Source organism: Pseudophryne corroboree, chromosome 2, assembly GCF_028390025.1.
Source record: "Pseudophryne corroboree isolate aPseCor3 chromosome 2, aPseCor3.hap2, whole genome shotgun sequence".
Lineage (NCBI taxonomy): Eukaryota > Metazoa > Chordata > Amphibia > Anura > Myobatrachidae > Pseudophryne > Pseudophryne corroboree.
In genome coordinates, this window is record NC_086445.1 from 755,327,747 (window position 1) to 755,399,835 (window position 72,089).

General features: G+C 43.4%; 1 protein-coding gene across 1 annotated transcript; it reads left to right on the forward strand.

The window, feature by feature from the left end:
- Nucleotides 1-23,483: 23,483 nt before the first annotated feature.
- Nucleotides 23,484-57,614, forward strand: LOC135051181 (prostatic spermine-binding protein-like). Its single transcript, XM_063957301.1, has 4 exons — nt 23,484-23,579; nt 31,727-31,817; nt 45,262-45,436; nt 57,438-57,614. The coding sequence occupies exons 2-4, from the start codon at nt 31,744-31,746 to the stop codon at nt 57,444-57,446; spliced, it is 258 nt and encodes an 85-aa protein (XP_063813371.1). The 5' UTR covers nt 23,484-23,579; nt 31,727-31,743; the 3' UTR covers nt 57,447-57,614.
- Nucleotides 57,615-72,089: the final 14,475 nt, after the last annotated feature.

Sequence of the window (72,089 nt, forward strand, 5' to 3'; positions counted from 1 at the left end):
CTAATATAGAAATATGATTGGCTGCCTAAATATAAAAGGGAGGAATTGGGGAGGATTTAGGAAGATGATACATCAGTCCAAGAGTGTACATGCTAAAATGTCCCTTGAAATGTACAGTAACATGGTTAGCATCTATCAAAGTGAGAAACACGGGGTCATTCTTGTCTATTTAGGCATGGCATTAAGTAACATTGCCCATCAAATAAAGGCCCAAATCAGTAGATTTCAGTAAATTTGAAGGCCCTCATAAAGATAAGTGCTTTCCTGTCACGCTCAGCGGAGTTTTAGGTTCCGACAACCGAGCTTGGGCTGGGAGGACAGCTGACTGTGTAGGAAGTAGACGAGGTAGTTGAATGTAATTCTTCCTCATGAGGTGGAGGCCTAGTAGGTGTTAGATTTGGATGGAGAGCATAAGAAAGAGTGAGGACTCCGTAGGAGGATGACTGTATCTTTAATGAAGAAATAATTGTACACTGATACTTGAGGAATTGAAAGACTCGGGAAAAAGAACTGGAGTCTATGATTAAACGACTTGAGGAATGGAGCTGAAGATCACCGGTATTTCAGGAACTGAAAGACTGTGGCTTGTGGTGGGTAGATAAGGCTGAAGGAGTCAGATTCGGAAGAAACGAAGACTGTGGCTTGGGCTTGCGAGATGCCCGCAGGAACCAGCGTTTAGCACCCAAAGCCCCTTAACGACCGGGAGCCCTGTGAGCGCCTCCACAAGTGGCAATGGGTTAAGCGACAGGACTACAGCAGCAATAGGTCACGGACTGAAGATAGCAACTGGAGCCGGGGAACCAGGAGCAGCCTGGCAGCACAGAGCTGGAGCACCTTTCACAGGAAAGTAACTTGAAGCACTGGCACTCTCTCCCTGAGCCAACCCCCTTTTATAAGAGAAGAATGCACTGGATTGGATGGAAGCAGAGTGTTTATTCAGTTGGCAGATCACAGGTCTCCAACATGGCCACCCAGCACTGGGGACATTCTCAGCTGCAGCACTTTAGCCCAGCTCCGGCCCCGACTTCCTTAAACAGAATCACCACCAGAGGGCTCTGCTGCAGTGACTACCCGCCGCAGCGCCCAGCTCGCCAGACCCTGGCCCCGACCTCCGGAAGCCGCACATGCACCCAAGGACCCGCTGCAGGCAGCACCCTGCCACTGCAACCGCACTAACCACCTGGATGGCAACCCCCGGGAGACTGCGGCGGAGGTAAGGCTCCGGACACTGACATTTCCATTGTGCCAAAATATCATGGCTTGATCATAGTCCATGGAGTAAATATGTTCTTAAATAAGGTACTTTTTAAACATTCACTTCAATGAATTAACTGAAAAACATATTATTTGGAAAAAACAGAAATGCACAATTAATGAAACAATACAGAAAAAATTGATTCAACTTTAACAGGCCACCGTTTTGATAATGATTAACAACAATTTATTGCTTAATCCAGAGGTTCTCAAACGCGGTCCTCCAGGCACACAAAAGGTCCAGGTTTTAGGTATATCGATAGCTCCGCACAGATGGTTAAATCAAATTGACTGTTGTGCTAATTAAGTCACATGTAGCCAAGCATGGATAATCGTAAAACCATTAGGGTGCCTTTAGGACCGTGTTTGAGAACCTCTGGCTTAATTAAATGTTTATAAAATTGGGTTAAGCCCCCTTACTGTAAAATAAGAGTGTAGAATCTGGAAATTAGTATTACAAATACAGTACCTACTGTAAATGCGTTCTGTGAGCATTGGACAATTGGTGATGGTGTGGAGTGCACCACTCCCTTCCACAGAGGTGAAAAGAGATATGTGCATCATGATCTAATCCTCTGGATCTGCTCACCACATTCATTTGGCATCCTGACATGTCCTGTGCTACTCTGTGCATGCCATGTCTCTTGTATCACCTTGTGCATACTATTCCCTGTATCATACTTGCCTACCTGACCCTCTCCATGAGGGAGAAAATGCTCTGTTCCTGGACTTTCCTGGTAATGTATGATTGCCATCACCTGTGGTAAAACACCTTTCTTATCAATTAACTAGCTCACCACAGGTGATGGCAATCATACATTACCAGGAAAGTCCAGGAACATAGCATTTTCTCCCTCATGGAGAGGGTCAGGTAGGCAAGTATGCCCTGTATTGCCTCTACTTTCAGTTTGACAGTATTCTTTGGCACAGAACAGCAGGGGTGCAGCCATCTTTATTCTCATCATGTGATCACCCCTGCACCTATCCAGTGCCTGTATTATTCCACATGATCACTGTAGCTTATCAGCTCCCAGGTCAGGCTATGTAAATTCTTTCAGTTTACTTATGCATTGCCAGAGCATCATGTCACATTGCTGGCACCTGTTTAGAAGTAAGACTGTGCCTCATTACTGTTGGGATCCCTTTCTGTAAGCATCAGTGCAGTTAAAGCCTTCCAAGTATTTGTTTTCTTTAGTGCTCCCAGTGCATCTGTTCAGATAAGCCTCTGTAATCCAAGTTACTGATATTACTTGTCACATTTGTCTCTCAAGCCAGTAAAACATCCAGCTACACTGCAGTAATTACAAGCTTCTACACTGTTTTCCAGTGTTCTCTAGTGCTCTTGAATAACAGCTCTGCAGGAAACAGCTCCAGGATTCAGCAGCCTTGTTCATATGCCTGCATCATCCGTTTTGCTGTAACTCTCTCTCCAGATTGTGCTTCCACCTGAGAGCTTCATCGAACCAACTACAGTGTATCTTCCCTGCAGATTTCAAGTACTTCAGAGTTCATCCATTTCTGTTAAATAGCAGCTGCATTATGCATTTGGAATGGTGCACCCTTCACTTTCTGTAGATCTCCTGTGTGCAGCAATCTCTCATAGGGGGTCATTCCGAGTTGTTCGCTCGTTGCCGATTTTCGCATTGGAGCGATTAAGGCGAAAATACGCATGCGCATGGTACGCAGTACGCATGCGCTAAGTATTTTAGCTCAAAACTTAGTAGATTTACTCACGTCCGAACGAAGAATTTCCATCGTTGAAGTGATCGGAGTGTGGTTGACAGGAAGTGGGTGTTTCTGGGCGGAAACTGTCTGTTTTCTGGGAGTGTGCGGAAAAACGTAGGTGTGCCAGGATAAAACGCGGGAGTGTCTGGAGAAACGGGGGAGTGGCTGGCCGAACGCAGGGCGTGTTTGTGACGTCAAACCAGGAATGAAACGGGCTGAGCTGATTGCTGATTGCAATAGAAAATTCTTAGCAGTTTCTGAGTAGCTCAAGACTTACTCCTGTAAGTCTTGAGCTACTCAGAAACTGCTAAGAATTTTCTATTCGCAATTCTGCTAATCTTTCGTAAGATACACTCCCAGAGGGCGGCGGCCTAGCGTGTACAATGCTGCTAAAATCTGCTAGCGAACGAACAACTCGGAATGACCCCCATAATCCTGCAAGCAAGTCTTCTATCTGCTTTGTGTGCAAATTCCAGTCCTTAGAGTGGGGATGCAAGCATTGTTAGCAGAGTGGGGGTGCTGGTGGTGTCCTCTGTGTGGGGGTGCTGGCATTTTCCTCAATGTGTGGGAGCCAACAGTGTTGACAGTGCAGTGGTGCCAGTGGTGACCTTAGGGCAAGAGTGCCAGCAGTGTCATCAGTGCATGGGTGCAGGCAGTCTCCATAGTGTGGGAGTGTCAGTGCGAGAGTGCCAACAGGGCTGGCAGTGTGGGGGTGCTGGCAGTGTCCACACTGCATGTGTGACCGCGGTTTCAGCAGTGCAGGGGTGCCGCACTGTCCTCAGTGTGAGGATGTCTGTATTGTCCTCAGTGTGGGGGTGCCGATGGTGTAGGCAGTGCAGAGGTGCCAGCGGTTTCGGCAGTGTGGGGGTGCCAGCGGTATCATCAGTGCTGTAGTGTCAGCAGTGTCAGCAGTGTGGTTGTGACAGTGGTGTCATTTGTGCTGTAGTGCTAGCAGTGAAAGCAGTGTGTGGGTGCCAACGGTGTCCTCTGTTCAGGGGTGCCGTCATTGTCTTCAGTGCGAGGATGCCAACATTGTCCTAGGTGTGGGGATGCCAATGGTGTCGGCAGTGTGAGGGTGCCAGCAGTGTAAACATTACGGGGTGGCAGTGGTGTCCTCAGTGCATGAGTGCCAATGGTGTTGACAGTGCATGGGTGCTGATGGTGTCCTGAGTGCAGAAGTGACTGGCAGTATTCACATTGCGTGGGTGCCAGTAGTGTTGGCAGTGTTTGGGTGCCAGCTGTATCGTCAGTGTCAGAGTGCTGGCAGTGTTGGCAGTGTGGGGTTGCCATCTGTGTCCTCAGTGTAGGAGCACTGGTGGTGTTGGCAGTACAAGAGTGATGGCAGTATTCTCAGTGTGGGGGTGCTAGACATGTCAGCAGTGTCAGAAGTGCAGGGGTGCCAGCAGTGTCGGCAATGTGGGGGTGCCAGCTGTTTCCTCAGTGTGGGAGTGCTGGCAGTTTTGGCAATGCGGGGTGGCAGGCAGTGTTGGCAGTGCAGGGTGTCAATCCCCAGTGTAGGAGCGCTTGTGGTGTTGGCAGTACAGGTGCCAGCTGTGTCAGCAGTGTAATGGTGCCAGCGGTGTCATCTGTGCAGTAATGGCAGCAGTGACGGCAGTGTTGGGGTGCCGGCCAGGGCCGGTGCTAGGGTGTTCGGCACCCCTCTGCAAGCTACAAATTTGCACCCTCCCATACTTTATAAAGGGACAGCCCACATAATGCCCCCTGTAACAGTAATGCTTATACACATAACGCTCGCTGTAGTAGTGCTGCTTACACACAATGAACCCTGTGGCAGTGCCACTTGTACACAAAATTAACCCTGTAGTAGTGCAGCTTATACATAACACCCCCTGTAGTAGTCACAATGTCCCCTGTAGTAGTGACGCTTACTTATGTAATGCCCCCGGTACCAGTTGTAACCCACTGGTTAATTAATAATAAAATATGTATAAAAATTGTAATAAATAGATGTATATATGATATATATAAGATTAATATGTACATGTAGCTTGAACTGGTGGAAATGGACGTGTATATAATATAAATATATAGGAGTACTATTAAATTGTAGCAAGGACTGAGAAAATGTTTTTAAGATGAGACTTGTGGGGAGAGAACATGCTAGAAACCCCTCGTGTATAAGAGGGAGATACCGCGAGCACAAAGCAGGGAGGAGGCCGATAGCCGTTGGAAGGGTCAGGAGACCAACCGTCTTCAATTTGCGGAGGAGAGACGAGACTGAGCGGTAGCACCGGAGGAGACCGGGACACGCAGGGACCCTAGCCGCGACTACGATAAGGAGCAGACCGGAGAGTATAGAGACTGTGAAAGGCACCAGATTGCAGAGACAGCCACATATGCCGGAGAGTAAGTACTCACCCCTGATTGCCCGGCCATCAGTGCGGAGCCCTGTATGACCGCTGATATTAGTAAAGTGCGTCAGGTGAGAGGGGCCGACGGCAGAGAGGGATAGAGCTCCGAGATAGCGGCCGAAGGAAGGACCCGGAGAGACAGCATAACACAAGAGGAGGAGTCGGGGGAGTGACTACGCATCAGATGAGGTGGGATAGCAGCATACACCTATCACTCACACCTCACTCCAATAGCATTTCCTCCCATTGAATTATACAAACTAAAAGTATATGAATGGATCACAGGCTCCCTCTAGTGGGAACTCTGTATAAGATACAAATTTAAATACAGAAGAAGCTATAAGAAGAATATAGACTATAACACATTCTCTATGGTCAAAACATAAGAGAAACATAGTGCAGTGTTGAGTCAGGACTGATCCATATACTCATGGGCTAATTAACCCTATGGAACAAGCATCATATCAGTAGTTCAGAAATAATTAAAACCAACAAAGAGAGGGGACTGCTTTGAAATTCTGAGTTATTACTAACAAGAATAACGACAGGCTATTCTACTACTAAATTGAGACGCACTATAACCCGGGAGTATTACTAGAGTATGCACAGTTTAACATTTCTCTTAAGCTAAACCGGATTGGGGAAAATAGCTGAATATTGAGACTTTAATATTCATCGCAGCTATCTTAAACCCATATATGGATTATAAATATAGTGGAATTGAGGGACTGCATTAATACTGATTGAGAAATATCCACAGAGGATTGGAACATAAGAAAGAACAGTGGAATATAAGAATATTACAAAGATTTGAGGGAAGGTATGTGATACCAATCCAGTTCTTCACGATAGCTATACTCATTAACTTTAAGGGCCCCAACGAGCTCATCATTGACTTCAGAGTACCCGGGTCATTCTTAGGTTTATATGTATACAATTTTAGATGTAATAAATACATTATTTAGGTGATTAATTGTAAATCTAGTCTTATTATAGATAATACTCTATGTCCTTGTGAAAGTATAATACGATGTTGATTAAAATTAAACTATAAATTTTATCTACTTACCATTCATCCGGTTCCTGGTAGCAAGTTGAAAGGAGACGTGGATACTATAATAGAAAACAGGTAAATGAATGTAAATTATATATAATTAAATCCATATTTCATATAGGTATTCATTAGGCTTACCCAAGCAAGCCTATATACATTGATATAAAGCTTGAGTGGAGGCACTACTATTGTAATCCAATTATAATAATATTCCAAAGTAGGGTTACACAGTGATGCTTACATGTAACGCCCCCTGTACCAGTGACTTTTACACACGTAACGCCCCCTGTACCAGTGATGCTTACACACATAACACCCCCTGTATCAGTGACACTTACATGCGTAATGCGCCCTGTAGCAGTGATGCTTACACGCATAACGCCCCCTGTTGCAGTGGCATTTAGATGCGTAACGTCCCCCGTACCAGTGATGCTTACACGTGTAATGCCCCCTGTACCAGTGATGCTTACACATGTAATGCGCCCTGTACCAGTGACTTACACACGTACCGCCCCCTGTACCAGTGACACTTACACACGTACCGCCACCCTGTAGCAGTGATGCTTACACACATAACGCCCCCTGCACCATTGACGCTTACCTGAGTAACGCCCCCTGTAGTAGGACACTTACACGCGTAATGGTCACTGTAGCAGGGGTGATTGCACACGTAACGCCCCCATAGCAGTGACGCTTACACACAAAATGCCCCCATAGCAGTGACGCTTACACACATTATGCCGCAGTCATAGATACACACACAGACAAATACACACACCACATACACATACACACACACACACACACACACACACACACACACATACTGTACATACATTACACACATTCACAGTCACACATAAATATACAGTACACAGATACTGTATACACACACTTACTTTCACTCACTCTCCTTCCATCCACTTACCTATAGAAGGCTGGTCGAAGCTGTAGCATGTTATCCTCCTGTATTGCAGGCTGCAGCCTTGTCCCATGTAGCTCCGCCCCTTTTCTAAGTGTCGCTCCACCCCATATAGGTCCGCACAATACCTGTCACACGGGAGTGGGACAGGAGGCTTCATGATGCCGGCGCTGCTGTCTGTCATAGAGTGTGACAGGTGTAGCAGCAGCCGGCAGGAGCAGGGACGGCAGATCAGCACAGAGATACAGAGCAGGGAGAGCGCCTCTCCAGCCTGATGCCTCCCTGCTTTGCATCTCTTTGCTGAGTTGCCAGCGGTGTCCTCAGTGCGGAAGTGACATTGATGTGGGAACTGCAGGGGTGTCTGCAGTGCCGGGCGTTCCGGGAGCGTAGATGGTGGCTGCCTTTCTGAGTGGGCTCTGCCCTGCTCGCTGTACCCATTGAAATTAAAGGGGAAGTGCTGATAGGCTGAGAGCCATGAGAGACAGTGCTGTTAGCCAATCAGCGGTCAGCCTGTTAATTGCAATGGGACTTTGAAATTGGCGCCAAATACAAAACCTGTGAGATCCAACAGCGGGAGGATGGTGGTTTTGCCTCATTTTGAAATCCAAGGCAGCCATTCAGATCCGAACACTGGCTCAGAATACTTTAGGTCCCGGAAGTTCGGAGCGGTTTAGATTTCCTGAAATATGAACCGCTCATCACTAGTTATTACATATTGAAGTTATATGAAGCATTGTAATGCCACTTGAGTCAAAGGGCATTTCAGTGAAGTATATTATATACATTTATTCCATTTTAACTACTTCAATCACCACTGCCCTAAACAGTATACATTTTTGATTGTAGCAGAATAGTGCTGCAATCAAGTGGTATATCCTCCCACTTATACTTATGTAACCAATTTATTAATCAGTTCTTTGTTGTTATTGTGAAGGAGTAAACAAGATCAACCCGCCATTGTTACCAATTGCAGGAATGAGATTTACCCTTGAGTGGAAAACAAATATTCTGTTCTGATATTGTCATGCAGAGCGAACAGTAACCTTAGCTGATAATTGTGCACTGACCCCGTGTTCTGGTTTTGGTTTTGGATATGAGAGGGTAATTCAGACCTGATTGCTGCTGTGCGTTTTCACACAGCAGGCGATCCGGTCAAACTGTGCATGAGTATGCACCGCAATGCGCAGGTGTGTCGCACGGATACAAAGCGGATCGCTGCTCAGCAATGGGTTTGTGCGACGAGTCCGTTTGCACGGGCGATGGCAAGATGATTGACAGGAAGAAGGCGTACCTTATCGTTTTCAGGGAGTATCTGGAAAAACGCAGGTGTATACATGCGTTTGCAGGGAGGGTTCCTGACGTCAATTCCGGTCCGGGACAGACTGATGTGATCACAGCGGCTGAGTAAGTCCTGGGCTGTGTAGAGACTGCACAAAATCTGATTGTACAGCTTTGCTACACATATGTTCACCCTCTCCCCCTGTAGGCGTTGACTATCTGATTGCAGCAGTGCAAACATCGCTTGATAGCAATCAGGTCTGACTTTGTCCCTGTATCTCCTTCATGTTTTGGATTTGTATTTGGTTTTGCCAAAACTGCCCTTGCGTGTTTTGGATCTGTATTATTATTATTTTTTATCATAAAAACAGCTAAAATCCCATAACTTGGACCTGTTTTTGTTCCTTCAGTATTATTAACCTCAATAACATTAATTTCCAGTCAATTTTGACCATCTCACAGCTCACAATATTGTTCACCAACATACTGTAGGCCAAAGCCTGGCTGGCTAAACTAAGTAGCAGAGCAGCAGCACAAACACACGGCAGATATTTCTGTTTAAAAATGTTTTCCAATTAGTAATGTATTAGCAATGACCTATCAAACCAACCAACACAGAAATTTACTAAGAATCTATTGTGGAATATCATTTTTTCAAAGTAGTAGTAGTTAACAAACAGCAAATAAAAAACCCTAAACCATGTGTAAAATAGCAACAGCAGACATGGATGTTCCATGCACAAGTTCACATGCCCCCATCAAATACCTAACTGTCCCGATTCCAGCGGGAGAGTCCCGCTAGTCGGACACTGCCCACCAGTTCAGGAAGCACTGGGCTTGTCCCCAAAATGATGAAAATGGGGGTTGTGCGGTGAGGTCCTGCCCCTTTTTACTGAGGACATGCCCCTTATTCTGAGGCACCACCCCTTCTCGGACATGGCTGCGCCAATGGAGCGACAGGTTGCCATTCTTAAACTACACAAGTTGGGAGGTATGCTATTTTCAATGCCCAATCTGGACCTGACTCCTGAGGTCCCTGGGCCACTGATGAATGGCACTCTGTGGGGTCGGATACATTGCAGGTTACTGTGTAGGTCATCTACATTGCGGGATAGATACAGTGAAGGTTACAGTGTGGGTCAGATACAATGTGGGTTTGAAACAGTGTGGGCTTGATAAGTGCAGCAAGTGGTCCTAGAGAGGGGGGTGGAACTCCCCCCCCATGGGTTCCACATCCATAGTCCCTCACACCTGGCAGATGTTCATGCTTTGTGAATTTGCTGTTGGACTTGAAAGTATAACCATACAGTGTGCGGGATGTACTAAGCATTGGAGGTACATCCCACCACACATTGCACTGATACTAATCACATATGTACTAACCCACCACTGGGTCAGGAATAGGTTGAGAAAGTGTAAGTAGCGATAGTGTGCAGCAACAGCTAGGACTCAGGGTTATGCCGTAGCAGACAGTCCGTACCAGCCGGTGGTCGCAGCATTATGTTTCACTTTATTTCTCTGGGGTGTATTATTATTATTATTATTATTATTATTATCCTTTATTTATATGGCACCACAAGGGTTCCGCAGCGCCCAATTACAGAGTACATAAACAAATAATCAAACAGGAAAACAGCAACTTACAGTAGGACAAGTACAGGGTAAATAAACATAGTTACATCAGCAGATGACACTGGAATAAGTATCAGGTGGCAGAAGACTGATGGATTTGGTGCAGTTGAAGATTATTAATGTAAGAAAGCATAAGCACATGAGGGAAGAGGGCCCTGCTCGTGAGAGCTTACATTCTAAAGGGGAGTGGTAGACAGACAGGGGTGACACAGATGTGGTACATAGAGAGCGTAGAACAGAGGGTTAGGATGAGATTTGGTTGGGTTTGGTGAAGAACTGGGTCTTGAGAGCCCGTTTGAAGTTTTGTAGAGAGGTGGAGAGTCTGAGGGGGAGAGGTAGGGAATTCCAAAGAAGTGGTGCAGCAAGTGAAAAATCTTGGAGGTAGGAGTGGGAGGAAGTAATCCTTAGGCAGGAGAGTCGGCGTGCATTAGCAGAGCGAAGAGGACGGGTGGGAGTGTAAAGGGAGATAAGGTCAGAGATGTAGATGGGAGAGGAGTGAGTGAGGGCTTTGTAAGCGAGTGTGAGAAGCTTGAAATGGATTCTGAAAGGGAAGGGGAGCCAGTGAAGGTCTAGTAAGAGAGGAAAGGTGGACGTAGTGCGTTTGGTGAGGAAGATGAGCCGGGCAGCAGCATTGAGGATAGATTGGAGTGGAGAGAGGTATTTGTCAGGAATGCCAGTCAGGAGCAGATTACAGTAGTCCAGTCTGGAGATGACCAGTGAGTGGATAAGAGTCTTAGTAGCATCCTGGGTCAGAAAGGGTATGATCCTGGAAATATTTTTTAGATGAAAATGGCAGGTTTGTGAGAGGTGCTGAATGTGTGGTTTACAGGAGAGGGAGGAGTCAAGGATTACTCCAAGACAGCACACTTGGAGGCTAGAGGAGATAGTAGTGCCATCAATAGATAATGAGATTGTAGGAGGTGAGCTTATGCCGGAGGGAGGGAAGATGATCAGCTCAGTCTTAGACATGTTAAGTTTAAGAAAGCGCTGGGACATCCAGGAAGAGGTAGCAGAGAGACAGTTGGAGATACGAGTGAGGAGAGCAGGGGAGAGGTCTGGAGAGGAAAGATAGATTTGGGTGTCATCAGCATAGACATGATATTGGAAACCAAAAGTACTAATGAGCTTACCTAGTGAGGACGTATAGAAAGAGAAGAGGACCAAGCACAGAACCTTGGGATACCCCTACAGTTAGTGGAAGTGAGGGGGAGGTGGAGTCATGAGAGGAGACAGAGAAAGAATGGTCAGAAAGGTAGGAGGACAGCCAAGAGAGGGCAGTGTCACGCAGACCAATGGAGTGAAGAATTTGCAGTAGGAGAAGATGGTCCACAGTGTCAAAAGCAGCAGAGAGATCAAGTAGAATAAGTATAGAGTAGTGTCCCTTAGATTTAGCAGCATGGAGGTCATTGCATACTTTTGTAAGGGCAGTTTCAGTGGAGTGGAGAGGACGGAATCCAAACTGGAATGGGTCAAGCAGTGAGTGTGAGGAAAGAAAGGAAGTAAGGCGATTGTAGACAATACGCTCAAGGAGTTTGGAGGCAAAAGGGAGGAGAGAGATGGGTCGGTAGTTGGAGAGAGTGTTTGGATCAAGTGTTGGTTTTTAAGAATAGGAGAGATGAGTGCATGCTTGAAGGCAGATGAGACAGTGCCTGATGAGAGGGATAGATTGAGAAGGTGGGAAAGATGGGAACAAGCAGAAGGAGAGAGGTAGCGGAGGAGGCGGGAGGGGATAGGGTCAAGTGGGGAGGTGGTGAGGGGACAGGAACGAATTAGGGCCATGACTTCCTCTCCAGATGCATGGGAGAAAGATGTCAGAGTAGGTGCGAGGGATGGGGAGGGTTGGTAAGGGATGGGAGAAAGCTGGTTACTGATGGTCTGGTGTGGTGTGATGTCCTGACTTATTGAGTCAATTTTGGATGTGAAGTAAGTGGCAAAGTCAAGAGCAGAGAGTGAGGAAGGGAGACGAGGTGGAGGTGGGCAGAGGAGTGAGTTGAGAGTGGCAAAGAGGCACCGGGGGTTGGAAGACTGGGAGGAGATGAGGTTCTTGAAGTATGACTGTTTAGCAAGAAAAAGGGCAGCACTGAAGGATGAAAGCATAAGTTTGAAATGGAGGAAGTCTGCCTTAGAGTGTGATTTCCTCCAGTGTCGCTCAGCAGTACGTGAGCATTTTTGCAGATATCTGGTGCATTTGGTGTCCCAGGGTTGAGGTGTTAATTTGTGAGGGTGAATGGTGGTTGGTGGAGCAACAGAGTCAAGAGCAGAAGTAAGGGATGCATTGTATGTGGAAGTGGCTTGTTCAGGGCATGAGAGAGAGACAATAGGAGAGAGAAGTGAATCAAACAGGGAGGAAATGAATGTGGTGTCAATAGCTTCAATGTTACGCTTAGTGATGGTAGCCTTAGGAGGTAGAGATGGGGAAGTCGAGAGAGATAGGTTAAAGGAGAGCAGGTGGTGGTCAGAGAGGGGAAATGGGGAGTTGGAAAAATCAGAAATATCACAGCGGTGAGTGAAGACCAGATACAGATAGCTCCCATTAACATGGGAGGGTGAGGAGGTCCACTGGGAGAGACCAAGTGAAGAGGTGAGGTTAAGGAGTTTAGAGGCAGGGGATTGTGTGGGGATGTCAATAGGGATTTTGAAATCGCCTAGGATAATGGAGGGAATGTCAGAAGAGAGGAAGTGAGGAAGCCAGGAAGCAAAGTTGTCGATGAATTTGGAAGCAGTGCCAGGGGGGCGGTAAATGACAGCTACTTTAAGATGGACAGGTTGGAAGAGGCGTATGGCATGGACCTCAAATGTAGAGAATGTAAGGGATGGTTCTGGTGGTATGAGTTGGTAGGAGTAACTAGAAGGTAAAAGGACCCCAACACCACCCCCATGGCGACCCCCAGGTCGGGTTGTGTGTGTGTGAATGTGAGGCCCCCAGCAGAGAGAGCAGCAGGAGAAGTAGTGTCAGAGGGCGTAATCCAAGTTTCAGTAATGGCTAGTAGGTGTAGGGAGTTGGAAATGAAAAGGTCATGAGTGGGGACCAGTTTGTTACAAACAGATCTGGCATTCCAGAGAGCACAGGATAGGGGGTATGAGTTTGTGGGAGAGATGTGAATGAGATTTGCAGGGTTGCTGTAGCGATGAGGGGAGATTAACTTTGAGGGCAGGGATGATGAGAGAGTAGTGATGGTACGGGTGCCTGAGCTAGGAGGGGAAACTGCAGGAGGTGGGCAGGGAGGGAGGTCAGTGTGATGTGGATGGGGGTATGGGGAGGTGACAGGGAAGGGAGAGAGGGAGCAGGGCTGAGTTGTGGGGTAGCAGGACCATGGGGCAGAGGTAAATGAAAGTGGGGTAACAGGAAAGGAGGGGGAAGGAAACAGAGGGATGGAGGGGAGACAGTGGAGGAGGTGTAGGAGACTAGGGTGGAAGGATAAAGATACATTATTAGGTAGACACTGAGTGATGTGGGGAATATAAGAAAGCCTTGACATAGTGTTAAGTAGGTAAATAGGTTGAGGGAAAGTGGAAGTAGGAGAGGAGACTGCAAGGGAATCAGAGCAGAAGAATTGCAGAAATGCAGGTGAGAAAAGCAGTGTAGGCTCAATGGGTGTAGATTTAGTATGAAATGAGTCAAAAGTGTAGATAAAGTTGGTGCAGAAATGTATTTGGGCTGTAAGAAATGAAAGGATTGTGAGAGGGTTAAGAAGCAATGGTAATTCTGTTCGATTTTTTTAAGTGTTTGTAGATGAGAAGATGAACTCACAATTGTCTCAAAGAAGATCTTTGTGATCCTGATTATGGATGGAAACCAGATCTTACATATGTTCTTTTCAGCAAATGGGTTGCATAGTGTTCACAGAATGAAAGTTGGAGGGTGATAAAACTTGTAATATTAGGAACTAGGGGGAAATTAGATTATACCATGTGATTTTACTGAGAGAATGTAGAACAGTGCTAGACAAGTCCCTGGGCAGTGCTAGACATGCACAAAAGACTGTGCTACACACGCCTCTCCGGTGGTGCTCCCCCTAATAAAATTACCTTTGCACACCTATGAGTGCAGGGGTGCTGTCCTTTGTGCAGGGATGCTGGCGGGGTCCTTTTTGCGGAGTTGCCTGTGGTGTCGGCAATGCGGAGGTGCCGGCAGGAACCTTCGTGCAGGGGTGCCAGTGGAGTCATCTGTGAGTGGGTGCTGGCTGTGTCGGCAGTGCGGGGGTATTGATGATGATCGCAGTGTGGGAGGTGGCAACACTGGTATCTTTAATGCTGTGCCCACTGAAATCTATGGGTAAGCGCTAATTGGCTGAGTGCTATGACAGATTACTCTCTCAGCCAATCAGTGGTCAGCCGAATGAATTCAATTAGATTGGTCAGCCCAATGAATTCAATGGGATTGGCACCTGAGTTAAAACTCCAAGTTCCGACATTAGCGTTATATCTACATAGAGGGAGGCTGAATACACCTTTATCTGGGGCTGTGAGGCTAAATTGATTACAATACAGAAACCCATACATGATAGAAGTTTTATTGAGGATTTGAGATCAAGGGAATATTTTATCAGTTTAATAAAGAAGTATATCCATTATCCACAAATTCTGTAGGTTTCTACAACTGATTTTGGAATATAAGCATACATAATTGGTTAAGGAACTGATTTCAAATGGGGAATCTTCACTATCATTATGTTCAATTAATACAGTCAACACCAATATACTGTACTTGCTCCCTTTTGAAATTAATACGGCTAGTTGATTATCCAATATACTCACAACCACATAATTATTGTGGGCAACACGTACAGATAGTTCTGTATTATTAGAACTGATAGTGGAATGTGCTACTGTATATGACATTATTGAAATGTATAAAGACAGAAAACTGGCAGTGGATGCAGTGTTTTAATTAGAGATGAGTGGGTTCGGTTCCCTGAGAACTGAACCCCCCCCCCCCTGAACTTCATGCTCCAAGCCGGCATCCGAGCCCGGCCTGGGACTACCTCCAGACTCAGAAACCAGAACAAGGCAAAACATCATCATCCCACTGTCGGATTCTCGTGGGTTTTGGATTCCATTTACCACTCTAGACTTGTAGAGTGAGGGAGACAGAATACTGTCTCTCTCTGTGGGTGTTGGAGTCGGATCTGGTTAGTGTGTGCTCTATACGGTTGCTGCTGCAGTCACTGTGGTGTACCTGTGCTGTGCTTGGGGTGCTGTCTTGGCTCTCCTGGCTGTCACTGGTGTTTCATGTGCTGCAGCTGTACATGGGTGTTGCTGTCACTGTGCTGTACAGGGTGCAGGGGCACTGTCCTCCTCCTGGTGGCTGTAAAATATAGGGGTGCTGCTGGCCCTGTATGTTGTAAAAATTCTGGGGTGCAGTTGTTAAAAATTAAAAGCACACTGCTCTAATATGCTGTATAGGGGTGCTGCTGTTAAAATAACATTACACTGGCCCTGTATGTTTTAAAAATGACTGGGGTGCAGTTGTTAAAAATTGAAAGCACAATGTTCCTGTATGCTGAAAAATATAGGGGTGCTGCTAATAAGATAACATTACACTGGCCCTGTATGCTGTAAAAATTCAGGGGTGCAGTAAAATCAATATACACTGGCCCTGTCTTGTATACTGTAAAAATTTAGGGGTGCAGTGAAAATAAATGTACACTGGCCCTGTCCAGTACATTAGCCCTGTCTTGTATGATGTAATAATTCTAGGATGCAGTGAAAACCAATGTACACTGGCCCTGTCTTGTATGTTGTAAAAATTCAAGGGTGCAAGTGAAAATCAATGTACGCTGGCCCTATCTTGTATGCTGTAAAAATTCAGGAGTGCAGTGAAAATAAATGTACACTGGCCCTGTATGCTGTACAAAATTCAAGAGTGCAGTGAAAATAAATGTACACTGGCCTTGTCTTGTATGCTGTAAAATTACAGGGGTGTTGTGTAAATACAGGGGTACTGGCACTGTGTGCATTTGCGATGTCTAGGCCTGACCTTCACAACACTGTATGGGAAGAGGAGGCTCCTACCACCATTTGCACACCCTTTGCAAGTGCTGGGAGGAGCACCACCAGTCCATTTGCTGATATTGAGATTGAGGATGTCACTGTAGAAATACACCAGGATGAGGAGGATATGGAAGTAGCTATTGCTGCAGAGGATGTTGACGATGAGGATTCTGATGGTGATGTGGTTTGTTTGAATAAGACACCAGTGGAGATAGTTGTTGGCCATGGGATGAAAAAGAACATTGTAATGCCTGGGCAAAATACCAAAAAAGCAACCTCTTCGGTGTGGAATTATTTCTCCATAAATCCAGACAACAGGTGTCAAGCCAGCTGTTGCCTTTGTCAATCCATAATAAATAGGGGTAAGGATGTTAACCACCTAGGAACATCCTTCCTTATATGTCACTTGCAGCGCACTCATCATAAGTCTTTGTCAAGTACAGAAACTTTGGATAATAGCAAAGGCAGTCCACTGGCACCTAAATAATGTGGTTTTGTTTGAATATTATTTCTCTGTGAGTATGAGGATGTACAAACTGAAGAGGGGTATTCTGAGGATGAGGACGACATTTTGCCACTGTAGAACCAGTTTTTGCAAAGAGAGATTAATTGCTTTTTTTTTGGTGGGGGCCCAAACAAACCAATCATTTCATCCACAGTCATGTGGCAGACCCTGTCGCTGAAATGATTTGTTTGTTAACGTGTGCATGTCCTGCTGTCAAAATAAGGGTGGGTGGGTGGGAGGGCCCAAGGACCATTCCATCTTGCACGTCTTTTCTTTGCCACATCATTCCAGGAGTGCTGCCCTATATGTGGTGCTGCTCCTCTGCCCTGTTAGTCTAGGGGTGCTGCCCCACTGCCTTTTAAGTCCAGGGGTCTGCTGTGCTGTGTAATTCTACAGGGGTGCTGTATATGCTCTATAAGTCCAGGGGTGCTGCTGTACTTGATATTAGGTTTAAATTAAAGCCTAGAGCAGATATGAAACAAGCTTCAACATCACAAACAGATTTGTGAAACTAACCGCAAAGGTGGAAATGGACATTTCCGAAGTGTTTTTAAATAAAGTGGGTAAAGACCACATTTGATGCCAAAGTCAGTGTGACTCAGAAGAGACTGAATCATAATCCAGCGCAACTACTGGAGAGGTAAAAGCGTCTCCAATTAGTCAACCTTAATTTTGATTTATTATTGAAGTTCCACATTTTGGGATTAATTATTTAGAAGATGGGCATTTGTTGTACAGGGATCTTCTTTTCCTAAGGGCTGCATAGGGTTATCGCAAGACCTTGCAGTGTTAGAAGAACAGAGTTTCAGTGATCTTGCATTGCATTGCATCAGGTTTCCATTGCACTGCAGCAATAGATGGCCCAGGAGCTCCTGTGAGGCACAAACAGTTACTGAATAAAGCCCAGTATGGAGTCTCATGGTGGCTTACAGCCAGGGAGATGTCTGGCTTGCCAGGCTGAGGCATGCTGTGGTCACAGAGGTTAGCATTGTTTTCTCCCACAGTCCTACTTCTAGTATGAAATGAGTTTTGACTGTAGAGTGGTAAGCTCCACTAGGGCAGGGGCTCAAGAACAAAAAAAAATACTGAACAGTCATGCTTAGTACTTTACCGAAACCACCCAAACTCAACTTGCCCCATCCAGGGCTGCTGTGGCGTCTCAGGAGGGGCTGCTTTATTTAAAAATAAATTAGGAATAACATAAACAAGACACACAGGTATGCTCACATGCGTGTAACTGGGACGCACAGGTATGCTCACATGCGTGTAACTGGGAGCTGTGAAAAACAAATAAGGTATCTGACACAAAATATGTAAATAAAAATGCAAAAATCCAGGTCCAAAACACGAGCGGGGATCCAGATCCAAAACCAAAACACAAAACCCGAAAAGTGTCCGCCGCACATCTCTAATTTTAATTCACTTATACGTGTTTTACTTTCACATTTTTGTATCATTATATGTCTCTGGACTATTTTAAGGAATTTAGTAAATGTTATGTTTTCATCGTATGCATTGGTCACTGATATATCAGAGCTGTTTAATCCAATTATGATTTAATTGTAATCAGTCTGAGTGCCCCTTATAGGAACACTTCTTCTCTTTCTTTTGATATTGACATCTCAGTTCTTCTAAAATGCTGCACAATGTAGATTCATTTTATTGCACTGGTTAAGATGTACATTTGTTTATCACCAAGTAATGCACTTTTTTTGCAAAGTGTAACTTCAAAGTACTAAATGCATCATATAAAATGTGTAAAATGATGTAACTACTAAAACCTTGAGGTGATTGAAAAATAAAGTTATTTTGCTAGTAAATAACTGCTGGGTGTGTAAGCCATTCCTCCCAAGTGTCTACATTTTCACGGGACAGTCCCGCTGTCCCACCCACGGGCCACAGTAGCCTGCAGTGGGGAAGGGGGGGGGGGGGAGGCTCCTGTCATTCCTGTGCCAGCATCTATTCAATGAAGATAGAGGGACTGGAGGCATGACAGCAGCTCACAGAGAGCTGGGCACGCCCGCTCAGTGGCACTGCCATGAAGTCACGCCCTCTTTCACATAGGTTAAACCCCCTTTTCGGTCGCCTCAGGTAAACTCTTCAGGTGGAAATCCTATTTGATTCTTTTTTAAACCATTAGGTCAATATCAGGAGTAGCTTCTGCCCCAGGACTGCAGCTCAAATCACACATAGCATGTGGGGTGGATGTGGTTAAAACATGTAAACAACCTTTAATGTTACATGTAATATGTATTTCGGCTGTCTGACCCCTTAGATCGGCAGTGCTGTGCGTCTCACAGCGGCGGCAGCACTCGGGATGGAGCACTCAGCTTCAGTTGTCCTTCTGCTACCAGACTCCTATTGGCTAGTTATTAGGGGTGTGCGCCATGCCATTTTTGGGGTTTTGCATTTTGGTTTTAGATCTGTATCTCCTTCGTGTTTTGGATCTGGATTGGTTTTGTCAAAACCACCCTGCAGGTTTTGGTTTTGGATTTTTTTGGAAAAAACATAAAAACAGTTAAAATAACCGAATTTGGGGGTGTTTTTATTCCTACAGTATTATTACCATAAATAACATTCATTTCCACTCATTTCTGTTCAGTGGTGCAAGTATGCGGGTATGCTCGGGTATGGAGTACCGTTAAGAATTTGGCAGCGGGTACACAGTACCACCTGCCACACACTTTGCCATAACCACAATTATAATGTGCCACAAACCAACAAGACCATGGTGCTTGGCAGCATGACAGCTTCTCCCACTTTGTCAGGGTTACTGGGAGTGCAACAGTGGCTTTATTTTCCTGTTATAATGGAGGCATTACTATATATCGTTATTAAATTGGGGGCAATACTATATATTTCTATTATACTGGAGGTATTACTATATATTTATATTACAGAGGAGCCATTACTATATATTTTTAGCCTTGCCTCCAGATTCCTCCCAAAAAAGGGGCTGTCGTGTGGCCATGCCGCTAGTGTCAGGTAGCCACTCCCACTAGCTGCATGTGACCACATGCCCTCACAACACATGACCACGCCTAGTTTCGGCACTCAGTACCACTAAGAAAATATTTCTACTTGCACCACTGTTTCTAATATATTCTGTACACCTCACAGCTCACAATATTGTTTTTATCCAGTTTATGCCAAAAGGTTGCACGGAGGTAGCTGGATGACTAATCTAAGTCACAATAGTGGGCATCAAACACATGGCAGTTTACAATATATTTTTAAATGCTGTAATCATGTTAAAATTATTTTAGAATTAAGATTAAGTTCTTCTGTTCCTCAAAGATATCTTTGACATGCAGAAGATTAGTTATATTAATTTAATTTCAATTTAGTTAATTTATATTTATTATTAATAATATTAATTTGAATGAATCACAATGCAGTGATAAGAAGAATTCTTAAAATAGAACAATAAGTTATAACATAAGAATATGAGCTATGGACACAGCACCCTAAAATGGACAGAACATGCATGGATGTATACTGGGAGGATACAGCACAAAATATAAAAAACATCTTTTATTTTGGGTGGACTGACAGAACACGCCTAGATGGACGGAGCAGTTGCAGTCCTTGGATGCATACTGGGATGACACAGCACAAAATATTAATTTAAATCAAAATATTTATATATTATTTTTTATATCACACATTGCGGTTACAGTGTCCCACAAATGAGTCAGAAATATGTAGTACTTTTTATATCCCACATTGGCGTTTACAGTGTTGCACAAATAAGGCAGAAATATATATTATTATACATTGCAGTTTAGCTTTACCAACAGCGTTGCACAATACATGTATGAGTAGGAACTAATATACTGCGGTCTGACCGGCAGTGTCACAGTACTTATGAAATAAAAATAAAAATTGTATGGAATACTGGGGTACAGCACAAAATACATATATTTTTATAATTATAATTTTAGGCTTTTAGTTTTAGCTTTTATTCCTTAATTGTACACTGGTGTGGAGCCCCTGGATGGATGGACAGATCGCCCCTTTCAGATACAGCAGACAAAGCAACCCTTTTTCAGATACTGTACAGCAGGCAGAGAGAGGACCCATTTTTCAGATACAGCAGACAGAGCACCCTTTCAGATACAGTAGAAAGAGAGAGCACCTCTTCCAGATACAGCAGTCAGAGAGAGCTCACCCGCCCGATGCCAGACAACACAGTACTGAGATGGACACATCCATCCAGGACCCTCTCCACAGCCAGAGTGAAGATGGCACAGATCACCAGGGACTTATAAAGAATCCAAAACCTGAGAGAATCCGATTGCTGGAAGATGACATTCGGCCTCGCTTTGGGATCCGAGAAAAGCGGGAAGTCTTGAGCTTGATTTGGAATTTGTAAGCAAGTCAACATCTCATGTCAACAAAATTGTGACAACAAAAACAAACACAATGCCCTTGCCTGCACATGGCGCCCCATTAGAAGTATGCTACCGCTGTGGTGTAGATACACATTCATCCAGGGACTGTAGGTTCAAACATGAACTGTGTCGCAAATGCAATAAAAAGGGGCATATTAAACAGGTTTGCCAGTCACAGGCATATCACTCTGGGGCCACTGGTGGGAGATAGATTCAAAGTAGATTAAGGAATATATTTGCTTTGAAAGACCACATGGTGTACTCAGGCAGTGGGAATGACCTGGGCAGTTTGGTAGTGTTTGCAGTAAAAGGTAGTGACAAGCAAGCAATATGAGTCAATCCACACATCAATGACCCTCCTATTATAATGTAACTGGACACAGGATCAGCAGTCTCTGTAATGTCACAGCAAGAGTACAAACACCATTTTAAAAATGTTAAATTAATATTAAACAAAACTCAATGCTGCTTAAAACATATACTGGGAAGACAGTTATTTTATGCGGGGTGTTGCCCGTACTTGTGTAGTATATTGGCCAGCATGAGACTCTGGACTTATACATTGTTCAATAAGGCAGCCCAGCATTGTGGGGTCGAGAACAGCTGTGAAAAATTCAATGGTCGGTCATCAAAAGCCTAAATGTCACACACACCCTGCCCTTGCCCCTTAACACAGTCCTTAACCAAGCTACTGCTGTTTTTCAACCAAACATTGCGACTTTGCAGCCTATCAAAGGGAAGAAAGTGCTCAAAGATGGAGCTGTTCCCAGGTCCCATAAAGTTAGAGTTAGACCAGCTGGAATGTGAGAAAATCATATGCAATGTAGCATGGAGCTCTTGGGCAACTCAATTTGTTCCAATTGTAAAAAAAAAAATGACAAGGTATGGCTTTGCAGGGTCTTCAAGGTCACCATAAATACAGTATTGCAAACAGATCACTACTCACCATTAACACACACAAAGGACTTTACAAGTACAATCGGTTGGTGTTTGGCATCCCGTCTGACCCTGCCCTTTGACAACGAGCCATGGACCAAGTGCTCCAAGGGGTTTCTGGTACCCAGTGCTATCTGGATGACATTATTATGACAGATTTGTCTGATGCAGAACACCTCCAAATCTTTAAGCTGGCGTTGCAGCAGCTTGAATAGTATAGGCTCAGAGTCAAAAGAGACAAGTGTGAGTTCTGTATGGCCTCTGCCACATACTGTGGGAACACTATTGATGCAAGTGGGCTGACCAAATGTCGAGAAAAAATGGAAGCTGTGTTAATGGCTCCCCCTGCCAAAAGACGTGTCCCAGCTTCGCTCCTTTTTGGGGTTCATTAACTATTACCACAAATGCTTGCCTAACTTAGCATCCTTTACATTAGTTGCTCCAGAAGGGTCAGAAATGGCTTTGGTCCACAGCTTTTACAAAGGTAAAGTACTTGATTACATCATACTAAGTGTTAACCCACTATGACTCCTCATTTCCTGTTAGAGTAGCCTGTGATGCCTCATCTTATGGCATTGGAGCTGTCATGCCACATACTATGCCAGATGGACAGGAGTGTCCAATAGCTTTTGCATCTTGGGCATTATCCAAGGCTGGATGTAACTATCACAGACTGACAGAGAAGCCTTAAGCCTAGTTTGGGACATAGAATGGTTCAATCATAACTGACCACCAACTACTTTTGTCCATCTTTAAACCTCAGAAAGTTATTCCTGTGACGGCGCCTGCAAGGCGCCATCACAGGAAGTATTTTATTACCCAACACTTTGTAATAAAACCCCTAGACTGATAGGAGAAGAAATTATTGCACCACAACCTTTTTCACATTTGCTATGCAAGAAGTGGGGGGATAGACAGCATCAAAAAGATGTGGGGGCACATGAATAGATGGAAATGCCTAGAGCACCCACAGACAATCTGACACAGCAACGCATGGAACATTTGTGTTGATGTCCTCTACAAAGCAGATATGTAATTGTCAAATTAAATCTAAATTAATATCAAGTTGCACTTATGATGAAAAAACATTTTCTAGACAAACTTCAACTGGTGTTAAAATAAGCTAAACTAAACTGAGCTTTTTCAGAAGAAAAACTGAAAAAAGTTTGAAAGAATAGACTGCAGGTTGGACTTTGAAGAGTTTTTTTTACACTTAAAGAAACCTTCACTACATATGTTACATCTGTTCAGTAGCAGGAGAACTGAGGCTTTAAATATAGGATTTTCTGTAACAGGATGTAGGTCCTGTTCTCTCTGCACCATGGTTAATCACATGTTTATGTCTTATTGTGCATGTCATGCCAGCTGCTTGTGACTTACATGTCATGTATTTGTCAAACAGCCAAAGGCTGATATACTCTTACCTCTACAATATATAAAGCCAAAATAATACACATACAGCACTACTGAAGAAAGATACTTGAGCTAAAGCCAACAAAGACAAAGTGAACTTGTAAGTATGTTCTTGCTACTCTTTGTTAGTATCTTATGTACTGGAAGCTTTCACTTTACGCACTGTTAACTTTTATATATATATGAAAAAAATGAAGTAAAACAAGCGCCTAATAGTGTCGGTGAAATAAAATCTGTGTAGTCAGGTGCAGTTATTAAAATAAATAACAACTTAACTTCAAATACTTTCAGGCAGATGACATTTGGAATCCGAACATGTAAAGAGAAAATGAAAGCAACATAGTGTGTACTGTTTTAAGGCACAATATTTTGCAGTGATATCAAGAATTAGGAATGTGGCTCATTCCAATTATTAAAGTAAGCAGAACTGATAATGGAAACTAGAATATATAAAAGACAAAGATTTCACAACAGCTTAGAAACTAGGAATGTGGCTCATTCCAATCACTGTTAAGCAAACATGGTAAAAAAATATAATAATTTAATAGACACAATCCTGCCAAGCTTAAAAGTAGCAAACATACAGGACAATTAAAATAAATAGGCAGTTCATCTGTCCATAAATGCAGGTAGCACACGTACAGGATTGAAAAAATAAAACAGCTAATCTGTCCGCATGTAGGGAGTCCAAGGGATAAGTAGCAGGTTCCTGTCCCAACGCGTTTCGTCCTATTAGGTGGACTTCATCAAGGGGATAGTCATTATGGGCACAAACAGGATATTTACAGTGCTAGTGAGAGGTCACATGTTGAACATGTGGTGTGACATCACTTCCTATGTATAAAAATCAAAACCAATATTTAAAACAGTGGGTAATTGAGGTGAATGCAGAGGTGTTGTATTATAAAAGCAGATTTTAATGGACAATAAAAAAAGTGGAGGTTAAAGAGAGCAAAATGGTGAAAAACGAGAGGTGGAACGCAAAAATGCGTCATTTCCGCCCGCAATTGCTTTGAGACGCAAATTGCGTCACTTCCGCCGATACTATAAAAATGATGAACCTAATGGTTATAAGTTTTATGCTGTCTGTGCTTGTATATACAGACATCCACAGGCAGCAATGATAAAAAGGTCGTGTATAGTGCAGAGATAAGGGAATAATAAGTAATGTGCTTGATGTATATTACGACGGTGGACCGCAAGTGTCACTTCCGCCTAAGGATTGAGACACAACCGCGTCATTTCCGCCGGGGGGTGAGAGAACAAAAAAGGGACATCTGAAAAACGATAAACTGCTGCTAACAGCAGGAAAATCAATCTAATTGATAAAAGGTGAAAGACAATCTGAATTGAAATTAGCGTAGTGCGGCGGTGGAACGCACACGTCTTCTTCCGCCTGGGGTTTGAGACGCATCTGCGTCACTTCCGCCGGAGACTATAACTAGTGACGATTGTGAATAAAGTGGTTTTGTATAACAAAACATATTAGTTTAACATAAGACAAAAATTATTGATCCTAGTAAATTAGTCCATAAGAGCTTATGGTGAAAGGTATAATGAATATGAGTTCAAACTATAATAGTTCATTGGTAATGACGTCATGTCCGGATGTCTGTAGCCGCAGATGGACCGCATATTGAGGTGCATAGTCACTTCCGTATTTCTTTTCAGAAATAATTTGAAATCCATGGATCAGTCATTCCTGGTAGTTATAATATCCAATCATCTTAATTCAGTCCCAAAATTTCATAAATGATGGATAGCAGAATCCTGCAATGTACAGCTATGAAAATATGATAATATATTGAAAAAAATTTTTTTTGAATAAAATATGTGTACAATAAATATATGTGTACTGTGAAGACATGATATTGAATAGGGTATTAGATTTTGGACATGCAGAGTGGTGATCATGCATGGTGAAGGACGACACTATATAGATAAAAGTATGGTGGTTTAAAGTAAAAGTGACATTAAAGGAAGGGTGCAATTTCAAATCCTTCATTAAATCCTAGAGGGGCCATAGTTCTTAATTCAAAAATCCAGAACATTTCTCGCTTTGAAAGTTTATTCAGGATGTCTCCACCACGTTCTCCAAGGCTAACAACTTCTATGCCTTTGAAAGTGAGGTCGTCGGGGTTGGAATTGTGTTTTTCCTGAAAATGTCTGTATATTGCATGTGTCTGGATTTTATTTTTAATATTTCTTACATGCTCTTGAATACGCAGTTTTAGGCATCTCTTTGTTTTCCCAACGTATTTACGACCGCAAGTGCACTCTAAAAGGTATACAACCATGGTTGAGTTGCAGTTGATAAATTGCTTGATGGTATATTCACGTGAGTTGTCATTATTGAAAAATGTCTTCCGGTTCCTATGGACAAGTTTGCAGCAATTGCAGTTCCCACATTTGTAACTTCCCTGGCATTTTTTTGTTGGTGAGGTAGATGATTCAGACTTATATAGGCTTGGTGCTAGGATGTCCTTAAGATTGCTGGTCTTTCTGAAAACAATCTGCGGTTTTGGGGGTAAAATATCCTTAAGGATGGGGTCCATCAAAAGTATGTTCCAGTGCTTATTTAAGGATTTTCTGATGTTGGCTTCATGGCAACTGTATGTTGTAATGAAGAGAGTGGTGTAGCGTGATTGACCCTGGTCCAAGATTCCTTGATCATTTTGTAGAGGATTCTTGTTGATTTTGTTGAGTGCTTTTGAGATAACGTCTTTCGGATATTCCCTTTCTTTGAATCTTTCTGCATACATTTGAAGTTGATGGTCTTGGTCTTCCTTTTGACTCCAGTTTCTTTGTACACGATGAAATTGGGAATACGGGATGTTGGTCTTCCAGTTTTTTTGATGGCAACTCCTATAATGCAGGTAGCTGTTTGTGTCGACCTTCTTGACAAAGTTGCATGTAGTGATCTTGGATTCTTTAGATGAAAGTATGAGGTCCAGGAACTCGACCTTATCTTTGTCATGCCTCTCAGCATTTCAAATTAAACTGGTTTAAGGAAATACTCTGGAAGAAGTTGAGAAATGATGATTCCGTTCCATCCCAAATGATCACTTATTATTCCCTTATCTCTGCACTATACACGACCTTTTTATCATTGCTGCCTGTGGATGTCTGTATATACCAGCACAGACAGCATAAAACTTATGACCATTAGGATCATCATTTTTATAGTATCGGCGGAAGTGACGCAAATTGCGTCTCAAAGCAATTGCGGGTGGAAATGACGCATTTTTGCGTTCCACCTGTCGTTTTTCACCATTTTGCTCTCTTTAACCTCCACTTTTTTTATTGTCCATTAAAATCTGCTTTTATAATACAACACCTCTGCATTCACCTCAATTACCCACTGTTTTAAATATTGGTTTCGATTTTTATATATAGGAAGTGATGTCACACCACATGTTCAACATGTGACCTCTCACTAGCACTATAAATATCCTGTTTGTGCCCATAATGACTATCCCCTTGATGAAGTCAACCTAATAGGACGAAACGCATTGGGACAGGAACCTGCTACTTACCCCTTAGACTCCCTACATGCGGACAGATAATCTGTTTTATTTTTTCAATCCTGTACGTGTGCTACTTGCATTTATGGACAGATGAACTGCCTATTTGTTTTAATTGTCCTGTACGTTTGCTACTTTTAAGCTTGGCAGGATTGTGTCTATTAAATTATTATATTTTTTTTACCATGTTTGCTTAACATTGATTGGAATGAGCCACATTCCTAGTTTCTAAGCTAAAAAGAATAGTTTTAAACAAAAGCTCTGTGCGCACTGTACTGCTGCCGGCTCTCAAAGACTCACACGAGGTCCCTTCACCCCTCACCAACGTGATACAATACAAAGAATAAAATTGGAGAAAATGACTTAGCCGGCGCTGTCAGATTGTTGTTCTCATCGTATTATGCCGTCAAACTCCCACTTGCACGGTATTAAGTTTCACTGTAGTTCTGTCATTATCACATCTGTAGCAAAAGTTCTCGAACTCGGTCCCTGGAATTACAAACAGTTCATGTTTTCTGAGGCCTAGTTTCTAAGCTGTTGTGAAATCTTTGTCTTTTATATATTCTAGTTTCCATTATCAGTTCTGCTTACTTTAATAATTGGAATGAGCCACATTCCTAATTCTTGATATCACTGCAAAATATTGTGCCTTAAAACAGTACACACTATGTTGCTTTCATTTTCTCTTTACATGTTCGGATTCCAAATGTCATCTGCCTGAAAGTATTTGAAGTTAAGTTGTTATTTATTTTAATAACTGCACCTGACTACACAGATTTTATTTCACCGACACTATTAGGCGCTTGTTTTACTTCATTTTTTTCATAATTTATTCACATACTGTATAAAAGCTGCCACTCATTTATAGATGAGGCGTGTTGTGTAAAAAAGAAAAAATTCTTTCCTTTACCTTGGTCTCTATTAGATATACCCAGGCGCTGTTCTCCACTGCTCTCATATATATATATATATATATATATATATATATAAAAGGCAAAAGTGGAAACATGCAGCGGCACTCAGAGACTGATCCCAGTAGTTAAAGTGCAAAAATAGATTTTTTTATTCCATGAAAAGCAGCAACACAAAATAAGGTGACCAACGTTTCGGGGCGCTAACGCCCCTTTGTCAAGGTATCACCTTGACAAAGGGGCGTTAGCGCCCCGAAACGTTGGTCACCTTATTTTGTGTTGCTGCTTTTCATGGAATAAAAAAATCTATTTTTGCACTTTAACTACTGGGATCAGTCTCTGAGTGCCGCTGCATGTTTCCACTTTTGCCTTATACTTACCATTCCAGAAGGCACCGGAGCTACATATTTGGGGTGAGTGCCAGCTCTTTTTGAGTCATATATATATATATATATATATATATATATATATATATATATACGTATAGCCAGCACTCTCTCTCCCAATGGTAAATTCTGGCCGCGGTGCACTCTGTACAATTCTGCATACCCTCCAATATGAGGCACTCAAACGGACTTCTCAGTAATAAATTCCAGGACACAAGCAAGTGTGCAACGTTTCGGCTTTATTAGCCGTTCTCAAGCAGTGTGATCACACTGCTTGATAACAGCTAATAAAGCCGAAACGTTGCACACTTGCTTGTGTCCTGGAATTTATTACTAAGAAGTCCGTTTGAGTGCCTCATATCGGAGTGTATATATATATATATATATATATATATATATATTATTGAATAGAATGATCTACTTGTATTGTTGAAGATGCTATTTATTTGAGTAAACTCAATCACATTTAATATTGAAAATTTTTTAGATTCTAAAATACATACAAATGTTAGGGTTGGTTAAAGTTTCAATATAATATACTAAACCCGAAGACTGGAATAGAGAAAAGAAAGAGCAGAAAGATAAATAAAGGCAATGAATGGTGAATACTACAGGGCTAGCCATGGAAGTAGTCTGGACAAGCCAGTCATGCATAATACAAAGCTAAACATTAATCTGACACAATAATCAGTTCTGTAATAGAGAATATACCTGGAACAATTAGTGATTTAGAAATTAGCACAGCATTGTTACAGAATATCTGCAGGCAATGTGCAGTTAGTCACCCACTGAAGAAGACATGATTACTGTATGAGTTATGATGGGTGAACCAGGGCCGGATTAAGGCTTCAGGGGGCCTGGGGTACTTTACACAAGGGGGGCCCCAGAGGACTAAATATAGTGTATATAGGAAGGGGATGTACCTTACATGTGTGTGCGCGTATATATATATATATATATATATATATATATATATAGGATAGATAAAAATATAAGAAGACAGCTGTTAGAGGCAGTAACAACATATAGCACATATTATTCAACAGAAAATGAGCGTATGTATACACTGTAAAAACAATATGATATCACACTGTAGTGCTCAGCTAGACTCAGAGGATTGGACGTTGTGGCTAGTCTGCGAGGCACAGGGTCACCGCAAACCTGTCACACAGTAGGTGGTGATAGTATTATGTGGAGGCATGATCTGCTTGCGTCTAGGGATAGGCAAGCTGATCGATACAACAGTGCAGGATTGTATAATCTGCCTGTCACAAAATGAAGTATATCAACTAATCCTAAACCCTATAGTACTACAAGAAGAAAACTGTTAACATACACACACAGTATACCTACATCCACACAGCATACATCCACACAAAACATCCACACACATACAGTACATACATACACACGACACACACACACACACACACACACACACACACACACACACACACACACACACACACACACCATACCTACATAAACTCACATAGGATGCATACAGTACATACACACACTACACACCTACCTACAAACACACACACACACACACACACACACACACACACACACACACCATACCTACATAAACACACATAGGATGCATACAGTACATACACACACACCTACCTACAAACACACACACACACATCATACCTACATAAACACACATAGGATGCATACAGTACACACACACACACACACACACACACACACACACACACACACACACACACACTCACACACACATCAGCATGCATACACACCTACAACACACACACACACACACACACACACACACACACACACACACACACACACACACCATACCTACATAAACACACATAGCATGCATACAGTACACACACACACACACACACACACACACACACACAATCGCATACACACCTACAAACACACACACACCATGCATACACACACACACACACACACACACACACACACACACACACACACACACACACACACACACTACATACCTACAAATAAACAGCATATCTACAGAAACACACACACAGCACTAACCAATTTAAGAGAAGGAGATTCATTTCTGACTGAGTTAGTTTACGCACAGGAGCTGCTGCTGCTGCTGCTGCTGCTGCTGCACATGCTCAGCAGCTCCTTCCACTGTGACTCATGTGTCCAGTACAGAGAGCTCTGCTGATCAGAGCTCTCTGTGAGGAGAGTTCTCGGCAGCTCGTTAGTGGCTGTGGGTGGTCCCGCCGGGTGCAGAGACGGAGATAAGGCTTTCTCCGTCTCTGAAACAGTTTGCTGAACTTAATAAAAAAAAAAAACATGCAAAACTGCCAGTGCTTCACGGCAGGCACGGGGGGCCCTTAAATTTGGGGGGCCCAGGGTAATGTGTCCCCTGGGCTCCCCCCTTAATCCGGCTCTGGGGTGAACTGAATCTTTACAAATTTACTTACAGAATTGAATCATTGGTTTAAAGAGTCTGCAGATAAGAGACAGACTCCAAAATAAATGTACTTCCCCAATTGCAATAACTTTTATTCCACAGTTTAGATTACTGTACTGTATGTGCAAGATCCAACAAGATACAGTACCTATCAGTATGGTCTTTCAGGATAGTAGGTTTCCACTCACAGACCCAGAGGACTGGCTCCTATCTATTGAAAGATGAAATCAGTGAGATAGCTGTCATCTATGTTATCACATCATTGTGCAGAAGTACAATAGTACACACTTCAGCTTTCCTTTACTGTAGAGATGAGTGGGTTCGGGGTTTACTCGGTTTTACTCGGATTTACTCGGTTCTCAAAACGGCATCTTATTGGCTATCCAAACAAGAGACATCCATGAGCCAATAAGATGCCGTTTTGAGAACTGAGTAAATCCGAGTAAAACCAAATAAAACCGAACCCTCTCATCTCTACTTTACCGTGACCTAACCTCTCATTCTCTACTAGTGGACACCGGTATTCATGGGGCTCACCTCTGTGAAATACTGTAGGAAGTAGAAGTAAACTGTGAGCTCTAAATAGTTTCATGGTATCTGTGCAACTTTAGCAAAACTGACTATATTTGGAGACTTATTTATTTTGAATAGAAATAACTTAAATAGATTTAAAGAAAATGACTGTACCTACAGTATATGTAATGCCTATGCTAAATTTACTCTCTGGCAGAATGTACTTAACTTCCCTGCAGTAAATGAATAGCTTGAATCCTATCAAACCACTGACATTCACCAGATAAACTGTATATTGAAAATCTGCTGAAAGAGGTACATGTTAGACAGTAATTAGTAGACAGTGTACTGTATATAAGAGTTCTTACCTCAAAGTAAAAAGTCCACAATGGTAGATTTTTGGAAGGACAGGATTATATAATTTCTAATTACTATCCTTATGTACAAACTGATTTAAACGTGTTATTAAATAGTTTTTCAGAGTCCCAAGATGAATCCAAAAGTGGTAATACTGGTGACAGCGATGGCCCTTCTCTGCCTTGCACCACTTGGGAAAGCAGATGAGTAAGTTGACTTCAGTTACAGTAAATTCAGTTATCATATTCTACTAATTTCCTCACTCTACACAGTCCACACATAACTTTACATATTCTCCCTTTCTAAATCACACAACCCTCTGACCCTAGGCCAACATTCCTGTGTGACTGGATCATACAGCCCAAGAACCTTTGCAATCTGTCTGGACTAATATGCAATGTGTAGCACTTGTGTTTGAAATGTCTGTTTCCCTCTGCATTGTAAGTTTGTGAACAGAGATCTCTTACCACTTTGTTTGTCTGTTATCACCCGTTCTTGTTTAATTACTATTCTGCTAATGGTTTGTTCCCATTTGAAAAGCACAACAGAATATGCTGGCAATGTATATGTAGATGGTAATAATAATAATGCAGCTGTGATCATGATAAAGATAGCTTACGACAATTCTCAGGCACAGGACCTGTGCATGGTGTCTCATCACCCTACCTCTAAAACTTTAACCTACCTCCCCTCCTCCCTCATATACCCACTTGGCAGATTCTCACATATGTGACTTTGGTCATATAAAAATTATTATTTTTACCTGATGCAGCCTGTCGAGACTGTAATCCAGAAACATGCATATCTCCTACACACCACTGTACAGACTCCAGTGCTGCTGCAAGATTCCTAGACGGGATGGAGGGGGAGACTAAATGTAAGGAAAAAGGTGATTATTTATCAAAGTTTTGAGAGAGATAGAATGGAGAATCATGGAATAGTGCCCAACAATAACTACCACACTCTGGGCCTGATACAGATTTGGTTGGATGTGCACCTCATGCCGCAAAGTACTGATTACACAGGGCTGCAAAATTGGGGTCATTAAAAATTGTCTGCAATTTGATGATTGATTCTTATGGTTTTTGGCATGCTGATTTCAAATATGACCACAAAAGTTCTTTATCACACTTTTTTTTTTTGCGCAAAGTGAATGCGACAATATGAGGTAATAGCTTAATAATACGTATTTAGCTTTAAACATAGATTTTTTTTAAATATTAAAAATAGTTTTCTGCCCGATTATAAGTCCTTATCACCTTTTCCTTTTCCCCTCAAAGATCCTTTTGGTACCTTTTTTCTTGTAGACAGCTTGTGGCTCTTCTCTGTGCAGCATCCAATCATGTATATGTTGCACTTACCATGGTATCTGTGTTCCATCTCCTTGATATCTTATTGAGATCTTTCCCCTGCTCTTCACTTACAGTACCAAGATTTTCAGGGAAATAGTCTAAATGAGACTTCAGGAAATGCACCTTTAAACTCATTAAGCTACTCAAGTGTCTGTATTTCATCGGGTATGGGTCATTGGGTTGACCTACCTTTGGTCAACAGTCATTAGGTCGACCACTATTTGTCGACAATGACTAGGTCAACACCTGAAATAGGTCAACATAGTCATAAGGACATGGAAAAAGGTCGACAAGAGTTTAACTTGTTTTGGTGTAATTTTCTTCGTAAAGTGACGGGGGAACCCCAATTAGTGCACCGTGTCCCCTCGGATGGCTCGCTTTGCTCGCCATGCTTCGGGAAAGGTGCCTCGCTCCGCTACCGCTGCGATTGGCACAGGTTACTATTCCCAATCATAGTCCACGTGGATCGTAAAGTATGAAAATGTTCAAAAAATGGAAAAAAAAGTGAAAAGTGCATGTCAACATTTTTCATGTTGACCTAGTACATGTCGACCCAGTGACCATGTTGACCTAATGCATGTTGACCAATAGTGGTCGACCTAATTACTGTCGACCTAAGTGTGGTCTACCTAATGACCGTATCCCATTTCATCAGCTTATCTTCCATGATACAATGAAATGCTCTTCTTTAAAACTTCTTCAAATAATAGTATAACATTTTTTTCTTAAACTACTATAATTAGATAAAAGATGTGCGGCGGGCATTTTTCGTGTTTTGTGTTTTGGTTTTGGTTCTGGTTCCATGCTCATATTTTGGATCTGGATTGGTGTTGCCAAAACCATCCTTTCATGTTTGGTTTTGGTTTTGGATCTGGATGATTTAAAAACAAACAAACATAAAAACAGCTAAAATCACGTAATTTGGGGGTAATTTTGATCCTACGGTATTATTAACCTAATAACATTCATTTCCACTCATTTCCAGTCTATTATGAACACCTCACACCTCACAATATTGTTTTTAGGCAAAAAGATTGCACGGAAGTCGCTGGATGACTAAGATAAGGGACACAAGTGTGCGGCACAAACACCTGGCCCATCTAGGAGTGGCACTGCAGTGGCAGATAGGATGGCAGATTTAAAAAATAGGCCCCAAACAGCACATGATGCAAAGAAGAAAAAAAGGTGCAATTAGGTAGCTGGATGGCTAAGCTAAACCCCACACACGATAAAGCCTGTAAAATTAATTTGGATAATATTAACCCTTTTATTTGGAGCTATTATAATAATATTCAGCACAGGCGAGCGTACCCCTACACCACACAGGGCAAACCCTGTAAAAATTATTTGGATAATAATATAAGTAATGTATATAACCTTTTTATTTGGAGTAAATAATATCCAGCACAGAACACCACCACTGGACTGATGCAGCAAAAGACAGCACCACTAAACTGGACTTTTACGGCTGCAACCCTGGACTTATACGGCAGTACACCTAAACTTGTACGGCAGTGTCAGACAGGATGGCACTTTTAAAAAACTGGTCCCCAAACAGAACATGATGCAAAGAAGAAAAAGAGGTGCAAGATGGAAATGTCCTTGGGCTCTCCCACCCTCTCTTATGTTGTACAAACAGGACATGCACACTTTAACAAACCAATAATTTCAGCAACAAGGTCTGCCACATGACTGTGGATGAAATGACTGGTTTGTTTGGGCCCCCACCAAGAAAGATGCAATCAATCTCTCCTTGCATAAACTGGCTCTACAGAGACAAGATGTCGATCTCATCCTCCGATTCCTCAATCCTTTTAGTGTATACATCCTCCTCCTCTTCACAGAGTATTAATTTGTCCCCACTGGAATCCACCATCACAGATCCCTGTGTACAATTTTCTCACCAGCAGGTCTTTGAACCTCTGAAGACTTGTGTCTGCCAGAAACAGAGATACAACATAGGCTTTAAACCTAGGATCGAGCATGGTGGTCAAAATGTAGTGCTCTGATTTCAACAGATTGACCACCCTTGAATCCTGGCAAAGCGAATAAAGAGCTCCATCCACAAGTCCCACATACTTAGCGGAATCGCTCGGTCTTAGCTCCTCCTTCAATTACTCCAGCTGCTTCTGATGAGGGGAATGACCTGACTCAAGCGGGCAGTGTCTGAACTGACTTCATGTATGGCAAGTTCGAAGGGTTGAAGAACCTTGCACAAGACTGAAATAATTTTCCACTGCACTTGAATCAGGTACATTCCCCCTCCTTTGCCTATATTGTAGGTGGATGTATAGGCTTGAATGGACTTTTGCTCCTCCTCCATCCTCTGAAGCATATAGAGTGTAAAATTCCACCTCGCTACCACCTCTTGCTTCAGGTGATGGCAGGGCAGGTTCAGGAGTGTTTACTGGTGCTCCAGTCTTCGGCACGTAGTGGCTGAATGTCGAAAGTGATCCACAATTTGTCGGGCCACTTCCTGCATGCCTCTGTAATTAAAAAAAAAATTCTGCACCACCAAATTAATTGTATGTGCAGAACATGGGACATGCTGGAATTTGCCCAGAGGTAATGCACGCACAATATTGGTGGCATTGTTCAATATCACAAATCCCCAGGAGAGTCTAATTGGGGTAAGCCATTGTGCGATGATGTTCCTCAGTTTCCGTAAGAGGTTGTCAGCGGTGTGCCTCTTACATAAAGCAGTAATACATAGCGTAGGCTGCCTAGGAACAAGTTGGCGTTTGCGAGATGCTGCTACTGGTGCCGCTGCTGTTGTTGCTGCGGGAGGCAATACATCTACCCAGTGGGCTGTCACAGTCATATAGTCCTTAGTCTGCCCTGTTCCACTTCTCCACATGTCCGTGGTTAAGTGGACATTGGGTACAACTGCATTTTTTAGGACACTGAGGATACTTTATTTGACGTCTCTGTACATTCTTGGTATCTCCTGCCTAGTGAAGTGGAATCTAGATGGGATTTGGTACCAGGTACACACTACCTCCATCAATTTTCTAAGTCCCACTGAACTAATGGCGGATACCGGATGCACGTCTAACACCAACATAGCTGTCAAGGCCTCAGTTATCCACTTTGCAACAGGATGACTGCTGTCATAATTAATCTTCCTCACAAAGGACTGTTGGACAGTCAATTGCTTAGTTGAAGTGGTACAAGTGGTCTTCCGACTTCCCCTCTGGGTTGACAATTGACTCCCAGCAGCAACAGCAGCAGCGACAGCAACAATAGCAGCAGGGATACCACTCAAGGATCCTCCGGAGGAATCCCGGTTAGGAGAAGACTCTTCAGTCTTGCCAGTGACATGGCCTGCAGGACTACTGTCGTTCCTGACTGAGGAGAAAGTTGTCGTTGAGGGAGTTGGTGGTGTGGCTTGCAGGAGCTTTGGTACAAGAGGATGAAGGGATTTAGGTGTCAGTAGACTGCTTACACTCTTACCCAAAGTTTCACAACTTGACACTGACTTCTGATGAATGCACTGCAGGTAATGTATAAGGGAGGATGTTCCTAAGTGGTTAACGTCCTCACCCCTACTTATTACAGATTGACAGAGGCAACACGCGGCTTGACACCTGTTGTCCGGATTTGTGGAGAAATAATTCCACACCAAAGAGGTGGCTTTTTTGGTATTTTGCCCAGGCATCATAATGGGCTTATTCATCCCATGGACAAAAGGTGTCTCCCCCGGTGCCCAATTTAAACAAACCACATCACCATCAGAATCCTCATCATCAACTTCCTCCTCTGCACCAGCAACAACCATATCCTCATCCTGGTGTACTTCAACAGTGACATCTTCAATTTGAATATCATAATCTGGACTGTGGGTGCTATTTCCAGCACTTGCAGAGGGTATGCAAATGGTGGAAGGAGCCACCTCTTCCCAGCCAGTGTTGGGAAGGTCAGGCATCACAACCGCCGACACACTTGGACTCTCCTTGGGGTTTTGTGATACCATCTTAGAACGTCCAGATCTTTGCTGTGCTTTTTCCAGCTTAACTCTTATCACTTTTCTAGTAAGAGGATGAGGGCTTCCATCATCATGTGAAGCTGAACCACTAGTCATGAACATAGGCCAGGGCCTTAGCCGTTCCTTGACACTCCGTGTTGTAAATGGCATATTGGCAAGTTTACATTTCTCCTCAGACCATTTAAATTTATTTTTTTGGAGTCTTTTTACTGAACTTTGGCTTCTGGGATTTTACATGCCTTCTACTATCGTATTGGGCATCAGCCTTGGCAGACGACTTTGATGGCATTTCATCATCTATGTCATGCTAGTGGCAACAGTTTCAGCACTAGGAGGATGTGATTCTTGATCTTTCCCTATTTTATCCTCCAAATTTTTGTTCTCAATTATTTTTCTGGAGTTATATAACAATATGCCATATAGGAGAGCATACCTCTAAACCACACATACCTCTAAAACCCTGTGAAAATTATTTGGATTAAATATTAATAACCCCTTTATTTGGAGTAAATAATATACAGCACAGGACAGCACCACTGAACTTATATGGCAGCACCACTGGACTGGACTTATACAGCAGTACCACTGGAGTTATACGGCGGTATCACTGGACTTATACGGCAGTACCACTGGACTGGATTTATTCGGCAGTATCACTGGACTTATACGGCAGTATCACTGGAATTATACGGCAGTACCACTGGAATTATATGGCAGTACCACTGGACTGGATTTATGTGTCAGTATCACTGGACTTATACACCAATACCACTGGAATTATACAGCAATATCACTGGAATTATATGGCAGTATCACTGGAATTATATGGCAGTACTACTGGACTGGATTTATATGTCAGTATAACTGGATTTATACGCCAGTACCATTGGAATTATACGGCAGTATCACTGGAATTATACAGCAGTATCAGTGGAATTATATGACAGTAGCACTGGAATTATATGGCAGTATCACTGGAATTATATGGTAGTATCACTGGATTTATACGCCAGTACCACTGGACATATATGGCAGTATCACTGGAATTATATGGCAGTACCACTGGACATATACGGCAGTATCACTGGATTTATACAGCAGTACCGCTGGACATATACGGCAGTACCACTGGACATATACGGCAGTATCACTGGACATATACGGCAGTACCACAGGACAAATACAGCAGCACAGGGACACCCCCACTGGACTGATGCAGGACAACACAGCACCACTGCAATGGACTGGACTTATACAACAGCAATGGACATATGGCAGCAGAGAACACCACCACTGTGACTGGACTGATGCAGCACAAGACACTACCACTGTACTGATGCAGGACAACACAACACCACTGCAATGGACTGGACTTATACAGCAGCACTGGACATATGGCAGCAGAGGACACCACCACTGCAACTGGACTGATGCAGCACAATACACCACCCCTGAACTGATGCAGGGCACTGAGGATGGAGACACGTCCTCTCACTACACTCTCCAATGCTGGAGTGAAAATGGCGATGACGCGCGGCTCCTTATATGTAATCCAAACCCCATGAGAATCCAACAGCGGGATGATGACATTTTGCCTTGTTCTGGTTTCCGAGTCAGGCAGGAAAACCCGAGCCTGACTCGGATCCGGGCTCGGGTAGTGAAATTCGGGGTGGGGGGTTCGGTTCTCAGGGAACCGAACCCGCTCTTCTCTAAATTACATATTTGTTTTCAAGCTTAACACAGTACTTTTGAAATACTGTACAGATAAAAAAAATGTGAGTCTACAGAAAAATGGTACATGATGGGAATTTTTTAGATATTTTCTGAAAATAGCGCCCACAAAACCATAAAATTAGCAATTTTTTTCAGTCAATTTTTCCATTGCACTCCAGTACTTTATTACGAGCCCAGAATCTATGTTGAAAGATGAAGATTTCCTGGACCTATTGTTCTATCTGCGTTGTTCAGCTTGCACATCCCTATGGATGATGAGGCGAGCCGATGGTGCAGCAGAAGATGCAAACCTGTGTCCTAGGATGCAGACATTTATAATGGTAGATGCTCAATTAGCTTAGTGATATCATTCAGGTGCTCGAAAGGGAGGGGTATTTCTGAGCAAGAAAAAAAAGACATTTGGTTTCCCCCAGCACCCTGAATGATAACAGTAACCAGATATAAATCCCACATAATAATAGAATTCAGAGATCTTCGTTACACATATTTGCGCAAATGTGTGGTTAATCCCCAAAGCCGCATCAAGGCGTCTCTGTATATTTGGGGTCCCTAGCGCTATATCTAGGTGCAGGGTGTGGCACCCCAAAACCCCAGCATAAGCCAGAAATCCCAGCGTAGCATACCAGTGAAAAAACTATAGTGTTAATAAATTAGTATTTAGGAAGCCGAAGCTATACAGACGGTGATACAAACATGATATGTAATTAAAATAGAGAAATAGTGTTAGAAAATTAGTAAGTGACAAGTGTTAATAGAATGTAAAGGTATGCCACACTAAAGCCATCCAGCTCAGCCAGTCCAGAGGCACCACACCTCACACCTAGCCGATCCGAAAAGGGTGTGTGGCCTCGACCGTGATGGGCGTGGCCTCATCCGAGTGGGAGTGGCCTCACCAAACGGGGCATTTTCCTGCCTTTTGGGGGAGTGCCCAGCGCTCCCTGAGCAGCTGGGCAGCCCCCGCTCCCCTCCTAGCACTGAATGCATGCCGTGCTCGTGCGCACAGCATGTTTTCAGTGATCACCGGCTGCTCTGCAGAGCAGAGGGTGATCAAAGGCTCTCCCAACTGCCCCCCCCCCCCCCCCCCCCCCGCCCGCGGGACACTGCTACCTGAGGGTGGGACAGCGGGACAGGGTCCGAATAGCGGGACTGTCCCGCTGAAAGCGGGACAGTTGGGAGGTATGCAACAGATATTAATAAGATTGTAGGATGGCTATAAACACAAAAGCTAGTCCCTTCAGGGACTTACTGTATCTTTGGATCTTTTATGAATAAAGAGTTCAGCAGCTATGTTTCAGGAATACCACGCTCCTTTATCAAGTTATGTCATTCTTTATATTAATATAAAATATCTATTTTTTATATAATTATATCTTCCTACATGTTTTGTGTTTATCTTTGTGGTTACTTGGTGGTGTTACTTGGTGGTGTGCACATGTTGGAGGGTATACTATCAGAGCATAAGTGGGATTTTGCACATTTGTTTTTGATACTCATTAATTTTAGGGGCATGTTTTGGATGTAAAACAAATACTGGCACTTGATGTGCTCTTACTTGACAAACTAGTGGGGTATCTCTGAATATTCAGTACAGTATTCTGAATATATTAATACATCTTCTTTATCAGCTCCCACAAGACACTTAAAACAGTACACCATTCCAAAATTACTTTAATATTCTCCTTTAGAACATTAGTCCAACAATATTTGACCTTTATTTTATTGTATATTTTATTAAGAAGAATTGCTAAACCTCTCTTTTACTACTAAAAATATAATCATTCAATTAAAATGCAATAACAGTAAGGTAATAGAAATGTGTTATGTACTCTAATATCCTGAAAAAATGCAATTGTATTAAAAGAGAAATATCTGATCTCACCAACTCCTATAACAATCTGTAGTGTTCTATGTGGGTCATTCTGACCCGTTCGCACGCAGTGGTTCTTCGCTGCGGTGCGAACGGGTCTGGAATGCGCATGTGCGGCATGTGCATTGTGCACGCACGTCATTGCCCAGCGACAGGGGTCCCCGGGCAACAACGCTGGTTACGAAGAAAGCGGTCGCAGCGGCGACTGCAAGAAGATCGACAGAGGGAAGGCGTTCTGGGGTGTCACCTGTCCGTTGGCGGCCGTTTTCGGGGAGTGGTAAGGAAAACGCAGGCGTGTCCAGACAAATAGAGGGTGGATGTCTGACATCAAAGCCGGGAGGAACATTGCTGGATCCATCGCACAGGGTAAGTAGATCCAGCCTTACTCCTAGGTTGCTGGAAACTTTTTTTTAGCTTAGCAGGGCTGCACAAGCGATCGCAGCCCTGCTAAGCTAAAATACACTCCCCCATAGGCGTGGATTAGTTGATCGCACCAGCAGCAAAAAGTTGCTGGCTGCGATCAACTCGGAATGACCCCCTATACTCCAGCTATCTAGTGTATGAAACTCGATGCAACAAACCTCGAGGTCTATTAATTAGCAAATGACAATTAATGTTTACCAAACATCTGTTTACTTTCATTGAACTTCACCTCCTCTCTTTCATCAAATTAGACTTTATTCAACTGTAATATATTAATTTACTTTTCATTTATTAAATTTAGTTGTATTTCTTTCATCAATTTAAATACAAGTGATGTTTGATATTTTGATTTGCTAATAGTGTATATACAGTGAATAAATATTTTGATTTGCTAATAATATACATGCAGTCTGGGCCGGTGCTAGGGTGTTCGGCGATCCCCTGCAAACTATAAATTTGCGCCCTCCCATATTTTACAAAGGGACAGTGGGGGTAATTCCAAGTTTATCGCAGCAGGAAATTTTTTAGCAGTTGGGCAAAACCATGTGAACTGCAGGGGAGGCAGATATAACATGTGCAGAAAGAGTTAGATTTGGGTGGGCTATTTTATTTCTGTGCAGGGTAAACACTGGCTGCTTTATTTTTACACTGCAAATTAGATTGCAGATTGAACACACCACACCCAAATCTAACTCTCTCTGCACATGTTAAATCTGCCCCTCCTGCAGTACACATGGGCCCTCATTCCGAGTTGATCGGTCGCAAGGCGATTTTAGCAGAGTTGCTCACGCTAAGCCGCCGCCTACTGGGAGTGTATCTTAGCATCTTAAAATTGCGAACGATGTATTCGCAATATTGCGATTACAAACTACTTAGCAGTTTCAGAGTAGCTCCACACTTACTCGGCATCTGCGATCAGTTCAGTGCTTGTCGTTCCTGGTTGACGTCACAAACACACCCAGCGTTCGCCCAGACACTCCTCCGTTTCCCCGGCCACTCCTGCGTTTTTTCCGGAAACGGTAGCGTTTTTTCCCGCACGCCCATAAAACGGCCTGTTTCCGCCCAGTAACACCCATTTCCTGTCAATCACAATACGATCGCCGGAGCGATGAAAAAGCAGTGAGTAAAAATACTATCTCCATTGTAAAATTACTTGGCGCAGTCGCAGTGCGAATATTGCGCATGCGTACTAAGCGGAATTTCACTGCGATGCGATGAAAAATACCGAGCGAACGACTCGGAATGAGGGCCATGGTTTTGCCCAACTGCTAACAAAGTTGCTGCTGCGATCAACTCAGAATTAGGCCCTGTGTGCGGCAAAAAGGGATGTGGTTTCACAAGAAAGGAGCATAGCCACACAATAGTACCCCCATTTCAAATTACACCACATAGAAGCACAATCTTATTCACATTACTCCGGGCATAGTAGTGCTGTTTATACACATAATGGCCCTCATTCCGAGTTGATCGCATGAACCTGCTTTTTGCAGCCCGTACGATCAACTATACTTCGCCTATTGGGGGGGTGGGGTTTCCCATAGCAAGGCTGCGTTCGCTTGTGCGGCCCTGCTATGGGGAATAAATTTGTACAGTTTGTAAGTAAGGCTAGACTTACTTACCAGTTGCGACGTTTTCAGCCTGTTCGGTCCTGGCTCTGACGTCAAACACCCGCCCTGGACACGCCTGCGTTTCTTCAAACAGGCCTGCGATTTTCTTACCACTCCCTGAAAATGGCTTCGGACGCTGTGTTGCCGACCAGGAACGCCCACCGCCAGTCAATCTTCAAGCGATCGCCGCTTCGATCACTTTCTTCTTTCCCTTCGTCGTTACCTGGCGACGGACAACAACGCACGTGCGCATTACGGTTCCCGTGTGTGCGCAGTAGTGACCCGGCCACAGCTGTGCGAATGAAAGCACGCTGCGATCGAGTCAGAATGACCCCCAATGTCCGCAGTAGTGGCGCCGGTTATATACATAATAGCCCCTGTAGTAGCACTGCTTATATTATTATTATTATTACCAATTATTTATACAGCGCACACATATTCCGCTGCGCTTTACAGAGAATATTTGCTCATTCACATCAGTCCCTGCCCCAGTGGAGCTTACAATCTATATTCCCTACCACATGTACACACACATTCACGCTAGGGCTAATTTGAAGGAAGCCAATTAACCTACCAGTATATTTTTGGATTGTGGGAGGAAACCGGAGCACCCGGAGGAAACACACGCAAGTACGGGGAGAATATACAAACTCCACACAGTTAGGGCCATGGTGGGAATCGAACCCATGGCCTCAGTGCTGTGAGACAGTAATGCTAATCATTATACCATCCGTACTGTATACACATAATAGCCCCTGTAGCTGTACTGCTTAGACACATAATAGCCCCTGTAGTAGCGCTGGTTATATACATAATAGCCCCTGTAGTAGCACCGGTTACATATAATGCCCCAGTGGTCGAAGTGGAAATTTTTAAGTGGGAGTATGAAAAAATGAAGGTTGCAATTCTGCGCGCTCCGGAAAAGGGGGCATCGTCACTCAAAAGGGGTTGTGTCCATAAGTGTAATGTACCACTCCATATACCCCTTATACACATTATGTACCACAATAGTTGGACCCCTTATACTATCTAGTACTCGTGCCCCTTTCACATTATAGCACACAGAATGAGCCGAAAATCACATTATAGCACACAGAATGAGCCAAAATTCACATTACAGCACACTGAATGAGCCGAAGCTCACATTATACCACACTGTATGAGTCGAAATTCACATTATAGCACCCAGAATGAGCCAAAATTCACATTATAGAACACATTATAGCACACAGAATGAGCTGAAATTCACATTATAGCACACAGAATGAGCCGAAATTCACATTATAGCACATGGTATGAGCCGAAATTCACATTATAGCACACGGTATAGGTATAGCATTATAGCACAGGATGGGAGCAGTAGTTCGGGGCAGTATGGGAGCAGTGGTGCAGAGCAGGGGGGGCAGTATGGGAGCAGTGGTGCGGAACAGGGGGGGCAGTATGGGAACAGTGGTGCGGAGTAGGGGGGCAGCATGGGAGCAGTGCTGCAGAGCAAGGGGGGCAGTATGGGAGCAGTGGTGCGGAGCAGGGGGGCAGTATGGGAGCAGTGGTGCGGAGCAGGGGAGGCCGTATGGGAGCAGTGGTGCAGAGCAAGAGGGCAGTATGGGAGCAGTGGTGCGGAGCAGGCCGGGGGCAGTATGGCAGCAGTGGTGCGGAGCAGGGGGGGGCAGTATGGGAGCAGTGGTGCGGAGCAGGGGGGGCAGTATGGTAGCAGTGGTGCGGAGCAGGGGGGGAACAGTATGGCAGCAGTGGTGCTGAGCAGGGGGGGCAGTATGGTAGTGAAAGGTGCTCGCTAAGTTAAACAAGAATGTCACCTGCTCCCCGTAGATCCTGGGTCCCGGCAGCCATCATTCCCTCCGTGGTCACTGCTCTCCATAGTTCCCATCCGCCGTCGCTCCCTCCGTGGATGGTGGCAGCAGCCTCACACAGGAGCCGCGGCACCGTGTCCCGCTCCTCCATCTCCACACTGCACGGCACACGAACGAGACCTGACCTGGCGCCTCAGGGGGGGGGGGGGGGGCACATTAATCGGCAGCAGGGGGGGGACATTAATCGGTGGCAAGCGTGTGAGTGAGGGGTGCACACACCTATGGTCTGCACTGCATACTGCTATTAGTAATAAAAAAAAAAACCTTCCGGGTCAGTGGCGAAGTGCCGGTATGCCATACCGTTGCATACTGGCGCAGGCCCACTTCAACCACTGTAATGCCCTCAGAAGTGCCATTTATATAAATTATGCCCCCCACCCACACACACATAGACAGATACACACACATACATACATACATACATACATACATACAGACACACACACACAAACACTTTCCCTCCACCACATACCATCTGGCTGGCCACAGTTTCTGTCCTCCTCAGGCTCTGCAGCCTGGTCCCATGTAGCTCCGCCCCTCAGCGCCATGTAGCCCCACCCCCTTTTCGGCCAGGATATGGAGGACAGTGGACACTGCAGGAAGGTAAGGGGAGGCTTCAAGCTGCCGGCGCCGCTGCCTGTCAAATGGTGTGACAGGCACAGCAGCCAGCAGTAGCAGCAGGGGGCCCAGGCGCTGCACAGGGATGCAGTGCAGGGACAGCGCCTCTCCCAGCCTGGTGCCTACCTGCACTGCATCCCTTTGCTGAGCGGGTAGCGCCGGCCCTGCATGCAGTGAATAAATTATGTTTCTTGCAGGGATAAAGATGATAAAAAATCTGATAAAGAGAAAGAGGAAAAGGATTCAGAGGAAGGTTCAGAGGAAGGTTCAGATGAAGATTCAGATGAAAATTCAGATGAAGATTCAGATGAAGATTCAGATAAAGATGCTGGTGATAAGAAGGAGGGCAATGACAGAGCTGATGAAAACGAGGTGGCTCCTTTTAAATATATTAGTTTATTAAAATTAAAAAAAAAATTCTGAAAGCTGATGATGACATATTGGCCCTCATTCCGAGTTGTTCGCTCGCAAGCTGCTTTTAGCAGCTTTGCACACGCTAAGCCACCGCCTACTGGGAGTGAATCTTAGCTTATCAAAATTGCGAACGAAAGATTTGCAATATTGCGAAAAGACTTCTCTGTGCAGTTTCTGAGTAGCTCGAGACTTACTCTTCCAGTGCGATCAGTTCGGTGCTTGTCGTTCCTGGTTTGACATCACAAACACACCCAGCGTTCGCCCAGACACTCCTCCATTTCTCCAGCCACTCCTGCGTTTTTCCCAGAAACGGTAGCGTTTTTTCACACACTCCCATAAAACGGCCTGTTTCCGCCCAGAAACACCCACTTCCTGTCAATCACATTACGATCACCAGAACGAAGAAAAAACCTTGTAATGCCGTGAGTAAAATTCCTAACTGCAATGCAAATTTACTTGGTGCAGTCGCAGTGCGAACATTGCGCATGCGCAATTAGCGGAAAATCGCTACGATGCGAAGAAAATTACAGAGCGAACAACTCGGAATGATCACCATTGTACATGTATACAGTATACACATGTTTTTATTTAATGGTAAATGTATCCAGAAAGAAAGGTGATCATTACTAAAATGCTGTAACGTGTTATATAGTTATATGATTATAATTAACCACGTATGCAGTTCTTCAATTTGTCAGTTACCTCTATTACTAAAATATACTTTATTAACTGGTAATGGAGAGGGTGGGAATTTTATTTAGTATGGATGTATTCTTTATTTGTATACAAAACATGCACAGATTGTAGTCAGCTTCAGTGAGGCCAGGCCGCAGGAAGATTCTGTTCCTGCAGCATGGATGAGCAATCCTGTCAGGATTTGGTCATGATCGCTGAACACTGTGGCCAGAGGAGAGTGTGATGCCCTGAGCTCTGTGTCCTCAGACTGCCAAAGATGATGACCACTGTGTTGTTTGAGAGGAGAAGACTGGAGGATTTCCAGAGCAGCAAGGGGTTTCTGAAGGCATGTGAGCCTGGCAGCTGCTGGACAATTTACTTTCATCAGATGCCAATGGGAATTTTTGGGAAAAACTAGACTTATTATTATTTATTTATCAGCAGTTTCTTGTATAACGCAGCATATTCCTTTGCGCTTTACAATTAGAACAACAGTTATAGAACAAAACCGGGCAAAGACAGACAGACATAGAGGTGGGAAGGCCCTATTCACAAGCTTACAATCTATAGGGAAATAGGCATTGATACACAAGGATAGATGCTACCTATTGCATAATGGTCCACCAGATTGCTAGGTTCTTAATGGTTTGTATGATATGATCACCCAGCAATGTTGGAAGACAAAATATGTGAGGTTATGTGAACTGTACAGAGAGGATGTCATTGGATAGGGAAGCATTGAAGGTTATGTGGATGGGTCTGGAATTTGGTAGGCTTTTCTGAAGAGATGAGTTTTCAGGGAACGTTTGAAGATTTGGAGACTAGAGGATGGGAAGGCATTACACAAAGTGGGTGAAGCCCGGATAAAGTCCTGTAATTTTGAGTGGGAACAAGTAATACATGTGGTTGAGAGACACAGCTCTTGTGCAGAGCGGAGAGGTCTGGTAGGGAGATATTTTGAAATTAGTGAGGAGGTGTATGATGGTGCAGTTAATAGCCTTGTATGTAAGTAAAAGTATTTTATATTGAACATGGTAGAATACTGGTAACCAATGGAGGGACTGACAGAGTGGATCAGTAGATGAAGAACATCTAGCGAGGAAGATTAGCCTTGCAGCTGCATTTAAAATGGATTGAAGTGGTGAGATCCTATGTTTGGGAAGACCAGTAAGTAGACTATTAAAATAATCAATGCAGGAGATGATGAGTGCATAGAGTTTTTGGAGTGTTTTGTGTAAGATAAGGGCATATTTTGGATATGTTTTTTTAGGTGCATGTAACATGATTTAGAGACAGATGGAATGTGTGGAACAAAGGACAGTTCAAAGTCAAGGGTGACACCTAGGCAGCGAGCTTGTGGGGTAGGGTGGATAGTCGCATTGTCAACAGTTATGGAGATATCAGGTTGGTAACTACTCTTGGCTGGTGGGAAAATAATTCTGTTTTGGAAATGTTGAGTTTGAGGTGGCGAGATGACATCCAAGATGAAATGGCAGACAGGCATTCAGTGACCCGAGCCAATACAGATGGTGATAAATCTGAGGAGGATAGGGAGATTTGAGTATCATCAGCGTACAAATGATACTGAAATCTGAAGGAGCTGATTAGTTTACCAAAAGATGACGTATAGACTGAGAACAGCAGAGTACCCAAGACTAAGCCTTGCGGTACTCCAACTCATAAAGGTAGAGAGGAAGAGGTAGAATCGGAGAAGTGAACACTGAAAGAGCGATTAGATAGGTAGGATGAGAACCAAGTAAGGGCTATGTCCTGAAGACCTAGGGATTGTAGTGTTTGTATGAGAAGAGAGTGGTTGACAGTGTCAAAAGCACCAGAGAGATCAAGAATAATAAGAAGTGTGTAATGCCTTTTGATCTAGCAGTGACTAGATCATTCAATACTTTGGTCAGTGCCGTCTATGTGGAGTGTTGGGCACAAAAGCCTGACTGAAGTGGGTCCAATAAGTTGTGGGAATTGAGAGAGTGTGTAAGGCGAGTGTAGGCAAGTCTCTCAAATAACTTGGAGGGACATGGTAGCTGAGAAATGGGACGGTAGTTAGAGAGTGTGTTTGGGTCAGAGTTGTGGTTTTTTTTGAATGGGAGTAATCACTGCATGTATAAGCAGAGAAGGAAAGATACCAGTAGAGAGAGAGAGAGAGAAATTACAGATTATAGTTAAGGTTGGGATAAGCACAGGAGACAAAGTTTTATTGATTTGTGAGGGTATAGGATCAAGAGGAGAGGTAGTGGAGTAGGAGGATGAAAAGAGTGTTGATACTTCATCTTCACTTGTGGGGTCAAATGAAGAGAAAGTGCCAGAGTGCCAAAGTGTCATACGTTCCTAATATGTTATCAATGATCAGTAATGGTGGTGCAGTGTTTAATATAACACTATCAAGAAGAAACTAAACATAAATCTGTAACAAAATTCAATAGACCTAGGGTGAGATGCAGCAAGTAGAAAAAATTGTCTAAGCCTCCGAAAATGCCATCTCTAGAGCATGGCCAGTTCTTGGCCTTGTGGCGTCCCGGGCAAAGTATAGGGGCGTGGCTTCAAATGGGGGCATGGCCAGTTACGCCCCCATTTATGCCCCCTGTAGCGACGCTGAAAGAAAAAAGAAAATAAAAAAAAGTATACTTACCATCCCCGTTCCTGATCCAGACCGCTGCAGACCTCCTCCGCCGGCGGCGCCGCTCTTCTCCTCTCCTCTCCTCGATCTATGGGAGAGACGTTATTACGTCTCTCCCATAGAACAGCATAGACACTAGAGATCAATTATGACTAGAGGTCAATTATGACATCATCGCGCACCGCACAGCAAAGGTCCTCTACATGAAGGGAAACTAGACCGTAGCGTCTAGTTTCCCTTCATGGAGAGGACCTTTGCTGTGCGGTGCGCGATGACGTCATCGCGCACCGCACAACTAAGGTCCTCTCAATGAAGGGAAACTAGACGCTATGCGTCTGGTTCCCTTCAAAGCGGGGGGGCACTGCGGGGGGCACAGTGGCGGATCTTGCCCTGGTGCGGCGCCCTCCGGAAGGCGGCGCCCTGGGCAAAAGTACCGCTTGCCCGTGGCAAGATCCGCCACTGCTCTAGAGGTTTGGCTGCTTGTCGTATACACACGAAGCTCCGGAATGTGATAGAATCCAGTGCTTGGATGCGGTGGGCAATGCCATTTTTAGATTGTGTTTTTTAGAGAAGCCTATGGTCTTCTTTCACATTTCCTTGCTGATAGGAATCTAAACGAATCTCTCCGAGCACCCTCCGTGGTGCATACGTCACTAGACGCATACACAGATGGACTCCCAGGTCATAAACCGGGAAGACCACACATCGCAAAGGACAACTCTTACAGCAAGAACTGTACTTTCTTTTCTCTTACGTACTAGAGGATGCTGGGGACTCCGTTAGGACCATGGGGAATAGACGGGCTCCGCAGGAGACATGGGCACTAAAAAGAACTTTAGATGTGAGTGTGCACTGGCTCCTCCCTCTATGCCCCTCCTCCAGACCTCAGTTTGATACTATGCCCAGAGGAGACTGGGTGCACTACATGGAGCTCTCCTGAGTTTCTCTGAAAGAAAGAATTTTGTTAGGTTTTTTATTTTCAGGGAGCCCTGCTGGCAACAGGCTCCCTGCATCGTGGGACTGAGGAGAGAGAAGCAGACCTACTTAAATGCTAGGCTCTGCTTCTTAGGCTACTGGACACCATTAGCTCCAGAGGGAGTCGGAACGCAGGTATCCCCTCGCTGTTCGTCCCTGAGCCGCGCCGTTGTCCTCCTCACAGAGCAGGAAGATAGAAGCCGGGTGAGTATAAGAAGATAGAAGACTTCAGAGGCGGCAGAAGATTGCTCCCACACACAACACATAGTGGCAGGCACTGATGGGTGCAGGGCGCAGGGGGGGGCGCCCTGGGCAGCAATAATAAACCTCTAGGACTGGCCAGTATAGATATATAGGCTCTGTGGACTGTATATTTAAACCCCCACCAGTTTTGAAGAAATCGAGCGGGACCGAAGCCCGCCGCTGAGGGGGCGGAGCTTGATTCCTCAGCACTAACCAGCGCCATTTTCTCCACAGCACACCGCTGGGAAGCTGGCTCCCCGGACTCTCCCCTGCTGAGCACGGTGACAGAGGGTTTTAAAGAAGGGGGGGGCACATAATTTGGTGCAGTGATTATATAAAGAAAAGCACTATATATATCTGGGATTTTTCCAGGGTCATTGGCGCCGGGTGTGTGCTGGCATACTCTCTCTCTGTCTTTCCAAAGGGCCTTGGTTGGGGAACTCTCTCCAGATTACAGATTTCCCTGAGTGTGTGGGGTGTCGGTATGCGTGTGTCAGCATGTCTGAAGCGGAAGGCTCTTCTAAAGAGGAGATGGAGCAAATAAGTGTAGTGTCTCCGTCGGCAACGCCGACACCTGACTGGTTGGATATGTGGAATGTTTTAAATGCAAATGTGAATTTATTACACAAGAGGTTGGACAAAGGCCCTCATTCCGAGTTGTTCGCTCGCAAGCTGCTTTTAGCAGCTTTGCACACGCTAAGCCACCGCCTACTGGGAGTGAATCTTAGCATAGTAAAATTGCGAACGAAAGATTAGCAGAATTGCGAATAGACACTTCTTAGCAGTTTCTGAGTAGCTCCACACTTGCTCGGCAACTGCGATCAGTTCAGTCAGTTTCGTTCCTGGTTTGACGTCACAAACACTCCCAGCGTTCGCCCAGACACTCCCCCGTTTCTTCAGACACTCCCGCGTTTTTCCCAGAAACGGCAGCGTTTTTTCACACACACCCATAAAACGGCCAGTTTCCGCCCAGAAACACCCACTTCCTGTCAATCACATTACGATCACCAGAACGAAGAAAAAACCTCGTAATGCCGTGAGTAAAATTCCTAACTGCATAGCAAATTTACTTGGCGCAGTCGCAGTGCGAACATTGCGCATGGGCAATTAGCGGAAAATCGCTGCGATGCGAAGAAAATTACCGAGCGAACAACTCGGAATGACCACCAAAGTGGAGTCCAGGGAATGTACAGGCAGTCAAGCCCTACCTTTCACTATGACGCAGGGACTTTCTGGGTCTCAGAAGCGCCCACTATCCCAAGTAGTTGACACTGATACCGACACGGATTCTGACTCTAGTGTCGACTATGATGATGCGAAGTTGCAGCCTAGATTGGCTAAAAGTATTCATTATATGATTATTGCAATAAAGGATGTGTTGCATATAACAGATGACCCCTCGGTACCTGACACGTGGGTACACATGTTTAAAGAAAAGAAGCCTGAGGTTCCTTTTCCCCCTTCTCATGAGCTAAATGAGTTGTTTAAAAGGGCTTGGCTAACTCCAGACAAGAAACTGCAGATTCCCAAGAGGATTCTTATGGCGTATCCTTTCCCGACTAAGGACAGGATATGGTGGGAATCCTCCCCAAGGGTGGACAAAGCGTTGACAAGCTTATCCAAAAAGGTAGCGCTGCCATCTCAAGATACCGCAGCCCTCAAAGATCGCAGACAGGAGACTACCTTGAAGTCTATTTACACACATACTGGTACATTACTCAGACCGGCGATAGCGTCGGCTTGGGTTTGTAGCGCGGTAGCAGCGTGGACAGATACCTTATCTGCTGATATTGATACGCTGGATAAGGAAACCATTTTATTGACCTTCGGTCATATTAAGGATGCTGTCCTATATATGAGAGATGCTCAGAGAGATGTTGGCCTACTGGGTTCCAGAGCCAATGCGATGGCGATTTCTGCTAGGCGAGCCCTATGGACCCGACAATCTAGGAGCAGAAGTCCTCCCCGGCTTCTACAAAATCCACCGCATGACGCTGGGGCTCCGCTGAGGGAGTCCGCTCCAGTGGGGGCACGTCTTCGACTTTTCAGCCACGTCTGGGTTCAATCACAGGTGGATCCCTGGGCAATAGACATTGTTTCCCAGGGTTACAAGCTGGAATTCGAAGAGGTGCCTCCTCGCCTGTTTTTCAAATCGGCCCTTCCAGCTTCTTCCCCAGAGAGGGAGGTAGTTTTAGCAGCAATTAAAAAATTGTGCCTTCAACAAGTGGTGCTCAAGGTTCCCCTGCTTCAGCAGTGGATGGGGTATTACTCAACCCTGTTTGTGGTTCCGAAACCGGACAGTTCGGTCAGACCCATTCTGAATTTAAAATCCTTAAACCTTTCCTTAAAAAGGTTCAAGTTCAAGATGGAATCACTCAGAGCGGTCATCGTCAGCCTGGAAGGGGGTATTATATGGTGTCCCTGGACATAAAGGATGCATACCTTCATGTCCCTATATATCCGCCTCATCAGGCGTTCCTGAGATTTGCTGTACAGGATTGTCATTACCAATTTCAGACGTTGCCGTTTTGAAATTCCACGGCCCCGAGGATTTTCACCAAGCTAATGGCGGAAATGATGGTGCTCCTGCGCAAGCAGGGAGTCACTATTATCCCGTACTTGGACGATCTCCTAATAAAAGCGAGATCAAGAGAGCAGCTGCTGAACAGCGTAGCACTCTCCCTGAGGGTGTTGCACCAGCATGGCTGGATTCTCAATCTCCCGAAGTCAAAGTTGGTTCCAACGACCCGTTTGCCTTTCTTAGGCATGATCCTGGATACAGACCAGAAGGAAAAGTCCCAAGAACTCATGAACATGGTCAGGGACCTCTGGAAGCCAAAAAGGGTGTCGGTGCATCACTGCACTTGAGTTCTGGGAAAGATGGTGGCGTCTTACGAGGCCATTCCATTCGTCAGGTTCCATGCAAGGACTTTTCAGTGGGACCTTCTGGACAAGTGGTCCGGGTCGCATCTACAGATTCATCAGATGATCAGCCTGTCCCCCAGGGCCAGGGTATCTCTCCTGTGGTGGCTGCAGAGTGCTCACCTTTTAGAGGGTCGCAGGTTCGGCATTCAGGACTGGGTTCTGGTAACCACAGACGTGAGCCTCCGAGGATGGGGAGCAGTCACACAGGGAAGAAACTTCCAAGGTCTATGGTCAAGCCAGGAGGCTTGTCTACACATCAACGTACTGGAATTAAGGGCCATATACAACGGCCTTCGTCAAGCGGAGAATTTGCTTCGTGACCTACCAGTTCTGATTCAGTCAGACAACATCACAGCAGTGGTTCATGTAAACCGTCAAGGCGGAACAAAGAGCAGAGTGGCAATGACAGAAGCCAGAGGATTCTTTGCTGGGTGGAAAATCATGTAAGCGCTCTGACGGCAGTATTCATTCCGGGAGTAGACAACTGGGAAGACACGATCTACATCCAGGAGAGTGGGGACTCCATCAGGAAGTCTTTGCAGAGATTGCAAGTCAGTGGGGACTGCCTTGAATAGACATGATGGCGTCACACCTCAACAAGAAACTTCCGAGATATTGCACCAGGTCAAGGGACCCTCAGGCGGTAGCAATGGACGCCCTGGTGACACCGTGGGTGTTCCAGTCGGTCTATGTGTTCCCTCCTCTTCCTCTCATCTCCAAGATATTGAGAATCATAAGACGAAGAGGAGTACAGACAATTCTCATTGTTCCAGATTGGCCTCGAAGGGCCTGGTATCCGGATCTGCAGGAAATGCTCACGAAAGATCCGTGGCCTCTTCCTCTCAGAGAGGACCTGTTTCAACAGGGGCCCTGTCTGTTCCAGGACTTACCGTGGCTGCGTTTGATGGCATGGCAGTTGAACGCCGGATCCTAGCGAAAAAGGGCATTCCGGATGAGGTCATTCCTACTCTGATAAAGGCTAGGAAGGACGTGACTGCAAAGCATTATCACCGTATATGGAGGAGGTTTGTGTCTTGGTGTGAGTCCAGGAATGCTCCTCCGGAAGAATTCAATCTGGGCCGTTTCCTTCACTTCCTACAGACTGGAGGGAATTTGGGCCTAAAATTAGACTCCATTAAGGTTCAGATTTCGGCCCTATCCATTTTCTTTCAGAAGGAATTGGCTTCTCTCCCAGAAATCCAGACTTCTGTGAAGGGAGTGCTGCATATCCAGCCTCTTTTTGTGCCTCCTGTGGCACCATGGGACCTTAATGTGGTGTTACGGTTCCTTAAGTCTCACTGGTTTGAACCTCTTCAAACGGTGGAATTAAAGTATCTCACTTGGGAAGTGGTCATGTTGTTGGCCTTGGAATCGGCAAGGCGAGTGTCTGAGTTGGCGGCTTTATCTTATAAAAGCCCCTATCTGATTTTCAATGTGGATAGAGCGGAGTTGCGGACTCGTCCTCAATTTTTGCCTAAGGTGGTTTCCTCTTTTCATATGAACCAACCTATTGTGGTGCCTGTGGCTACGCGGGACTTGGAGGATTCCGAGTCCCTTGATGTGGTCAGGGCATTGAAAATTTATGTAGCCAGAACGGCTCAGGTTAGGAAAACAGAGGCACTGTTTGTCCTGTATGCAGCCAACAAGGTTGGCGCTCCTGCTTCTAAGCAGACTATTGCTCGCTGGATCTGTAACACGATTCAGCAGGCTCATTCTACGGCTGGATTGCCGTTACCAAATTCAGTAAAGGCCCATTCCACTAGGAAGGTGGGTTCTTCTTGGGCGGCTACCCGAGGTGTCTCGGCATTACAGCTTTGCCGAGCGGCGACTTGGTCGGGTTCAAACACCTTTGCAAAGTTCTACAAGTTTGATACCCTGGCTGAGGAGGACCTCATGTTTGCTCAATCGGTGCTGCAGAGTCATCCGCACTCTCCCGCCCGTTTTGGAGCTTTGGTATAATCCCCATGGTCCTTACGGAGTCCCCAGCATCCTCTAGGACGTAAGAGAAAATAAGATTTTAAACCTACCGGTAAATCTTTTTCTCCTAGTCCGTAGAGGATGCTGGGCGCCCGTCCCAGTGCGGACTAAATTCTGCAAGACTTGTATATAGTTTTGGCTTACATAAGGGTTATGTTACAGTTTTGATCAGTCTTGGGCTGATGCTGTTTTGTTTCATACTGTTAACTGGTTCGTATATTCCATGTTATACGGTGTGGATGGTGTGGGCTGGTATGAATCTTGCCCTTAGATTAACAAAAATCCTTTCCTCGTACTGTCCGTCTCCTCTGGGCACAGTTTTCTAACTGAGGTTTGGAGGAGGGGCATAGAGGGAGGAGCCAGTGCACACCCATATCTAAAGTTCTTTTTAGTGCCCATGTCTCCTGCGGAGCCCGTCTATTCCCCATGGTCCTTACGGAGTCCCCAGCATCCTCTACGGACTAGGAGAAAAAGATTTACCGGTAGGTTTAAAATCTTATTATTTTCTTCATGCATATGGAATAAGTTAATGCCGCTATACATGCGGAGAGTGGAGTGATGCATCACATATTGATACATCCCACACCTGGTATGAAAAACATGTTCATGCATAACTTCCATGCTACAATTTAATACACTGGGCTAGATTTATCAAAACTTGGAGAGAGATAAAGTGGAGACAGATAAAATACCAGCCAATCAGCTACTATAATTTTTTCAATTCATCAGGGAAAATAAAAGCTGATTGGTTTGTGCAGTACAATATCTTTCTCCACTTTATCTCTCTCCAAGCTTTAAAAAAAAATTAACCTACTCTATAGTTAAGGTTATTTGAATGAACATTGGTTTTCTTCTTGTATACTTACTACAGAATGCACACCATAGGCGGGATGTTATGCTGCCCGAGTCCGGCGGCCGTGCAGGATGCTGGCCGAACTTGGACATTGTTTGAAAGGGACAATCACATACAAGGCATGGTTTTGCCTTGTAAGTGATTGTCCCTTTAAAAAAAGTCCAAGTTTTGCCGCCATCCGCATAGCCACCAGACTTGGGCATCATTACATCCTGCCGTATATTTACTACTGTTTATCATTGGTACACATACAGTACATATACAGGCTGAGCACTTACAAACCGTATTTATATATAGCAAATCATAAAGAAAACAGCGGGCCTTGGAGCTTAGTCATGTTTTCTACAAATACCATAAAAAAATTAATTCCATCAATAATATTCAGTCCATACATCAAATGGGGTTCACTACGGCTGGCCGGCGGTCGGGCTCCCGGCGACCAGCATACCGGCGCCGGGAGCCTGACCGCCGGCTTACCGACAGCGTGGCGAGCGCAAATGAGCCCCTTGCGGGCTCGCTGCGCTCGCCACGCTACGGGCACGGTGGCGCGCTACACGCGCCACACTATTTTATTCTCCCTCTATGGGGGTCGTGGACCCCCACGAGGGAAAATAAGTGTCGGTATGCCGGCTGTCGGGCTCCCGGCGCCGGTATACTGAGCGCCGGGAGCCCGACCGCCGGCATACAGAAGACCACCCCATCAAATGATACAGTAGTTTCCACGGTGTGTTATAGTTCTTCCATTCATCTTCTTCTTTATATCATTTTGTCATGAATGAAGAAAGAAAAATCAATACAAAACGTCGTACGTTCTAATTTTGTAGGTGCATCCTTAGGAGTGTATCCAATTACAGGTGAAACAACATCGGGGTGCAAAAAACTGCAATTTTTCACACTTTTTTCCAATGTTTCACCAATATTTTTTTATAGGCTATCCAATTTGTTCACCTTTAAATAAAATACATAATCTCCTGAAAACACACAGCTGTGTGTTTTCGGTAGATACAGCCCTGTTTTCACATGAAAACGGGGCTGTTCCCAGGGATTTAGTTTCACCTGCCAGAGGTTACCTGCAGTGTCCTATGACACCGCAGCAGGCTGGGCCTGCAGGGAGTAGCTGTGGCCGAGGCAGTGGTGTCGAGAGAGGGGGGGAGAGGGTACAAATTACCCGGGCCCAGTCTGATGGAGAGGCCCAGTGAGGGTCCAGTAGGGGCCCGGGCCCCCAGCAGCAGCTGCAGCTCTTCTCCTCAGGCCAGAACACTCTGCTGTGTACTGGACTACAGTGTGGCCTCAGAGGTGCTTAAAATACAATTGTTTTCAGTATTTTTTCTAAGGGTACATGACCACAACTCCTGTGATTAGGCCACTCCCCTTGAAAAGTACCTGGGCCCAGCCCGGCTCTCGACTGCCCTGGGCCCAGGAGCCGGCAATGCAGAATACAGGACAAAGGCTACAATGAATAATGCCACCTGATTATGGCATAACTAGTTTGGTAAATTCTAAATTTTCTTCTCTCATTAACCAGTTGTTAGTTCATTTTCATAGTCTGTTCTCTTCACTGATCAAATGTCACTTAAAATACAAGTAACATTTCACTGAAAGTCATTCTCTTTCTGAATGTTTGCATTTTGATTGGCTGATATTGTATTTGCTGACAATAACTTTTTTTCTCATTGGTGTAGGGGAAATGAAATCTAGAGTGAGAAAGAGGAAAAGGAGGCACAAGATAATGATGATGACCTCACTGACGATGCTGTTATAAGATATGACATTCCACATATTAAGCAAGAAATACATTTATGTCTTGAGAATTAATGTGTAATGTTATATTTTACTTTCATGACAAATTAATCAATTAAAACCTTCATAAATATTACAATAACTAAATTGGTATAATGTTTTCTATATTTATTATAAGATTGTAATTTATGAGTGAATTTAACATTTATGTGTAGATCTTTGTATGCAGTTTCTTATTACTGTATATCAATTCCTCACGAACAGCTAATTAATTTATTGGCTTTATGAGACTGCATTTTTTAATTAGATTTGAGGTATATCTTATTGCTATCCAACACATACAAGAATCAAATGGATTAGTGGTCTGTAAACTGAGTGCCATGGCATCCTGGACACTTACAGGGGTACCACAGGTTGGTGGTTCAGGACCAAATCAAATTATTTTCTATGTGATTGGCCAAGTCCACACTGGTGGCTGCCAATCATATCATTTGTGGACAAATAGAAGTGAAACCCTGTCCTCTTCCCAATAACTGGCCCTGATGATGAAAGTTACAGATGGAGACACGCTAATCATGGCTCTGTCAACGACTAGGTGCACCCAGCGAGGTGCAATGTTGGGAATGAATGGGACGACATGCATCGTAGATGCGCACGCGCCCCATTTAAAGTGAATGGGAGTTTCACTGTATGCTCAGCGGTGTGCCGAGGCGTGAGCATGCCTAGGCACACTGCGCGCCCCCGCCAGCAATGCAGCCACGCTCAGTGAGTGTGGCTCCATCTGTAAGAACAATTTACTTTATTTCATCCTTGTTTTTAATTCTTGGCCTAGGAGTGTCATGAAAAGTAATGCTGATAATCTAACATGCTGCAATTTATGAACGTTTGGGAACCTCTGAAATAGATACAGACAATCAGCATAAAGGTAGAAGACATTTATACCATATCTGACAGGATTCTACAATATGCCAGATAATTAATACAATTCTAAAAAAAAAATACAGCAAGAAAAACTTGTGAAATTGAGAGTGACGTTTTCAGTGATATAAAATTAGAGATGTGCACCGGAAATTTTTCGGGTTTTGTGTTTTGGTTTTGGATTCGGTTCCACGCCTGTGTTTTGGATTCGGACGCGTTTTGGCAGAACCTTCTTGAAAAAAATTTGTCGGATTCGGGTGTTTTTTTTTTCAAAAACAGCTTAAATCATAGAATTTGGGGGTAATTTTGATCCTATAGTATTATTAACCTCAATAACAATAATTTCCACTCATTATAGTCTATTCTGAACACCTCACACCTCACAATATTATTATGAGTCCTAAAAGTTGCACCGAGGTCGCTGGATGACTAAGCTAAGCGACTCAAGTGGCCGGCACAAACACCTGGCCCATCTAGGAGTGGCACTGCAGTGGCAGACAGGATGGCACTTACAAAAATTGGCCCCAAACATCACATGATGCAAAGATAAATAAAAAAAAAGAGGTGCAAAATGGAATTGTCCTTGGGCCCTCCCACCCACCCTTATGTTGTATAAACAGGACATGCACACTCTAACAAACCCATCATTTCAGCGACAGGGTCTGCCACACGACTGTGGCTGAAATGACTGGTTGGTTTGGGCCCCCACCAAAAAAAGAAGCAATCAATCTCTCCTTGCTCAAACTGGCTCTACAGAGGCAAGATGTCGACCTCATCATCATTCTCCGATTCCTCACCCCTTTCACTGTGTACATCCCCCTCCTCACAGAGTATTAATTCGTCCCCACTGGAATCCACCATCTCAGGTCCCTGTGTACTTTCTGGAGGCAATTGCTGTGAGGAATTGATTATAATTAATTTTGATGAACATCATCTTCTCCACATTTTGTGGAAGTAACCACGTACGCCGATCGCTGACAAGGTGACAAGGTGACCGGCTGCACTAAACACTCTTTCGGAGTACACACTGGAGGGGGGGCAACTTAGGTAAAATAAAGCCAGTTTGTGCAAGGGCCTCCAAATTGCCTCATTTTCCTGCCAGTATACATACGGACTTGTCTGACATGCCTACTGGGAAGCTGTCAATCATATAATCCTCCACCATTCTTTCAATGGTGACAGAATCATATGCAGTGACAGTAGACGACATGTCAGTAATCGTTGGCAGGTCCTTCAGTCCGGCCCAGATGTCAGTTTTCGCTCCTGACTTCCCTGCATCACCGCCAGCGGGTGGTTTTGGAAATCCGATCCTTTTCCTGGCAGCTCCAGTGGCGGGAGAGAAAATGAAGGAGGAGCTGTTGGCGGGTCACGTTCCGCTTGACTTGACAAATGTCTCACCATCAGGTCTTTGAAAATGTGCAGACTTGTGTCTGCTGGAAAGAGAGATAAACGTAGGCTTTAAACCTAGGATCGAGCACAGTGGCCAAAATATATTGCTCTGATTTTAACAGATTGACCACCCGTGAATCCTGGTTAAGCGAATAAAGGGCTCCATCCACAAGTCCCACATGCCTAGCGGAATCGCTCTGTTTTAGCTCCTCCTTCAATCTCTCCAGCTTCTTCTGCAAAAGCCTGATGAGGGGAACGACCTGACTCAGGCTGGCAGTGTCTGAACTGACTTCACGTTTGGCAAGTTCAAGGGGTTGCAGAACCTTGCACAACGTTGAAATCATTCTACACTGCGCTTGAGTCAGGTGCATTCCCCCTCCTTTGCCTATATCGTAGGCAGATGAATAGGCTTGAATGGCCTTTTGCTGCTCCTCCATCCTCTGAAGCATATAGAGGGTTGAATTCCACCTCGTTACCACCTCTTGCTTCAGCTGATGGCGGGGCAGGTACAGGAGTGTTTGCTGGTGCTCCAGTCTTCAGCATGCGGTGGCTGAATGCCGAAAGTGTCCCACAATTCTTCGGGCCACCGACAGCATCTCTTGCACGCCCCTGTGATTTTTAAAAAAACTCTGCACCACCAAATTCAATGTATGTGCAAAACATGGGACGTGCTGGAATTTGCCCACATGTAATGCACGCACAATATCGGTGGTGTTGTCCGATGTCACAAATCCCTAGGAGAGTCCAATTGGGGTAAGCCATTCTGCGATGATGTTCCTCAGTTTCCGTAAGAGGTTGTCAGCTGTGTGCCTCTTATGGAAAGCGGTGATACAAAGCGTAGCCTGCCTAGGAATGAGTTGGTGTTTGCGAGATGCTGCTACTGGTGCTGCCACTGCTGTTCTTGCTGCGGGAGGCAATACATCTACCCAGTGGGCTGTCACAGTCGTATAGTCCTGAGTCTGCCCTGATCCACTTGTCCACATGCCCGTGGTTAAGTGGACATTGGGTACACCTGCATTTTTTAGGACACTGGTGAGTCTTTTTCTGACGTCTGTGTACGTTCTCAGTATCGCCTGCCTAGAGAAGTGGAACCTAGATGGTATTTGTTACCGGGGACACACTACCTCAAGAAATTCTCTAAGTCCCTGTGAACTAATGGCGGATACCGGACGCATATCTAACACCAACACAGCTGCCAAGGCCTGAGTTATCCTCTTTGCAACAGGATGACTGCTGTGATATTTCATCTTCCTCGCAAAGGACTGTTGGACAGTCAATTGCTTACTGGAAGTAGTACAAGTGGTCTTCCGACTTCCCCTCTGGGATGATGATCGACTCCCAGCAGCAACAACAGCAGCACCAGCAGCAGTAGATGTTACACTCAAGGATCCATTAGAGGAATCCCAGTCAGGAGAGTATTTGTCAGACTTGCCAGTGACATGGCCTGCAGGACTGTTGGCTTTCCTGTCTAAGGAGGAAATTGACACTGAGGGAGTTGGTGGTGTGGTTTGCAGGAGCTTGGGTACAAGAGGAAGGGATTTAGTTGTCAGTGGACTGTTTCCACTGTCACCCAAAGTTTTTGAACTTGTCAGTGATTTCTGATGAATGCGCTCCAGGTGACATATAAGGTAGGATGTTCCTAGGTGGTTAACGCCCTTACCCCTACTTATTACAGCTTGACAAAGGCAACACACGGCTTGACACCAGTTGTCCGCATTTCTGTTGAAATAATTCCACACCGAAGAGGTGATTTTTTTGGTATTTTGACCAGGCATGTCAATGGCCTTATTCATCCCACGGACAACAGGTGTCTCCCCGGGTGCCTGACTTAAACAAACCACCTCACCATCAGATTCCTCCTTGTCAATTTCCTCCTCAGCGCCAGCAACACCCATATCCTCATCCTGGTGTACTTCAACAGTGACATCTCCAATTTGACTATCAGGAACTGGACTGTGGGTGCTCCTTCCAGCACTTCCAGGGGGCGTGCAAATGGTGGAAGGAACCACCTCTTCCCGTCCAGTGTTGGGAAGGTCAGGCATCGCAATCGACACAATTGGACTCTCCTTGGGGATTTGTGATTTCGAAGAACGCACAGTTCTTTGCTGTGCTTTTGCCAGCTTAACTCTTTTAATTTTTCTAGCAGGAGGATGAGTGCTTCCATCCTCAAGTGAAGCTGAGCCACTAGCCATGAACGCAGGCCTGGGCCTCAGCCGTTACTTGCCACTCCGTGTCGTAAATGGCACATTGGCAAGTTTACGCTTCTCCTCAGATGCTTTTAATTTAGATTTTTGGGTCATCATTTTACTGAACTTTTGCTTTTTGGATTTTACACGCTCTCTACTATGACATTGGGCATCGGCCTTGGCAGACAACGATGGCATTTCATCGTCTCTGCCATGACTAGTGGCTGCAGCTTCACCACTAGGTGGAAGTGGATCTTGATCTTTCCCTATTTTACCCTCCACATTTTTGTTCTCCATTTTTTAATGTGTGGAATTATATGACAGTAATATTATATCAATAGCAATGGCCTACTGTACTGTCCTACTATATACTGCTCACAACAATGCAGCACAGATATGGATACTTGAAGTGACACGGAGCTGCAAGATACAGCAATGGACTACTGTACTATACAATTATTTACTGTTGGTCACCAAAATGCTGCACTCTCCTACTATATACTGCTCACAACAATGCAGCACAGATATGGATTCTTGAAGTGATACGGAGCTGCAAGATACAGCAATGGACTACTGTACTGTACAACTATATACTGTTGGTCACCAAAATGCTGCACTGTCCTACTATATACTGCTCACAACAATGCAGCACAGATATGGATACTTGAAGTGACTCGGTGCTGCAGGTTACAGCAATGGCCTACTATACTGTACTACTACTGGTGGTCCTTAAAATGCTGCACTGTCCTACTATATACTGCTCACAACAATGCAGCACAGATATGGATACTTGAAGGGACACGGAGCTGCAAGATACAGCAATGGACTACTGTACTGTACTACTATACTGGTGGTCACCAAAATGCTGCACTATACTACTATATATATATATAGTATATACTGGTCACACAACAATGCAGCAGATATTGAGCACTGATGATCAGGATACTGTCTAGAACTGAGTCTGACACGGAGCTGCAAGATTCAGCAATGGCCTACTGTACTACTATAATTATATACTGGTGGTCCCCACAATGCAGCACACTGAGCACAGATATTTGCAGTACACTGAGCACAGATATTGAGCTTTTCAGTGTTCTGCAAATATCTACAGTGTTCTGTAGATATTTGCAGAACACTGTGCACAGATATGGAGCGTTTTTAGGCAGAGAACGTACATATTTGCAGCACACTGAGCACAGATATTTGCAGCACACTGAGCACAGATATTTGCAGCACACTGAGCACAGATATTTGCAGCACACTGAGCACAGATACGGAGCTTTTCAGGGAGAGAACGTAGCCACGTCCTCTCCATTCAATCTCCAATGCACAAGTGAAAATGTCGGCGACGCGCGGCTCTTTATATGGAATACGAATCTCGCGAGAATCCGTCAGCGGGATGATGACATTCGTCCTCATTCGGGTTAACCGAGCAAGGCAGGAAGATCCGAGGCTGCCTCGGACCCGTGTAAAATAGGTGAAGTTCGGGGGGGTTCGGATCTCAACGAACCGAACCCACTCATCTCTATATAGAATATGACAAATACAGGTAAAAGATTTGTATCCATCTAACTCATATGTTATCAATGATCAGTAATAGTATTAAGTTTAGCTGTACCATATATCACTACCAAAAACAATCTAAACATAACTATTAAACTAGAAGACAAAAGCTATGGCTGATCTTGCTGGATAGATACACCAAGACTAACATTTATATATCACATAACTAAAAAATAGCTCTTAACAAATCAGAAATGTATTTGGAATTAATAAAATAACAGCATATGCATATTAAGCCATTACAAGTCATTACCGACGCACATAAAAAAGAGGATGCAACAACTGATATCAGCCTTATGTGTTTCAACCATATATCTAAATAGAGGTTTCATATGAAATATGTCAGTAAAGTATAATCTACCTTATAAAAACCCTTGGTACACCGGACACATCAGTTAATTCTTGATTAGGTAAACAATATATTGACAGATGGTTCAGTAATGTTCAATATGTGCTAAGCTGCCCTTGACAGATGCAGGTACTACTTCCAATTTTGAAGGAATGATAGTAAATCAGAGCTGATTGTATGAGAAGTGTGTCTTTGGGTCTGATTCTGAGGTGGAAATTTAGCAATAAAAAGTAAGTATCTGTGTCCCTAGACAATCCTTGTTACAATGCAAGGGTTGCAAATACATTTTTTTTTTGATCATGGAAAATACTGGCTACTGGCATGTAGCCAGGCCCAGCGACAGGGGGGACAAAGAGGACATCCGTACAGGGCCCCGAGGTTTAGGGGGGCCCCAAAGATCAGGGGGACGAAAAACAGGGCCACTGTTCCTAATAATGCTGTTTAAAGTGTACTCCTTAGCTGTCACTGATTTAAGTAAAAAAAGTTACAGGCCGTACTATGCGCCTCCCGCAACTTGGTCCGGTCCAGGTGGTCCCGCTGACTCCCCCCTCAGCTCCGTCTTTACACATGCATTGCACTATACCCGCACCGGGGCCACCAGCACGTCCCTGTAATCTGTCCCTGCAGCCGCTGCTGAAGTGCCATGCAGCTCCGGCCAGCGCTTTCCTGTACTCTGTCCCTGCAGCTGTCACTGCTGAAGAGCCACGCAGGTCACAGGCTCCCCACAGAGCCGCCCATAGCCCCACCACTGTCCCAGACAATAGAGACCCTATATTGAGTCCCTTTACATATATGTGTATGTGTGTGTGTGTATATATATATATATATATATATGTGTGTGTGTATATATATGTATACTGTATATACTGCATGTGTATGTATATATATATATATATATATATATATATAGAGTCCCTATACATATATATATATATATTAATACATGTGTATATATATATATATATATATATATATATATAATTCTCCAAACGCGGCATGAACATGGTTGAACATGTGAAAAAAATGCTGGTATATTTATTGATGTAACGTTTCAGAGCTGCTGCTCCTTCTTCCAGAAACCAGACAGAATAAATACAAAGATAGCACTTACCCCCTCTTAACTCACCCGAATCACCGCCGCTCACCTGCACCTGGGCGCACTTGCAGATCGGTTCCTGACGGTGACGTACTTCCTGGCCGCGGCTTCCGGCCGCTGCTATGGCAACAACCGGCTTGCGCTCCATCCCCGGTGGTCACCATGGAAACACTACTACAGGCTCCCTGTTCATACAGGCGGGCGGCGCTGAAATGACAGAAAAGAAAAATAGAAAACTACATTAATAAATAGTTAGACATAAATGTCCAAAACACAAGTAATAGTATAAATACCTAAATGGACATAATGAACGGATGCTCCAGATTATTGAAGCATACCTGCCATTACTACATAGTAAACTACTTCAAGCCATAACGAATGACTCGACAAAGAAAAAACACAATAGCACAGTGGTATAATAAAGCTACATGATACTGTTCCAGTTGATCTTCTCATTTAGACCAAGTGGAGCCATGGTATTTAACCTGAACATCCACCTGGCTTCAGACAACAATAATGTTCTATTCCGGTCCCCCCCACGTGGAATATATTATGGGGTTTTAGGAGTGCCGGGCCTGTGTTGGACATATATATATATATACAGTATATATATACATATATATATATATATATATACTTGTTGCAAACTCCGGCACTCCTGAACTAGCCACAAATACCTTGCTCCGGTGCCTTCCACCCGGGGGGCTACCCCAGAATACAAATGTGACACAATGCCTTGAGTTCAGGGGTGGCAGAACAACCGGTAGCCAGACATTTTTTAGAACAAAGCATAATATGGCAATGCTCAGACACAGGGTCATTGACCATGTCCCTGAGTCTATTAGAGGAGGCGACAGGGGGAGAAAACTGTTGCAACTTGAATCCAAGTGGATTTTTAAACTACAGACGCTTCGCCCTAAAGGACTTAATGATTCGCTGGGCCTTATTCATTTTTTATGAATGGGTGACAGCTTTGAAGCACATGATTCATCAACATATGAGTGGGGATACAGTGTTGAAGTGGAATCCCCATATGCAGTATGATGACATAGGGAATGTTATGTTCGGGTATCTGGAAGAGGTCCATGATAGCATTGCAGTAGGAAACTTAAATATGTTTTAAAAAATTTTTTTAGACCACTGATTTTCTTTAAACATTATCATGACGTAGTGTACCCTCTGTGGATCTCAGGTTTAGTGCACTGTTCATGTATACTGTATTTAACACACGGAGGTGAAATAGGGCACAGTGTTTATTGTTGTTTTTTTGTCTTAAATAGATTTTTTATGTTTCATATATTGTTACGTTTTATCAAATTGAATATTTTTATTCATGCAAATAGTGTTTTTAATGTTGTGCATGTCTTATAATGCTATTCATGTGCACTGTATTAGATGAAGCATTTTCTTCATTAAATTTCTTTTGTTTGCTTATAGCGTCTCCTTGACAACGGAGCCGGGTCCCGGGACGTCACATCCGCCCGGCTGTTTGGTAGCTGGTGAGATCGCGGGAGGTGAGCGCCGGCCAGGCTAGGTGTTGCCATGGCTACCGCTCGGGGTCCCGTTGCGTCATTACCGCCCCGCCGCCGGAAGTCGGAAGTGCCAGATCGGAGCTGCGGGCAACGTGCCGAGGGAGGACGCCGGTGGTGGGAGGCCCTCAGGGTAAGTTGTGTGTATTTAAGTTTTTCTTGTCACATTGTTCAAATTGTTCTGAGGAAGGGGAGCACGTCCCCGAAACGTCAACCTTTTTGCCAATACAAAGATCACCTTTTCATCAGTCTCTGAGTGCCGCCTCATTTGTGTCACATTTGTATATATATATATATATATATATATATAAAATAGCCGGCACTCTCTCCACAAAATGTCAAATGCCCAGGTGCCTCCCTGAATGGTCTCCCGACCGTATAGAGCAGCAAGAACGGTGGCACTCTCAGGACTTCAGTCAGACAAGAATGGACATGAAGGTCACAACTTAATGTTATCAACGTATCGATAATTTTATATTGTCATCCTGATGACGATATTAAATTATCGAAACGTTGATAACATGAAGTTGGGACCTCCATGTCCATTCTTGTCTGACTGAAGTCCTGAGAGTGCCACCGTTCTTGCTGCTATATATATATATATATATATATATGTATGTATATATATACACACACACACACGCATATAGTATATATATGTGTGTGTGTATATATATATATATGTATACTGTATATACTGCATGTGTATATATATATATATATATATATTGAGTCCCTATACATATATATATATATATATATATATATATATATAAAAGAAACAGGGTTTAATATTGCGCCACTTATGATAAAAACAGATATGTTGTATGAAGGATATTGGCAAACTAAAAATGACACTTCCCTTAAGCTACTACCGGGGTGTCAGCTGGATCCCTCAAATATGTACAGGGATGGTGATTCCCTGAATGGAATTTATGAATAAAAGGGGGAATGAAGGACATATAGCGACCACGGTGTCAATATAATAAGTATAAAATTGCCAAATCTATTCAATAAAAAAGTATTTATTCATGTACAATTAAACATAAAAAACATCTAAAAAAATGGGACAATAATAAAACCACAACTGAACTAAAAGCACTTAAATGAATTTGTATAAAACTACAATAAAAACAAGTATAAAGGTTTTTCCTTATCTTAAATGAGGTAGGTGAAGGTTCCAACGCGTTTCGTCTGATGAGACTTCTTCAAGCTACCCCTTGAAGAAGCCTCATCAGACGAAACACGTTGGAAACCTTCACCTACCTCATTTAAGATAAGGAAAAGCCTTTATACTTGTTTTTATTGTAGTTTTATACAAATTCATTTAAGTGCTTTTAGTTCAGTTGTGGTTTTATTATTGTCCCATTTTTTTAGATGTTTTTTTATGTTTAATTGTACATGAATAAATACTTTTTTATTGAATAGATTTGGCAATTTTATACTTATTATATTGACACCGTGGTCGCTATATATCCTTCATTCCCCCTTTTATTCATATATATATATATATATATATATATATATATATGGACAAAAACAAAGGTTCTCTTGGGAGCTTGACCACCACAGATATCTTATATTATAAAATCATTTATTAAAAAGTATGTTACATATATACTTCCATAACATGAATCACAGGATCACATATGTCACTTGAGTAATACATTCATTTCTGATAATCTATTATAAGGTGTTTTCAATCATTAGGTGAAATACTTATTCCTCAGCATGAGAAAGCATGTATAATCTGTTCACCGATTTAAGGAAACGCACAATCGTTGAAATCCAACGCGTTTCGTCCCTTAGGACTTCATCAGGGGTGCAAATCTGGGTAGTTTAAAAAAATATATATATCAAATAACATCCCTTATAATAACATCAAACACATACATTTACTTGTCCCTAATTCACATATATTTCATATTCATGAAACCACTTCACTATTTAATATTATTTTTTTTTTTTTTTTATGAAAACGGATATATCACATAAAAATGCAAAAGGAGGGATACAAAGAAAGAAAACGGGGAGAACATCGGAGGAGGAGAGAACATAAGAAGATGAAAGTAAGGATCAAAACCCTACTAAGCAGGTCAAACTCAAGTGCCAAATTAAAGACCAATAAGCTAATATTCACTTGTATTTTTTACCATGTAGTTTTTTATCATGTATCATATAGCTATACAGTTCAGTCAACATAGATTAATAAAGGTTTACATAATGACTGTGAGAATAGCATCTAGTTCAAGTAATATTTCGTTGGTTAAATGAAGTAATTGTACATACCAAATAATGGCTTCACCAAAAGAAATACAAACAGAGCATGAATTCGCTGAGAGTGTATTCCTACAAATTAGAATTATACTCCCATTAGAATGAAAAAACATCTTAAATATGGAACATCATTCTATTAGTAATGATTCTTAACAAATACAATGATGGCCCCAATAAGTAAACTAATATTGTAGTGTTCATCAGGAGTTTGGTATAGTCTTAAACATTTGTTAGACATATCACTAGTCTATACATACATATGAAGGTTTATAAAGGACCATGCTGAAAGGGTAGACTGTTCCCAATTTAAATTCTACGAAGACAGTTCATATGTGTTACCCTTGCTCTAGATGCATATGTTGCAAACATATGGATCGGAAATCCTTCAATATCAAATTGGAGACAGGAAGATGGTATAAATTAACTCATTTAGTTAACTGCAACACTGAGTACGTTGTATATAGGGTCACATGTGATTGTAACCTATCCTATGTGGGAAAGACAGAAAGACTTGCAAAAATTAGAATACAAGAGCATATGAGAAATGTGAAACATAAACTCCCATCGCACAGTCTTTCCAAACATTATGTCGATAAGCATAATTCAACTGTAACTAAGGATAACTTTACATTTACAATCTTGAAACACATACCAGTGGATCCAAGAGGTAGCAGCAGAGATTTAACCTTAGCAAAACGAGAAACATTCTGGATATACACACTTAACACCTTGGCCCCCAAGGGCCTAAATGAGGATATCGACATTGTCTCATTTCTGTAGTATCCTATTTTTCTTTACCATCTTCTAATTACTTTCCTTGGGTTAACGATAGATCCTTACTATTTAGGGTTAGTTTTTATATTCCTTAGAATACCTTTCTTTCTTCTGGGATAAGAATCTTAACTCTTTTCATTTTTTGGTCAGATTTTTATAAGATTTACACACATATCCTGATGTTTGAAATCAATCTTTGTCACTTTTTTGGTTATGTTAATTTAAGCAGGAAAAGGCTTTATGTATAATATTCACTCAATCATTTAGGGAATAAGTTATTGGATTGAGGGCTATGAGATCATATATTCTGTCTTAAAAGTCTTGTAAGACCATGCATTCTGTCTTAAAAATCTTGTAAATGGGGGATCATGCTGATGTAGATTGTTACGTAGTTCTGATTTTGTAACCACTCATCAAGTTCATGGCAATTATGCGATCCCACCGATGAATTGAGAAAATGATGGATTTCTTTTACATATTATTTTTTATTTTTATAGCATCCCTATAGTAGGACTCACTCACTAGTCTGCACAAATCACTGTTTTTCACATTTCTTGATACCCAATAGTGCGGGTTGATCTGAGTGTCTGATTTATTATCTTTGGGGTGGGGAAAACGTTGTGATGGATAATAGAGAATAGGTTGATCGATAGATATATCTCCTATCACTGTCAATTCACGTTTTAGTGGGAATTAATTGTAATTTAAAAGGGGTAGGTTAGTTTTTTAGGAGCACCCGTTTAAAATACCACCAATTAATATATTGATTAGTATCACTAATTAATATACTAATTAATAATAAATTACTATAATCATTGACTAAAATGACTCTAATCCCGTAGATTAGGTATGGGACTAACAAATTCTTTCTAAATGTTAAATTGGTTATTAATCCACACTCACATATAATGATTTAATGCACCATATTAGTTAAATATAATATATCATTAGCAATAGGTACTGATTACGGGTTAAATGTTAGGAAGCTGAGCACAGTTTATTATCACTATATTATTATATTCATCATTATATAGCCCATTTGGGTTCATGTAGTATTCGAAAAATAGTTAACACAGATAATATATGTGTGAATTCATAGGGTTTGGTATAGGGAATTACCCATTAATATCAGCGGTACTGTTGGAGCTATTTAAAAATTGTTATGTCAGCGGAATATATTAGAGATATAGATATATGTGCAGTACAAGATTAGCATCCGTGGAACGCATGAATAACATCCATGGAATGCACAATGATACTGTTTTACCAGAACACAGCATTAGACACCATGGGACGCACTACCGGTGTCCGTGGAACCCATGACGCGTTTCCGTCGGAACCGGAAGTTACGGCTGTGGAACGCATACCGCTCGACAGGAGTGGAACGCAATAATGCGCTCCTTAACCTGTCTAGAGCGGAGTGTACAGTAAACACGATATATAAAGCATCATTAGTGACTCTTCTAAATGATACACATCCCCAATTGAATGTTCTATAAGCTATGAAATCTGCTAAAGTCTTTTTAGGCAATTTCAATTAACCTAATTGAGGGACATAATTAGCTTGACAGGAAATGATGTCAATCACACAGGGGGTATATATAGGAGTAAGGAGTTCACTCTCACTTATAGCTGTGAGGTGGACCTTGAGACAACATGCCAGGTAAATACCTTATTCCATCTAGTCTCTTATTGATTTAGACATGTTCTATTTACAACTAAGACATCCCATTTTTATAGGGTTTGATCAGATAGAATCTTCTGATTCCATCCGAATTGCCCTTTTATATTTGTGAAATCCAAACAGGAGTTTTTGGAAGGTGAGCTGGATTCTTAAATAATCAATATTGTTATTATGATCTTTTTTTGTTAAATAAATCTGGTTGCCACATCTCTTATTTTAAGTTGCTGTTATATTGGAGGTGGCCTATCACCAGTATCCCTTCCTAATTAAGCATTCCACAATCCTCTAGGAAACACACGGATGCACTACTGATTTACTTCGGCCAACATCCATAATTTGATGGTCTGTTAGTATCTACAAGTGAGCATAAGCTGTCTAAATTAATAATTTTGGGTTGATTAATATCCTCATAAATGAGAGCACACACCCTAAAAATTAAGGTCTTTTATGTATGTAGTAGAAAAGCCTGTCATCTATTTTGGCCACATATGAACTGTCATAGTAGAATTTAAATTGGGAACAGTCTACCCTTTCAGCATGGTCCTTTATAAACCTTCATATGTATGTATAGACTAGTGATATGTCTAACAAATGTTTAAGACTATACCAAACTCCTGATGAACACCACAATATTAGTCTACTTATTGGGGCCATCATTGTATTTGTTAAGAATCATTACTAATAGAACGATGTTCCATATTTTAGATGTTTTTTCATTCTAATGGGAGTATAATTCTAATTTGTAGGAATACACTCTCAGCGAATTCATGCTCTGTTTGTATTTCTTTTGGTGAAGCCATTATTTGGTATGTACAATTACTTCATT

What these genes read in the sequence shown, in the direction of transcription:
- LOC135051181 (XM_063957301.1), top strand. Translation starts at nt 31,744, where the DNA reads ATGAATCCAAAAGTGGTAATACTGGTGACAGCGATGGCCCTTCTCTGC. An exon ending in CCACTTGGGAAAGCAGATGA is followed by an intron (nt 31,818 to 45,261) that starts GTAAGTTGACTT and finishes TGTTTCTTGCAG; the next exon opens with GGATAAAGATGATAAAAAAT.